General features: G+C 37.9%; 2 protein-coding genes, 1 long non-coding RNA gene and 1 pseudogene across 4 annotated transcripts in view; 2 read left to right on the forward strand and 2 right to left on the reverse strand.

Annotated features, from left to right (window-relative positions):
• Positions 1–12370: 12370 nt before the first annotated feature.
• LOC105060929 (uncharacterized) lies at positions 12371–31621 on the reverse strand. 2 transcript variants are annotated; one of them, XM_010944820.3, is made up of 5 exons: positions 31484–31621; positions 30468–31392; positions 28408–28545; positions 12747–12986; positions 12371–12664 (listed from the first exon to the last, which is right to left on the reverse strand). In XM_010944820.3, exons 2-5 carry the CDS (start codon positions 31317–31319, stop codon positions 12575–12577), a joined length of 1320 nt encoding a protein of 439 aa, XP_010943122.1. In that variant the 5' UTR covers positions 31320–31392; positions 31484–31621; the 3' UTR covers positions 12371–12574. The 2 variants fall into 2 exon arrangements, with proteins under 2 accessions (XP_010943122.1, XP_010943121.3); XM_010944819.3 differs by lacking the exon at positions 31484–31621 and having other exon boundaries at positions 30468–31475.
• LOC140853258 (uncharacterized) lies at positions 23563–25974 on the forward strand (annotated as a pseudogene).
• A 9679-nt stretch (positions 31622–41300) lies between the features above and the next one.
• On the reverse strand, positions 41301–42485 carry LOC140853300 (uncharacterized). The gene is made up of 2 exons (XR_012136314.1): positions 41944–42485; positions 41301–41707 (listed from the first exon to the last, which is right to left on the reverse strand). It is a non-coding gene; the product is annotated as an uncharacterized lncRNA (long non-coding RNA).
• A 4129-nt stretch (positions 42486–46614) lies between these two features.
• Positions 46615–72089, forward strand: part of LOC105060928 (uncharacterized) — a 25494-nt gene continuing 19 nt past the window's right edge. Inside the window, exons 1-3 of the mRNA XM_010944816.3 lie at positions 46615–47015; positions 47088–47177; positions 71841–72089. The exon at positions 71841–72089 is cut by the window's right edge and continues 19 nt beyond it. Coding sequence (XP_010943118.2) covers positions 46623–47015; positions 47088–47177; positions 71841–71918 — 561 coding nt within the window. The 5' untranslated portion in view covers positions 46615–46622 and the 3' untranslated portion in view covers positions 71919–72089. The remainder of the gene's footprint in view (positions 47016–47087; positions 47178–71840) is intronic.

The raw sequence follows: 72089 nt of genomic DNA on the forward strand, positions 1-72089 counted from the left end.
TTAGGTCGAGGGAAGGTGCCAGTCAGCATTGCGAACACGGAGCCAGAGCATGCCTTAAAGAGGCTATGATGACTTGGGGGCTCGAGGAGGCTATGATGACTATCTATGCGAGATGCGTCTAAAGAGCCTAGAGAGAGATCGATGAAGATGATGCATTTCTATTCTTATTATTGTAGTTACAGGGTAAGCTTGGATAGTCTGTTACATCGCAAACAACCACTTATAGCCACCTCATGGTTAAAGGTGCAGAAGAACTTGCAATGCCTTATGTTTATTAGGCAATCTGAGTCTTCTTCTTTTACTCTTTCTCTTGTTTACTTTGTTGGTCTCTGATTTAAATACTATTTTTAAGTTTTTAATTTATTTTTTTAAAAATTTTTTACTCTTAATTTTTGATCTGCTGGTTCCGTGAATGAAAATAAAATATAGATAAATTGATATAAAATTATTTTAAAAATTAAATAAATTCACAGTTCCTAATCAAACCATTATAACGTTATTTCCTACTCCAAGCATACAAAATACCACGTTACTTTTATGAACGTGGTATAAAGTTAAGATATCATGATATATAGTTAAATAAATATGATACATAGTTATTTTATTCTGGTACACAGTTAATTCAATATGATATATAGTTATTTTATTCTGATACACAGTTAGTCCAATATGATATATAGCTAATTTTATTTTCAAAAATTATAGATCATATCTTTCCAAGGTCGGAGCCATCACAGTTGATGAGAGAGCTCTCGTGCAGTCAGCTCGCATGGTTCTGCATCTCTCACACCAGATGGTAAGCTCTAACACTTAAGATATTTTTGTTTATGTTATTTTGTTCTTTGCTAACTTATATAACATTCTTTATATTAGATATTTTACGCTCAGGTTCGGACGACAGGGGGCCACCACTAACCCCACAGTCACATGCAATAGCGATCGACTCTCAAACACAGAGCCATGGTCAAGGACCCGCTCGCTTGCGGCACCTCCAACTCGATCAGAGGATAGAGAGCTCATCCATGTTCAGAGCCGCTCATAAGTACTACAACTTCAATTAATATATTTAGAATTTAGCCATTCTAGAGTTAATATTTATTTTTCAAAATTAATTTTGTAGTACGTTTAGAGAGTCTGAAGTATCTCGTGTGGTTACTGGCATCATCCGACGCTTGATGCTAGGGTCGATGAATAAGTTTTCCAGTTTGCCATCTGGAGCTCGTAATGTAGCCTGAGAGATGTTTTAGGTAAGTTAAAAATATTTAATTTTTAAATTCATGGTATATTTATATTCTATTTATTAATACACACTTTGATTCTATCTTGCAGAAGTATTATCGATTCGAGACTCCCCAAGATGAGGAGGCTGGCTGTCGGACCTTCGATGAGGTTGCCACATGGAGGCTCTGAGATGACCTCTACAGCCTCAGGTAGTTCTCCATCAAGCATTTCGATTCCCAATCACTATTGGACGGGAGGTCCTACAGGGATCACTGGTTGCGGACGAATGTATGGGAGGCCCTCTACAACTAGTGGAGCACCGAGGAGTACTCCAGTAGGTGGCAGAGAATCCGACAGAACTGAGTTGGCTAGCAAAATTCGATCAGGCACATGGATGGCTCCGTCGGCACACATGTTGTGGCCGACAAACTGTTAAGAAATCTATACCAAAACTTTTTACTAGAATTTTAAAAACTTTATATGTATACTTTAATTAATTTAATTTTATTATTTACTTATTGTAGATACGGCAGCTGGATCACCCATCAGGCCAGCTGCAGTTGTGGGAGGCCACGCACCAGACTAGGAGGACTGGTGATTACTTAGATTCTAGATCGTGATAGATCGCGATAAAAATTTCAAACTATATTTATTAATTTGTTATAAGATCTAATATATATATATATATATTAGAACTAATATATTTCTGAACTATATAGGTGGATTATGTGGAGTACGTCGTTGCGTGGCACGGCGATGACCCATCCACTCAGTCCCTCCTTGATTTTGAGAGATGGCTCAGGATCCCGGAGGTGTAAGTAGGAGTCAGGTCATAGGATTCGACCATAGCTTTGACTCTCTAATGACTCGATACTCTTCAGCATCCTCACAGACTTCGACGTCCCAGACTTAAAGCGATGTGCATGTGGAGGAGGTCGTGCAGAGGTTTTTGAGCTAGCGATCTCAAAGCTATCTAGATGCCGTCCGCAATACAGTCATGGAGATTCTTCAGGACCCACAGCTATGCGATCAGCTGGGCTTGTTGTCCCAGCTATCACATCAGGTAATTCTATTAGTAAACTCTTTTACTTGTTTTAAGTTTTCATATTTAGAAACTTCACATATTTAGGCTTGAGTCGGAGAAAGAGATTTAGAGGCTAAAAATTCAATCTAACCATCCAATTTATGAGCTAAAGATGTCTATAGCTCTGTATCATCGAATAGAATGTGTAAAAATAATATGTTCGAGAATCGAAGGAGCGTATCGAAAGATACGCCTCCGTATCGAAAGATACACTTTCGTATCGAAACTTAAATTCAGAAAAGAGATCTAGAGTGTAATCATTCAATCTAACAATCTAAACGATATATCGAAGATGTCTATAGCTCCGTATCATCGAATAAAATGTATAGAAACAATCTGTTCGAGAATCGAAGTAGTATATCGAAATATACGTCTCCATATCGATATATACACTTTCGTATCGAAACTTATTAATAATTCAAAAATAAAATCTAAAAGATAAAAATTTAATCTAACCATCCAAATGATAGATCGGAAATGTCTATAGCTCCGTATCATCGAATGAAATATGTATGAATAATCTATTCAAGAATCGAAGTAGTATATCGAAATATATATTTTTGTATCGACACATACGCTTTCATACCGAAACTTATTAATAATATTTTATTTTTTTCATTTTAAAATGTTGGAACATCCGGCTATTATTCACCAACTGCTAAAGAGGAGCAGGAGGATGAAGAGAAGGACGATGAGGAGGATCTAGGCTGATTTTCTTTTATTTTGATGTATTATATTTTTTTTAATACTACATATAAAATTATATAATTTATATTTTTTATAAATATAATTAGTTTTTTATTTATGATTATCATATTATCTTTGGATTTTAATTATAACAGGGGTTAGGAACCATAATTGATTGTGATTAATTAAAATAAATTTTAAAAAATATTATTATATTTTTTTTTAAAAAATAAAATTAACTATTACCGACGATATTAGCGATAGTTTTAGCAGTTGCTAATAATAAAATATTATTATATATTTTTAAAAAAAATAAAATTAACTATTACCGATGGCTAAAGATGTCGCTTTAGCTATTACTAATAATTATTAGCGACAGCATTAGCGATAAAAAAATCATCGCTAATTGATTTTAAATTTTTTTAAAAATTTTATTTAAAAATAAAAAAATAAAAGGTGATGAAATTTAGCCGTCGCTAATAGCCTTATTGTCGACAGCTAAAAATTTTATCGCTAATTATGATAATTAGCGATTAAGATTTTTTCGATCACTAATTAGTAATGGAGAGCCATCGCTAGTACAAATTGACTATTAGCAACGGCAATTAGCCATTGCTAATAGTTAAATTTCTTGTAGTGCCTCTCCAAAATGGCTTTAGTACTACAGTTGCTTCTTTGACTTCCTTCCATTGAGGAATGATGGCAACCACACAGTGCCTCTAGAAACAATGATGATGACTAAGCATTGTCTTATTGGATATGCCACAAGGTTTATTGGAACTCGTTCCACCCCTTTCGTACATCATGGGGCCCATTAGGGAAGTCCCATCTAGATGCCATAGAGAAGAATGATAACAAGCAAAATAACGTGGGTTGGTGTGCACAAGAGTGCCATCAATATCAGATTAACCAAAAAGTAATCCAAAAGACAATAGAGAATAGTGTGAGTTCAAATGTCTTGATCTTCGATGACTTTTACTACTACACAATACCATTTAATAGAGATGGATAAGAAATATAGTGCTAGGCATTGGTGAAGGGGTGTTGAGCCGAGCAATGATAAGGGCATAGCACTGGGCTATGATAATGAACACTAGGTTATTCCTATTTCTAGAATAGTAATTATTGTAAACTAAGATAAAGTCAAATGCATTAGATTGATTGTTGAAGGATCCTTCACAAAGTACAATTTTCACATATTTAAACTAATAGATAATAAGTACACATAATGACAATTGCTATCATGTTTGGCCTTTACTCTTTGCAGTTTTGATAATTAAGATTCGTTATCCTCTACTAAGCATATTTATTGACATGATTGCTCTACAACTGACAGGCTGATAATCATGTCCTTTAGGACCATCTCTTTTACTTCAGTCTAAGATACTATTCTATGTTCGGGATTAACCCTGAGATCTCTTTAGTTACCTTGGTCTATTCCTATATATTATGATTTAATCGTGCCCAAGTTCTAGGCATTCAACCTACTTTTGGTTGAACTCTCCTCCTTCAGTCTATACTTTCATATTTGGTGAAATTTATCATAGTCCAACTCTCCCTTGTCCAACAAGAATCGCATGATTCACATTGGTTTCATCAAATCTAATTCATGTGGCACTTATCCTCAACTTCCAACTGGATTGTTGAGATAGGGTGCAAATGCAGAGGTATCTCTTGAGGACAGAAGGGAGGAGACTGAGAGGAATTTGAGAGGAAAGGAGGGATATAGGAGCCACAAGACAAAGATGGACTCAAGTTTTAAAATCTATAACCACAGTTATGTGGCAAAAATAAAAAAAAAAAAAAAAAAAAAAAAAAAAGATCTCCAAGCGATATCCTCTGGTGTGCACACTAGAGGATTTTTGCTTGTTGCCAACAACATGTCTTTTATGGCAATTTTGAAGTTGTAGTTTCGACTACTCGTCTAGGTGTATTGTGCCACAGCACACCCTAAGTAATTTTGGCGAGATCTTCTCTCAAACACTACTTGTGGGTGCATCACTCTTTTGCCATATGCCTTGAAGAAATAATTGGATCTCCCATGATACCACAATTAAGGTTGCAAATGGATTGGGTTAACCCATGGTCTGACCTAACTTGACCCACTTAGATCCAATCCGACCCATTTTAAAGGACTTATGAGGTCAAGTCAAATTCTAAAATTGAACTCATTCCATTTTGTAATTTAGGTCTAGCTTTACTAAATTTGAACTTGATCCGATCCAACCCATTTGATTTCGGGGCAGTTTTGGATCTTGTACTCTATGACACGAGCTGACCTAAATTGGTGCACCTTATGATCCAAACCTATTTGATGCCTCTAACTTGTGGTTTAAGATAGTAGAAAGCAATGTGGAGGGGGCACAAGCTGCAGCTACCAATGAATCTCAAGAATCCTTATGTCTGATTGATTGCAAATATTGCATCTCCATTGTAGAACATTAGTGTAATACCCAAAATTTTAAAGAAAAACCCACTTTAAAAAAAAAATTGGGCCAGCACGTGTAATGCACGTGCTGGAATTAACGTGGAGGAGGAAAATACATGGAAGAACTTTCGAAGGAGTTCTTCTCTGATTCAAACTCCTAAAATCTTAAGAAATTAGAGACCAATTCAAACACCAAATCTCTCCTGTTTGAGATCTATTTAAGGCCTCGATCCCTTCAATTAATCCTCACAAAAATCTCCAACAAATCTCTTGATTTCTCCCTACTTATCGGTGGATTCTCCTTGCTTTGGCCATCGAAAAACCAGATTTAAGTCCGTCAAAAATCAGGTAAATTTCTCTAATCATCTTCCACTCAATCTTCTATAGGTTTTAAGTTGGGATTTTTGCCAATTTTTCAGCCAAAATATGTTGAAATTGTAAATTTTTGGGTTCCCTATTTTTTTTGTTTTGTTTTGATTTTTCATCGCGGGTTGGCCGCCGTCGGTCGTCAGATCCGACAGCTTGGCATCATCGGAAACTGCCCCATCAGTTGGAGTGGTGGTCGACTGGGGGCAGGCCTCTTAGTTCGGGAATAAGGGGGAGGAAGACCTCCCCTGTTCCGTGAAGAAAAAAAAGGAAGGGAAGAGAGGGATGCGGGTTCCCTCTCCCATGAAGCAAAAAAAAAAAAGAAAAGAAAAGAAAAAAGAAAATAAATAAATAAATAATAATAAAAATAAATGAGAGAGCTTCTCTCTCTTCTCTCTCCCTTCAATCTGAACCCTTACTTTCTCTCTAAAATATTGAATTTTCTCTCTCTACTTTCTCTCTCTAAATTTTTTTTCTATAAATTGATTCTCTCTCTTGATGGATTTTTCTTTCTTGATAGATTTTTCTCTTTCAAAATTATCTTTCTAAGATTAGTCTAGTAAAAAGCTTCCTTTTGACAATTTTGATCGAGTTTAGTGAAGGATCCGATCTTAAATGAGGTTTTGATTTGAAATTTATTTAGATCTAATTTTGAATTAGAATTAATGCAAGAATATAATTTTGAATAATAGGTATTGAAGAATCTCCTAAAGATTAATCGATCTGTTCATTCAGTGGTCTGTGAAAGGTAAGTAATGAATCATCTTCTCGAGGTATTTCATATTTATTTTAAAATAAATATAATTATTTTTAAAATTATGTATGATTTATGAAATTATGTTTGAACAAAAAGTGATTCTGAAATATTACAGTTTATTAATTATGCATATGTTCAATAAAAATTATGATATATTATGATACAAAAGTATTTTGATATAGATCGAATTTATGCTCTCAGCCTAATTATGTTTCAGTGGGCTCCGTCAATGAAGATTATATATTGGTACTCAGTGGATCCTGCTAGTGGAGGTTGTGTGCTGGTATTTAGTGGATCCTACCAGTGGAGGTTGTGCGCTGGTATTCAATGGATCCTGTCAGTGAAAGTTGTACGCTAGTTTTCAGTGAACCCCGTCAATATGGATAAACGTTGGTCATAGTCGAGGCTGTTGAGTTATGAGTATTTTGATTCGAATCGAATTTATGATTATATTATATATAAATATTTAAAAAATTAGATTTGCATTGAATTAGCATGAAATATATTTTTATATTTATTCACAGTATTATTTTTTAATATTATATAATATCTAAAATATCTAGTTAAGATATTTGTTACTTATTGGACTGTCTAGCTCATTATTTTTTTTTAGATTCAGATAATTAATAATGAGCATAGGTAATAATATTGGGACAGAACTTTTAGAGGCGATATTTAGTATTGTCAACTTCATTGAACTTAGATCTATTATTTTATTTTTAGTGAAACTTTATTGGATGTAAGATATTTAATTTAATTATTTAAATTAAAATTAAATAATAATTATTTAAATTTTATTCCACTGTAATGCATTGATATTATGAAGAGATGCCTTACATGCTTATGAAAAAAGTTTTTCATAAATATGCGGTGGTTGCCATGACCCTCGGCTCATGACCTCGGATCGAAGGTGTGACAATTAAAGTGGTATCAAAATATAAGTGGATAAATTATGACACATAGAATTAAGCATAGTATGAGTGTAAATGGGTAAATATTATGAATATTGAGACATTAAAGTATGAGTATCATAACAAGTAGATAAATGAATCTAATAAAGTTTTACTACTACAGAGGTTATTATGCCTCCCCGTTGAATGACAAAAACTACTCAAGGAACCACAAGAGAGACATCGCAACTATGGGATGGTAGCACTCTCCATCTGATTAGTGGTACCCCTCAGGAGGAGGGAGTCGTAGATCCTATTGGGACTACTTCGAGAGTACGTCAGGAATCGGACATGGCTCAGTTAATACAGACCCTAATTGGGATGGTGCAGATGCAACAACAAATGCAGCAGCAAATACTTGAACAACAACAGATACATCGAGATGCACAATAACATCAGTATCTACCACAACAACATAGAGAGCAGCCAGTGCAACAAAATAATATTTCAGAATTTAATTTAAAAAGCTCACTCCTCCAGCCTTCAAGGGGACTACTGAACCCTTAGAGGCTGACAACTAGATAATAGAGATGAAAAAAGCCTTTGCTGTCCAAGAGTGTCGTGATGAAGAAAAGATTCGATATGCAGCTTATTTACTATAAGAAGAAGCGTACAACTGGTGTCAGCGACTATAGCATAAGTATGAACAAGATAGTGAAATACTTATCTGAGAGAGATTTTGAATTACATTCTACGATCAGTATTTTTCTCGAAGTATAAGGATTCAAAAAGAGCAAGAGTTTATTTATCTGAAGCAAAGGGGTATGAATGTGACTGAAAATGAAGCAAAATTTATAGAGTTAGCAAAATTTGCTCTGAGATTAGTGGATGGTGAGCAAGAACGAGTTCACAAATTTGAGATGGAGCTGAGAACTAAAATTTGAAAACAAGTGGTTCCGTATGAATTGACTACTTATGCGGATGTGCTAAATAAAGCATTGATAATTAAAAGAGAAGTCAATGAAGAACGTGTGGAAAGGGAAAGGAAGCAAAGAAAGAGAGTGAGATCAAATGATACACAAGGGCAGAATAATAAAAACATCAAAAGTTCAGCTAAGGGAGCAACAGATAATAAGACTCAACAGATTGATAGTAAGAAGTGCTCTAGATGTGACAGAAATCATGCAGACAAGGATTGCCATTAGAATACAGGTGCTTGTTTCAAATGTAGTCAGATGGATCATAAAATTGCTAACACCCGCTAAGTATTGAAAAATAATTTGGCCAAAGAACAAATAATGGACAAAACAAGAATGGAGGACAGATTTCTAAAATCCAAGGAAGAGTTTATGCACTTACTTAACAAAATGCATAGGCTTCCAGTGCAGTGGTGACAGGTGAGAAATTTTGAGGATGAAATTTATTTTTAAAGAGGTAGAATGTAATACCTAAAATTTTAAAGAAAAACCCACTTAAAAAAAAATTAGGCCAACATGTGTAACGCACGTGCTGGAATTAACGTGGAGGAAAATACACAAAAGAACTCTCGAAGGAGTTCTTCTCTGATTCAAACTCCTAAAACCTTAAGGAATTAGAGACCGATTCAAACACCAAATCTCTCCTATTTGAGGTCTATTTAAGGCCTCGATCCCTTTAATTAATCCTCACAAAAATCTCCAACAAATCTCTTGATTTCTCCCCACTTATCAGTGGCTTCTCCTTGCTTTGGCAATCGAAAAACCAGATCTAAGTCCATCAAAAAACAAGTAAATTCCTCTAATCATCTTCTACTCAATCTTTTATAGGTTTTAAGTTGAGACTTTTGCCAATTTTTCAGCCAAAATATGTTGAAATCGTAAATTTTTGGGTTCCCCTATTTTCTTAGTTTTGTTTTGATTTCCCATCATGTGTTGGCCGCCGTCGGTCGTCAGATCCGACAGCTCGGCATCATCAGAGACCGCCCCACCGATCGGAGTGGTGGTCGGTCGGAAGGGGGCCTTTTAGTTCGGGAACAAGGGGGAGGAAGTTCTCCCTTGTTCCGTGAAGAAAGAAAAGGAAGGGAAGAGAGGGACGGGGGTTCCCTCTCCCGTGAAGCAAAAAAAAAAAAAAAGAAAAGAAAAAAAAAATAAATAAATAAATAACACAAAAAATGAATGAGAGAGTTTCTGTCCCTTCTCTCTCCCCCTTTAGTCTAAACCCTTACTTTTTCTCTCTAGAATGTTGGATTTTCTCTCTCTATTTTCTTTCTCTAGAATTTTTTCTTTCTAGATTGATTCTCTCTCTTGATGAATTTCTCTCTCTTAATAGATTTTTCTCTCTCAAAGTTATCTTTCTAAGATTAGTCTAGTAAAAAAAAAATTTTTGACAATTTTGATCGAGTTTAGTGAAGGATCCGATCCTAAGTGAGGTTTTGATTTGGAATTTGTTTAGATCTAATTTTGAATTAGAATTAATATAAGAATATAATTTTAAATAATAGGCATTGAAGAATCTCCTAAAGGTTAATTGATCTGTTCGTTCATTGGTCTGTGAAAGGTAAGTAATGAATCATCTTCTTGAGATATTTTATATTTATTTTAAAAATAAATATAATTATTCTTAGAATTATGCATGATTTGTAAAATTGTGTTTGAACGAAAAGTGATTCTGAAATACTATGGTTTATTGATTATGCATATGTTCAGTAGAAATTATGATATATTATGATACAAAAGTATTTTGATACAGAATGGATTTATGCTCTCAGTCTAACTATGTTTCAGTGGATTCCGTCAATGAGATTATACATTGATACTCAGTGAACCCTGTCAGTGGAGGTTGTGCGCTGGTATTTAGTGGACCCTGCCAATCAGTAGGAGTTGTGCGCTGGTATTCAGTGGACCCTGTCAGTGAAAGTTGTGCATTGGTATTCAGTGAACCCCACCAATGGAGATTAAACGTTGGTAATAGTCGAGGCTATTGAGTTATGAGTGTTTTGATTCGAATCGAATTTATGATTATATTATATATAAATATAAAGATTGAATTTGCATTGAATTTGCATGAAATATATTTTTATGTTTATTCACAGTATTATTTTTGAATATTATATAATATCTAAAATGTCTAGTTGAGATATTTATTACTTACTAGACTGTCTAGCTCATTATCTTTTTTTTTTAGATTCAGATAATTAATTGCAAGCGTGGGTAATAATATTGGGACAAAACTTTTAGAAGCGAGATTTAGCATTGTCAACTTCATTGAACTTAAATCTATTATTTTATTTTTAGTAAAATTTTATTGGATATAAGATATTTGATTTAGTTATTTGAATTAAAGTTGAATAATAATTATTTAAATTTTATTCTGTTGTGATGCATTGATATCGTGAAGAGATGCCTTGCTTGTTTATGAAGAAAATTCTTCATAAGTATGTGGTAGTTGTCATTATCCTCGGCTCATGATCTCGAGTCGAGACATGACAATCAATCATTTGAATTTAATTTATTATCTAATGAACCAGATCACGTGGTCAACAGTATAAAAGTCATAAGCTTCTAAAAGAGAAGTTTGATAATTTATAAAGTAATTGGAAGTTTAAGTAGTGCTCCTTTTCGTAGGTCCATCGAATGTATAATATTTGGATATTTGTGCTCTTCATTCATTGTTAAAGTATTGTCTATATGTTTGTTACAGTAACTTAACTAATTCTAACTATGAGTTGGTTGAATGAAAAGTAGAGGGATCCAATCAATCCAGATCCTACTTGGCCCTCACCCCGGCCCATCTAAATCTAAATTTCTTATATTGGATCAAATTATACATAAACCTAATCCGATCTGAATGATCTATTGGGTTAAAATTTTTTGCCGTGGATCCAACCCCATCGTCTATTAAATTAGGTCTAAATCCCAACATTAAATCCGATCAAAGAGCCAAATCGGATCATGATCACTCATAACCTAGTCTGACTCAATCCATTTGCATCCCTAACCATGATCAATACATTCAATCAAGCTCATCACCCAAAGGCTACACAAAACCGTCATTTCAAGGGAAAATAAGCATCGCATATATATATACCCTTCATCTTGCAACTTCAGTTTTCAATTTAGTTGCACTGCCTTTTTGCATCTTTTCTTTTGTAATGGTTTTATCTTCTTAAAGTCTTAAATGAAATTAGGGAGCATCCACCTCCGTCTCACTTAAAGTTTCCTCTCATGTCAAGGACCATTACCATACCCAACTTGATGCGGTAGACGAGGCTTGACTGAAAACTACGAATTTAAGCACAATTTTCCATGTGGAAGAATATGGTTCCTTGAGATTAGTTCCATCGACATATTTGGATTTCAAGCAATCCAAAGAGATGACTTTTCCGTAAAGGACAGCAGATAAACCTCAAGAAATTTTACAGTCCGCAAATCTCCTCTGCCCTAATCCTTTGGTTTTTGTTTTTCCGTTTTTCTTCTCTTCTTTTAAGAAAGAAACAAAAGAAAATAAAAAACTCTTCAGTTTTAGGTCCACAACAGATCATTGATCCAAAGAAAATAGAACATATATTTTCCAACATGCTTTAGTAGGCTTGATTAAAGGATGCCGTCCTACAGGCTCGAAATTAACTGATGACTCCAGAAGCTTATTTACAGAGATTGAGAAAGCTCAAGCTCTACTAATTCATTAATCAGAGAAGCCTAAGATGCAAGACAGCTGATGCTTCTTAAAAATATGCATGTTCAGAAATATGTGATTTCCGGTATGAATCTTCTCAGAGATATTAATTATAAAAAAAAAAAAGAATATTTTTAATCTATTATAATTGGGTGAAATATACGGCAAAATATTTGAAGAATATAAGATAACAAGTTGAATAAACTTTAACATCAACAGATCCATCAAAACAATATTTTACCAATGAGGATATTATATGCTAAATTCATAATGCTCTCCACATATGTTACTCGGAAAATTTAAAACAAATGCAGCATTGGCAGCATTAACAACCATTTACACATAATTTCAGGTTGATACATGCTTTTTATAACACAAGAACCATGGTGTCTCTTTTGAGACTAACACCAAGTCTAGATGAACAAATAAAAGCAGGTGCACATACTCAGTAGAATAAGCACAGTAGACATACAAGTGAAGCAACAGTCCTATGGTGAATTTGCTGGAAAGGAGCTCAAAGCACTGATGACATGCTCGTACACTTTGATGCCCCTCAGAAATACAGTATCCTTCAGGAACTGCATGTAAACATCAATATATTGTCAGGTAAGTCAACTTAAAATTTCAAAAAATGAAAACCAGGAAAAGAGCTTTTTACACCTCATTATGCTCATGGAGTAGGATAGGCGTGTTTGCCATTGGTGAAAATCCAAGAGCAGGGATGCCCATCTGTCTCACGAATCTAGCATCAGTTGTGGAAGCCAAAATTTCTGGTCTAGCAAGTTTCCCACCGGAAGCAATAACAGCTTGTTGAAACACGGACCACCATGGATTAGATTCATTAGCTGGTGTTGCTAATGGGCGACCTGCAATGTCTTTTATTGGTCCTTTCTCTATCAGCTGCAAAATTATTTTCAGCCAAATGTATATTAGAGTACATTTTATATGTAGTCCTACAGATCAGGTTAAGATAGCCTTATCCAGAGGCCTTGTTCTCCAGTTGAAAAGGAACTCTATATAGCAGAAGTCTGATTATATTCAGAAATAAAGGTAACAGAGAGGACTATAGCCTAGTGGTCGTACCACTCTTGGATTGGAGTTTTTGTATTCAAACACTGGGAGATGCTTCCCCACACATTTGACATGGGCAACGTTCTCACGCCATTTATATGAAGTGACTGGTGGTGCTCCCACTATTGTTCTTAAAGAGGAAAAAGAAGAGAAAATTTAAAAGAATCCAGAAAACATAAGTAGGAATTGATTTATTGATGTGGCCAGTTTATGGGTGGGTTCCAAGTATATCTTTTGCCTATAAAGGAATAGCAAGTTTTGACATTTGAAATCTATAAACAACAGGTAAATGAGGTCCATCTCTTTCCCTGACTGCCCTTTCTGTGTCTGATTGATTGGTAGGATAGGTTTAGACATCCAAAACTATGAAGGCTACAATTACACATGTTGCATTATTCCTTTATGACTACTTTTACAAACTGAGCTCCATCACTCTACCATATAGACATGACCATGCCTATGATTCAGTTAAGGAATGCTAATTGCACAGACATAGGATTAAGTAACTGACACTAAGGACTTTAAGGAAATTGTTCATGAAATTATAACTATAATTAAGAAAAGTACAAGGGATGCATTGAAAATACTAAATATTAGGACACCTTGTGCCCCATTTGTGAATCACATTCTCATACTTACCACCTCATATCTGGTACACATCATGCTTACCACCAAACCACCATCTCATGCTTGTGTCACGTCATGTTGAAGTTCCTACTTCGTGTTTAAGTAGGGATTGAGACCTCATGCTTGATCTAACACCTCATGCTCGGCACTCCATCCCCGTTCTTACTGAATTAACGGTGTGATGCTTATTAATCTGCCATCCAATTGATCAGCTTGATACCCAGATACTAGCTTAAGGTGGCTGGACACCTCATTCTTATAGGACCATCCATAAATATGAGGGTCTTACCCTCTTTCTACTGTTTTTGCAGCTATAAATCCTAGAACCTAAAGGAAACAGCTAATGAAGAACCAAAATAAGTGGAAGGACAGCATCCAGGTAGAGAAAAGAGAGGTGTCATGAAAAGCTTTGGAACATAAATTCATAGTGTATGTACCATTACAAAATTGACAACTTATTTTGTAGCTGTTTGGTTAATAGTAATTTGATATTAGAATTTTTGTTTATAATCCCATTGTTCATGAATAGATTTTGAAACCCTTGATTTTAGACTAAGTTTTCAAGCATGTAATAGTCACTAATTTCAAGAATCTACTTGACTATATGAAGACTATATGTTAGATATCCTTGTTATGTAAAATTGATCATGAGTATCAAGATATTTTTTAATATTTTCTCTGACATTCTGTGTTAAGGGAATTCGAAAAGTTGCTTTCACTAACTATTTGACATCTGAATTTATCAAAGCTACCATAAGAGAACTTTATATTACTGCATCAAAGAGATTTCTTGTGATCCTAGCCATTTGAAAAGTTCATTGATCATTATAGTTCCTAAAAGTAAAAGATTTCATGTTTTAGGAATTCAAACGAAACTTCTGATTACTTAGTGAACCTCTCAACTGATGGGTACAATAGTTGGTCTCAGTGAACCTCCTACAAGCGAGCATAAAAGTTGGCATTGGTGAGCTGCTGACCAGTGGATATCATAATCTCAGTGAACGTCCTACAAGTGAGCATAAAAGTTGGCATTAGTGAGCCACTGACCAGTGGGTATCATAATTGGTTGAAGTTAATTCTTAGCTAATGGGCTTCTGATCAGTGGATCCATGATCAATGGTTACAGTAGTTGGTCACTGATCGGCTCATATTGAAATGATCATCATAAATATTTCCAGTTTTCAATTAAGTGTTTTAAATGTACCTTGATGTACTTCAAGTGTTTCAGTGTTTCCCTAAATGAGTGTTTTCAATAATTTTGGCAGGCCTCTTGACAATGCCAATTGTTTTAAAAGCATTCTAGTGTAAATAAAGTCATATTAATAAGTGTACTTTTGGGTATATATCACAAGATATTGTTTACTATCTAAGATATGTATTATATGATATAGTTTATTAACTATTTGAAATTTAATATGTACCATCATTCCATTTTTCTACATATTATATTGTTCGCTATGTTTGGGTACTTGTTGAAATTGTTCATTAACTATTTGAATTTTAATATGTATCAACATTATATCATTGTTTTATTTTTCTTTGTACAATATTATTTGTTATGTTTGGGTACTTGTTGAGCTATGTAGCTCATCATTTAATAATGACATTTCAGAAGAAAATGCTAGCAAGCTTAACGTGCTTTTAGTGTACATAGCGAAGCTACTACAGAAGAAAGAGTTAGATCCTTTTTATGTATCTTAGGTATTAGTAAGCAAAGGAATTTGTAAGGAACCTACACTGAAGGATGTAATACTTGTCTCCCAAATGATTATTTTATGTAGTGTAAGATGATGGAATGAAGTAAATATCTTTTTGGTTCCAAGGTTATGTGTGATAAATTTAACTTGGATAAATATTAGTTTTCTATGTATGATCAAATGGCCACTTATGTTATAATTGCATGACTTGAAGTTTGATTTGCAAGTAGTCTGTTCCCACAACAATTAATCAAATTGAAATCAGCACATTGATTGACTGAAATTTTAGTCTTTCAAGATTTGGCATACCGGGTTCCTAGTCATGACAACACATCCTTATATTTACATATTAGTGTTGGATTATGAACAATATTGAAGGGTGTTAAGCATCTGAACTTGCTTAATAGAAAACAAAAAAGGGGCTGTTTTCTTTACAGTACAATTAGGAGGCTATTTTGTTTTTGTATTAACAATTTCTATTATAGGTTCAAACTAGAAAAGGAATAGGCTTGAGCAGAGTAAGTTAAATGGTCCTGATTTTCTTCAATATAAGAAAAAGTAAAGGGAGGTAGTTTTGGCAAGATTAGAGGATCCAAAGAATCACGACCATATTTCCTTAGATAGGTGATACAAGAGTGGTCAATCGCTATGATAGGCTTAGATGAGGATGGTCTCTTTATAAATGAAGTGGATCATGGTTTCATTTAAAAGCAAGTTGATGATGTCATTCATTCTCCCTAATCCTTCTAAGGATCAAGGCCAAATGAAAATATGCAACTTAGACCAGAAGTGGTTCATCTACATGGTGGACATTGAAGAGGAAGATGTGCTAAAGAAGTCTACAATGAGGAGGGGGATGGATCATCTGCAAAGGATCAAGAAATTATGGCCTATAAATGGACAGAGGAAAAAACATTGAGTACCATTTACAGTATATTGATAATTTGGATATCATCAACTTGGAGGTGCAAAGCATCATAAATGTCAGGGCATCACAGTGGCAAATGGTGGAAAAAATTATGGTGATCTTCATCTATTAACCATTAATGCTAATTGATGCACAATAACATAAGCCAATTATGGTAACAAATGGGCTTGAGTTAGTGATGTGTAAGGACCACATAGGCATCTATTTAGTCCCACGTTACTTGCGCACTGGGAGGTCTTGGGTTCTCTATAGAGCTAAAGATCCAAAATAATACCTTCTAGCTAGGCTTTTCGAATAAAGTCCTAGACTGTTACAAATTGTATCAGAATAGACCAAGCCCATGGCCCATGTGATCTAGGGGACAGTATAGCATAGGTCCTTTTAGGGCTTACCACAAGTTGATTGCAATGTTTGTGATTTGATTTGATTGAACTTGAACCTCAACCTAGCAAAGATGCTAGGGCTTAAACTGCGGGAGTGTGTAAAAACTGGTACGAGATGTGTTTAGCCCTTATGCATTAGAGAGATCTGGGCTACTCATACAAGACCAAGGAACACAGATAATACCATCTAAGCCTTTTCATGAGTCATAGTTTGTTACAAAATCACTTGTAAACAACATAATATAGTCAAAGTTGTAAAATGCCTAGGTATTACCAGGCAATATTAAAGGCCAATTTTGAATCCTTGGGTGTTAGACGGGCACCGAGGATGACAAAAAGCCTAACATATCAAACTTGCATATAATTATTATAACTTATACTTTCATATGGATAATGTTATATTTATAAATGCACGCATATATACATATATTAAATTAAGTGTTGCACCTAAGGTTAAGAATCCAGAGTTTCCTAAAGACCTATAAGCATGATAGAGTTTCCTGGAGAACTGAAAAAGCTTTTGCTAGGGTTCTTCTCATTAGTGAGTCAAATTTGTCATTTTACCTCTTATTTTGTTACTCAAGATTACTAGGGAAATCTTTGACCTCCATTAGTCAAGAAAACCTTTATGCTGATTGGCATCTAAATTAAAATCCCCGTAGTACTCTTATAGTTAGTTTCAGTCATGGCAAGGAAAAACAACCACCAGGCCAATGAATAAAAAGTAGTTTGAACTCTGTATACTCCATTATTATTCCCATCCCAAAAGTTCATGTATCTTTGATAAAGTGATCATGTGTTTTCCACTAGTAGGAAGTGCAACAGCAAGTGTGTATTGATCTTTACTCATTTGGTAAATTGTATATTGTTGATGCTTTTTTGCATCCTTGAACATTCTTTTACTAAATTGAAGCATGACCACAAAGTTTCAAGGCCATGATCTTTATTATCTCATGTTTGGGAATTCTAAAGTATCCAAATAGCACTTTATAATTGTGATCCATTATAAAAAACTTTCTCGGGTTTCTTTCTCGTGGAACTCCAATAATTCTTCCTTGATGTCCCATGAACCATCTAGGTGACAAGCCCTTGTATCATTTTTTCCTTAAGTTCATTAACCCTTGAGTTATAGGGCAATGGTTGAATGTGTTGTAAAAGCACTTTGACACTATTAGAAGTAATATGTTGTTGATCCAGATATCCTTTAAGCTACTTATTAAGCTGGTGCTCTTCTTGCTTAAGCTTTAGGTGCCTTTTTGTTCTTCAAAGAAGCCAGATTACGAGGTTTTTCAAATCCTATTGTTTTTAAGCATGCTCCAATGAAGATGAAAATACACAATCTGCCTATCACATGAATAGCTGAAGAATTTCCATCTATGATGGAAAAGTTTAATCATGCAAATAATATGCTATGATGCCTTATCAAAAAGCAATGCATGTCACAAACAACTTTAAAGCTCTTAAGCTATTTAAAGTCTAATAAAGAATGGGGGAAATTACAGTTTAACCTCTCTATTTTGACTGATTTGCATTCACACCAACTCGAGTTTAAAAATTTTGAATTGAATCCTTTAAACTAATATTGACTCAATGTGATCCTATCACATGCCCAGCACCTAATGTCATTAGTGCACCATCTCAAATGATGAAATCACTCTCTTCCTTTTAAGCCTTTAATAAAATCGTCTACAAAGTCTGAAATGATTCCAAATCCCTTCGCCACCAGTTGCTGACTCAATAGGTGCTCTTTTCAATGACATCAGCTTCACCGTTAACCCCAGCACCAATGAGCCCACCTGAATCTTGAAAGTGTCATAGTGGAGGAAGAGATCCAACACCAACATCTATGCCACCGGCACCACAAAGTCCTTGCCCATGCACTCCTTGTTCTTCATCATCGACACCGCCATCTTTGACTTGTTCAGCAACACATGGCAGAGCATCACCTTGCCCCCTGATGAACTGCTGTACATGAACTCGTCCACCCAAACAAACACCCTCAGGTCCTTGGTCACGAAGGGCTGGTGTGCGAACAGCATCTCCCAGCCAACACCTTGAGCTGGGCATCATGATTCTCCACCACCAGATCCCACTTCATGCACCCATATTGAAGCAATACTGGGGCTCAATTCAGAGTGAGAAGGTCCCACTCTCCAAGGTTTTTTGAGGCAAAGGAGAGTGGATAAGGCAGTCAAAATGCTTGAGAAGATGAAGGCTTCAAGTTTTAACAAGGATCTGGCACTTTACAGTGTGTTACTTGAGGGGTTCTATGAGGGTACAGAGCTCGTGAAGACTTTGGATTTGTATATGGAGATAAAGGACAAATGCATATATCCTGATGTTAGTTAATAGAGAAGATGATGTCAAAGACCACCAATACTGCCATCTCTCCTTATATATTTAAAATTCGACTCCCTCTCCACCTCAATTTAATGGCTTTAATTGAGCAAACTCCAATTCTTAAACGTCTTCACCAATTTTGTTTACCTTGATTCCATGGCCAGTACCACCACCATCGAAGGCTGCTTCACCACCAATATTGCCACCATAGAGGACCTTCCATTGACATGCTGGCCCATGCCCTTTGCCTGACAGGCCCTCCCTCGACACCATCAGCTGTGCCACCACCTTTCCCCATGCCCTCCTCTCCTCTTGCTCCAACCTCAAGCAGGACCTCTGCCTCTCTAGGTAGCCATCCCTCCTCCCCTCCCTCTCCTCACACCACTCCTTTTCCTCAAACGTGCATCCGTTCTCCCTTCTCCCTTCTCCTATCCAACTCTGATGCAATGCATCAAGCCGTTATTTTATTTTATTCGTCAAGCCATCATCTTTCTTTATTTCGTTTGTGGTGTTTGATTTAATCCCGCTTAATTATTTTGAGAATGACTGAATAGATTGACCTAAACTTGAAACAAGTTGTTTTTTTATTTTTAGCCAAACAGGGATGCCAATCTAGATATGCGGGATCATATGATTCTCCAATAGATTTATCTTATTAGAGAAGAGGAAAAGAAAAGAAAAAAGGGGAAAAAAAAAGGAAAGAAAAAATGGCATTTTTGGACCAATCAAAAAAGAAAAAAAAAGGAAGAAAAAAGAAAGAAGGTTATAAATATTGACTCTTGGGCCTTAGAAAAAAAAGAGAAAGAAAAGAGATTTCACAAAAATCCTAAATCCCTATATCTCTACGTATGGCTTTCCCTCTATGGCTTTATCTTCTGATTCATGGTTGCTTCTTCCTCGTACTCGAATCAATCTCTTTTTCCCCTCTACTTCTTTCGGATCCTCTTTGCCTTTCATCCTTTCCGTGTTGGAGTTTGTCCACTGCAATGCCGCTAACCATAGAGGTCGTGGATATTCTGTATCTGGAAAACCGGTTGCAACCTTGAACCTCACCGATCTTTGTATTCTCATCCAAAATAATCGATATTTCACATAAGCACTGTAATCTATTACCTTCTTAACCTTCCATCAAAACTTATTCACTTTCTTTTAATAATTAAGCTTGGAAAGATTCGATTCTTGGATGTTTCTTTTGAGACTATCATATATACTTGATGTTGGTGTATTGAACCCAATTGTTGACCTTTCATTTTTAGTTCTTATACTTGCTGTTAATTAAAATCTAGATTATATTGCTGCTAAAATTTGCTTGATTTTCTATATTGGACTCTTAAGTTCCACTTAAAAAATCTTATCAAATTCAGATTCAAAATCTAAAATTGCATTTTGTCCTTTAAAGCCCTCTTGCCACTTAACTGCTACATTAAAGCGGCCGCAGCATTGCAACAGCATCTGCGGTTACATTAAGCAACACTGCAACAACACTTGCGGCTATATTAAGTGGTATCGGTGCAAGTTCTGATCCAAGAGCTTTCATTCAAATGCATTATTAAAACCATACATCACTGCATGCACATTGCATGAACTTATCCCACTTGCACTTCATTGTTGCTAGAAAGATTGAAAAAAAGTATTGAAAATATATCTCTTGCATCTTGTTGGCTGTTGCAACTTCCTCAAATCATTAACACCTCATTATAGGGTCATTAGCATCTCAAAATGGCAAACAATCACTTAAAAAACCCTAGGGATTGGAGAGAGGCATATGAAAGATAACAAGAGGCCATGAGAAAAATGCAAAACCAACTAAATCAAATACAACAAATGTTAGAAGTCATGAACATGACTCATTAACACGGTGGGATAGAGCTACCGATTCTGAGAGTGATACTGATATAGAAGGATTCGACCTACCTCCTAAAAGAAATCAGCCAATCCAACATCAAGTGAACACCATACGTTGGGATCAAATATTAAGATAAGTGTCAGTGAGTTCGAGGATAGCTTAGAATCCAAAGAGTTCCTAGATTGGATCAACAAACTAGAACAATTCTCGAGTGAAAAGAGTTCTCCGAGGATAAAAAAGTCAAGTTTGTCTCCCTTAAGTTGAAAGGGTCATGCCTTAGTTTGTGGAAGCAAGTCCAAAATGATAAGGTTAGAAAAGACAAGGAGAAAACACCTCTTAGGAAAGAATGAAAGAGAAGCTTAGAAAAAAATTTCTTCCAACAGATAATCGACAAACTTTATTCCAAAAACTTCACAGTCTTGGCAAGGGTTTAAGATGGTACAAGAATACATGAAAAAATTTTATATCTTGCAGACTCTCAATAACCTTAAGGAGGACAAAAAACAGCTGATAGCTTGCTATCTTGCTGGGCTTCGCCCTCAAATTCAGGACGAATTAACCTATTGCAATTTTCTGCAGATCGATACGGTCTACAATCACGCACTTAAGGTGGAGTCCAAGTTGAAAAGACAAACATTTCGATAGAAAAACACAAGTAGAAAGACTTCTGTAGGAACCAAACCAATTTCGAAAAATAACATCCAACCCCCTCCAAGATCTATTGTTGATATTAAGGGTAAAGGGATTTTAGGTCCTAAGCCCTCGGGGTCCAATATCACTTGTTACAAATATAGGGAACTGGACCATAAGTTGTCTAAATATCCTATGAGACAGTTTCAGCCTAGGACAAATTTGATTGAAGATGACGAGATCCTCGATGAGACTACTGAAGTTACTGAATCAAACCTAGTGATCAACTGAGTCTTAGCAGTCATTTTCAAACTGTCTGCAATGCTAGAAGAAAATTCTGCTCTAACATAATTGTTACTAAAATCATGCTGCTACTAAAACCACCTTACCAACAAAGAACACTTCTCTTTGTTACTCTTCCTCCTAGTTTACTACTTAAGAGACAAGATTTTTCACCTTAGCTCATCAAGAATACATTTACATTACCCTCTTTGGTTAATGTGTTTCCTTTAGAAAGTTAAAAATAAATAAAAATTAAAAGGAAGCACTTAACTAATGAAGATGACTAATATGGCTAAGCCAAGACAAGCCTTAGACATCTATGCAACCACCTACCCACTATGCAAGCTCATGAATGTTGCCCTGCTCGAGTCCCTAAGATATGCAGACACGTACAAAGTGAGCTACCCATCTGCTAAGATCAGGGTTCGCCGTACCAGGCCGAACCGTCCGGTACGGGGCGTATCGAGCCGGACCGGTGCTCAAACGGTCCGGTTCGGACCTTTTTTTTGAGAAACACCCCGAACCGGTACCGAACCGAGCGATTCGATCCGGTTCGCTTCCATACCGTCCAAAATCGGACGGTATGGTTCGTTTCGGTCCGGTTCGGCGTGAACCGAACCGTACCGACAGTCCCATGTGCCTAAAGTGAGGAGGGGGGGTGGGGTAGGGTCGGAGACCACATGCATAAAAGAACCCTGGTTTGGAGTTTTTTGAGATGTCTTAGAGAATTCCCGAGGGTCCGAAGGTCTCAACGAAACCGTTGAGACCTCCGAAAAATTGGAAAAAAAGGAAAAAACTCCGTCAAATTGCAGGAGTGGATCGAGGAGAGGCTGATCTTTGGCCGGAGGTAAGATAATGTGTTATTTTCTTAGTAAATATTTTTTTTTATTTTTCTTGTTAAAAATAGGATAAGAATGAGAAAGAATGAAAATAAGAGAAAATCATGCCAAAATCTTGTGATTTTGGGATGATTTAATTATATGTGATAGATCTTTAAAAGATCTACACGATGACACCAAAATTATTAATTTTCGTTAATTATATATTTTTTAAATATTTTTAAATATTTATTTATTTAAAAATTAAAAAAAAAAATTTAGAAAAAAAATCAGAGTTTGGGAATCATGTTTAGAATGATTCAAACTACTTAAATCTAATTTCTATTTTTTTTCAAATATTTGAAATTAAAAAATTATTTTTTTAATTATTTAAATTTAAAAATTTAATTATAAAATAAAAATATATAAAAATAATGTTATATTTTAGTTAATTTAAAAATATTATTTGAAGCATATAACATATTTATTTTAAATTTATAAATTTTAAAATAATTATTAAAATTATTTTAAAATTATATATAATTATTTTAATTGTCGTTAAACTATCGTGTTTTGTTATACTTGCATATATTTATAAAAAAAAATTTAGAGCATGACGTTCGTTCACTTTAATTAATTAGTTATTTTATAGTATATATTTATTTATATAAAAATTATTAAAAAAATAAAAAAATAAAAAATCAGTGTTAGTTTTGAAATTGAGAATAATGTTTAGAATGATTCAAAATAATTGAAATATTTGAATCTAACTTGAGATTTTTTTGAAATTTTTTTTGTAAATATTTAAATAATAAAAAATATTATCAAATAAAAAATATATGTAATTAGTGTTATATTACAGATAATTCGAAATAATTAGTATTTTGTTATATCTGCAGAAATGAGTAAGAAGAAAGATCAAGAGCGTGACATCGGTTGGGATCATGGCGAGATGCTCTCGGCTCGACATCATTGGAGATGCAAATGATGCAACACAGAGTTCAAGAGAGGAGGAGTGACTAGGTTGAAGCAGCATCTAGCTGGTGGTTATCCTGATGTGTCGATGTGTCGGAAATGTCCGCAAGAGATCCGACAATTGATGAAAAAGCACTTTACTGATTCGAAAGCAGCGAAGGAAAGGGTAAAGCAGAAAAAGACCGAAGTAGACCGTCGAGCTGCAGAGCCACCTTCTTATCACTCTAGAGAGTCAGAGAAGGCTTCTGCTCCAGATGATGAGGAGGCACAGATTGAGGCTGTCATTCATGCGAGCTTGGCGGATCAGTACCAGCAGGAGGAGATGGCCCGGTACAGAGACCGATTCGGACCATCATGCTACGAATCAGGATCTGAATCAGCGACTGGTAGGGAAGAATTCGAGTTCAGGAGGACTACCTCAGTCAGAGAGCCTGGTGGTAGAGGGAGCAGACGCAGCATGTCTTCTTTGTTGGGAGCTTTTGGCAGTAGGAGAAGGTCCTCCAGAGATATTCCAGCAGAAGCCAACATTCAGGATTTGGATCCACATGCTTTGCCCAGCAAGGATTCAAAGCAGCAGAGAATTGACAGTATGCTGAAAAAAGATAAGAAAAAGGATATGTGACGAGCTATTGGATCATGATTTTATTTCAGCCATATTCTAGCAAATGCAGCAGCCAATCCTTATTACCGATCTGCTATTTCAGCCATAGAGGCTACCGGCCAGGGTGTAGATCCTCCAGGACCTAAGGACATCTATGGTCGCTTCTTGACAGTAATAAAGAGGATCTGCAGAGATGGATTGCTTCTTACAAAAATAAATGGCCTACATACGGTCTGACAGTGATGTGTGATGGTTGGACAGGTCCTACTAGGAGGAGCATCATTCATTTTTTGACATACTGTGATGGAAAAATATTTTTTTACAAATCAATCGATGCTTCAGATAAGATGCACGATGCCACATATATCCTTGGTCTGATGGAGGAGGTGATTGATTCAGTGGATGAGCAGCATGTCGTGCAGGTCATCACAAATAACGGACCACAATATAAGGCTGTCGGAGAGTTGCTGATGGAGCAGCGACCGCAGATATACTGGACCCCATGTGCTGCACATTGCATTGATCTTATATTGATGGATATCGGAAAGATTCGCAGGGTGCAGCAGGTAGTGGAGATTGCCCAGACCATTACTAGATTCATCTACAACCACACATGGGTTCTTTCATTGATGCGAACGTATACTGGGAGGGAGATCTTACGACCGGGTATCACACGGTTTGCTACCAACTACATAGCACCTGATAGTCTTCTTCAGAAGAAAACAGCCCTACGTCAGATGTTTGTCAGTGCCGAGTGGCAGGAGAGCAGATATGCGAGGGCCGGCACTGATGGAAGTCATGTGGAGAACTTGGTGACGAGTCAGTCATTTTGACAGCGGGCTGAGAAGATAGTGAAGGCTATCAAGCCTTTATATGAGGTGCTTCGCGCCGTGGATAGCGAGAGATACCCCCAGATGGGCTTCCTATATTACATGATGGAGAGGGCAAAAAAAAGATCAGTGAGAATGATCCCAAGCATGCTCAAGAATTCATTAACATTATTGAGCGTCGTTGAGACTATCAGATGGACAGAGATTTGCATCTAGCTGGTAAGTTTGGATTCAAAAATATTTTAAAATATTTTTTCAAAGCATGAAAATAAAATTTGCTTAATCAGTCTTGAAATTTATCTGCAGCTTATTACTTGAATCCGAGATTTCAGTATACTATTCCGGAGATAGATATGGATAGCGAGCTTCTTGCTGCTCTTCGTAATGTCATATATAAGATGGTGCCCGATCCAGAAATCGCGTCGTTGTGTCTGCAAGAGGTATGCTAGTTTAAAACAGATGTAATTATTCAACTGAATTCGATCTGATATATTTATAAATAATAAATATATTTTATTTCAGACGAAACAGTTTAGAGAGGGATCAGACAGTTTTGGAGTCCCATCAGCTGTCGTAAGCAAAAAGTAGATGAATCCAGGTAAATTACATATCAATAATGAGCAATGAAGATTGATATGTAATTTTACTTAATAATATCATCAAATTTGATATATAATTTTGCTTTTGTAGCTGAATGGTGGATTCATTTTGGAACGTCAGCAGAAAATTTGAGACATATGGCTGTCCGTATTCTTTCTCAAACGATCTCTGCTAGTGGCTGTGAGCGTAATTGGTCCACTTTCGTCCTTATCCACAGCAAACAGAGAAATCGTCTGACACAAAAACACCTCGACGATCTTGTATATGTTCACTACAATCTGAGGTTGAGGTTAAAATGTATTCAGGAGGAAGTTCAGTTGAAGTACACTGATCCGACGCTGGATGATTATGCCGACGAAAATGACGATCCGATCATCGGATGGCTTGCAGGTCAGCAGCAGGAGCCAGAGCTTGATGAGCCAGGATCCCCTCCACGACCAGCCAGTGTGGTGGCAAGGGAGATCAAGGTGGATCCAGGGCAATGGGCAAAAAAAATATTCCACATAGGATTCCAGCTGATCAGCCACAGTCTAAGGGAATACAAGGGACTCATTCATCACATGACTCGCTATCCGATACATCTTTCCAGAGATTCAAACGAGAGATGTATAGACGTTCCTCCCGGCAGCTAGCAAGAAGGCATCCATCCTCCCAATCACAAGAAACTCAGTCACAGAGGGGCACAAGGGGGGAAAGGAAAAGACAGTTGCACGTGCACCACTCTCGAGAGTACAGGAGCGATCTGGTTCAGATACGGACACCAGGGAGAGTGATGATGATACTGATAGTAGTAGCCATGGATCTGATGATCAGGAAGGAACTGGAGGACAGGAGACCACCGTTTATGAGACACAACCACAGGATGATATTCGATTCACCGGTGAGTCTCAGTTTACGCATGTCACACAGGATAGGGATCATGGTGGACGAGTCGGTAGAGATCGTGGGAGCCGATTTCATATAGACGACGGGCTCCTAGAGGTCGTCCAGCACATGATGCAGCTGCGGACGATTTTGCACGTGGAGTAGGATCCATAGATGTATTTGGATCATCTTCGCATTATGGATCCTATTATCCACAGCCACCTTATGATCCATATGCATATGGTGCATCCGAGGCATCATCTTCTAGTAGTTACTACCCTATGCAACCTGGAGCAGCTTCAGATCAGATTTTGCTACTGGCATATTTGGTTGGGCTCCTCCACAACCGTACCATCATCTCGAGGATATTTCTCAGAGTCAGAATTTTAGCGAGAGGTCTGAGATGTCTTACAATCCAGAGAGAATGCCTTATGGGATGATGAATATTCGAGAGTACGGTGCAGCTTGGCTAGAAGGTTGGACTGATGTCCCTTCAGACTATGTTGATGATCCAGATATCTACGAGCGTCACAGACACTCGACAAGAAATTAAATGCAGAGTACATCTTAAGGTTCGTATATCAGTTATTGCGCTTTGTACTTAAATATTTAGATACATTTTAATGCGTATTTTATATATTTTTTCTTTAGTTTTAAGATGACATAGTTGAAATATAATGTAAATAAATATATGTTTGAAATTTTGGATCAAGAGTCTTTGTACCGCAACCTAACTCCAAATTGAACCCAAATATGTCAATAATATGCAATATAATACTATATTGAGGTTGTATTTATCAATTATTAACTTTAAAAATCAAAAAAAAATTGAAAATCGAAAAAAATTGTGTACTGATACCGGACCAGTATGTCCGGACATACCGTGTGTCGGTACGGTACGGCACTGGTATCGTACCATACCGGCCCGGCACCGGCACGCCGTCCGGTACCGGTACATTAAACCTTGGCTAAGATAGTTATGGCAATCTTGATCTAAGTTTGTTTACCTGACATCACCAAATTGGGACCCAATCCACCTCATCTGACTTGCTAAGTTCATGATCAGGTACAGGTTGGTTGACGCGATCCATTAGTGGGCCAAGTCAGATTTGGACCAAGACTCAAACTATCAAGATATGGGGATATAGATAGAAAATATATTTACAATATATTGTAAAACTTTAGAAAAAGAGCAATATAAGCCTTAGATATTGATCCAACAGCTTATGCTTTCAATAAGAGAACAAAGATTGAGAAGTTGGGCCCTAAATAGTTAACAATCTAAAACAGCACAAAAAAGTGTAAAAATAAGCAGTCAGTTTATCGACTTGTAATAAAAAGCCCTAAACTAAAATGGGCCTCGGCTAGTTAAACAAGGTTGAGTTTAGGTCAGTGCTAAGTTAGGTTTAGGTGAAGCACTTTTGACCTACTAGTGGGTCAGGTTGGCTTCCGATCAAGACCATAGATCTTAATTTATGACCTTGACTCAACCCTCACCCAACCCATTGCCACATGAGGGGTAACGTCAAGGGGCCACCTTCGAGAACCTAGAGGTTTGGAGAACAAGATTGCAATCAGAAGCCCTAGAATGTGAAGACTTTGTCTTTTAATAATTTGAACTCCACAAATTCGGCACTATATGTTTGGTCAAAGATGTCGATGAAGAAAAAACCTTCCAATTAAAAAGTAATATTGCTCTTCTTTGCCCTCCTCTTCCCTTTCTCTTGTCACTAAATTTTACTATTTTCTGCACTTTTACCATTAAGAAGGTAAGTTATTTTAAGCAATAAAAGACATAATATATACATATAACTAGAGCACATTATCACCTGGTATGTCATATTTCTTATAGCTGGTGCCCATTCCTCATCAATTCTTTTTCTTAAAAGATCTGGGTCTACTGTTGGTGGAAGCCGAACATCAAAACCAACCTCTGCTTCTGAAGGTTGCATGTTCATTACAAAACCCTACAATAACCACTTCCAATCATTATACGATGTATGAGTAACTATATGAGATGCGATGCTATCTACATAAACTGAATGCATTATGAAGATACATATTTCACGTGTTTACATGACTTCAAGGCATGAACATCGAAGCCATCACATTACACCATGACAATATAAGGAGGAAGAGGGAAATGTATAACATAGGATTTTGCATAGTTCTAACATATGTACCTTGATGTTATGCTATCTAGATAGACAAACATATGCATATGCATGCGCCTACATGTATGTAGCTCCATATGTATATTAATTTCTTAAGCATCAAGATGATCCATAATGTTGAGAAATGGCAAAAAACCAAAGCCATAATGCACCACTAACCAAAACACCTTCCATCAAAATTGCTCTAGTTTAGAAATTTGGGTCATTAAGCTTGTTGGTTCCCATGGTAATGGTTTAAAATAAATATCAACACTTCACTATCATACATAAATAGAGAATTATGTGTAGCAGTTAGGATTTTAAGCACTTCATCATTCTAGCGTATCTCTTGTTCCTAAATGCTTGTACAACACATGATCAAGGTACAAAAAATCAAGCACCAAACCTATATCAACCAAGAATGGGTAAAATACATGACATATCTCATATTATGTATCATAAAAGTTCTTGATCAATACACTTTGACACGGCTGATACGGCCCTAGTACAGCTTTTTTGTGGCCTCTAAATTATTTCATTGTGTTTTTCTTATGTTATATCTTATTAAATCTTAATGCTATGTTTTACAAGAAATATAATAAAAATACTAGTTTAAATGCCATAGTCATGGTTTTCCATATGTAGTAGAGTTTCCCAATTACATATTTATGACATAACATCACATAACTGGATACCTCAACATCTCTCAGAAAGTATACTCCTAGACCGAGCAAAATGGAGGAAAAGGATTCACAAAGTCGAACCCAACTAGCTTGGAATGAAGACTTAGTTGAGTTGGGCTGAAGTATCGCATAACTTGGAATTAAGGATGTATCTAAAAGATATGTGTTAAAATTAACAATTCAAATGAAATTAGGTCACTAGAAATCATTGAATTAATACACGATAAAAGAATTACCAAGATTCAAGATGGAAGTCTCCATTTACAAACCAATCATGCTACCTTTTCTGAAAATTTGTTAGTTACTATTTTACAAAATATTTTTTTTCTACAAAAAGCATCTTTTAGAAAAATAAAAGCTTAGATTAAAAATTTAATTCAGTAGGGTTGTATCTTCGGCTCCTTCTTGAAAGAATAACCAAAGATAGACTAAAAAGTACAGCACTTGCTGAGCTTATTTTTGAGACATGCATGCTTCCATGAGGCAATCAGAAAAGCTTAAAATCCATCACTGGACTATAAACAAACAAAGAGCCTGCTTTTCATTTACAACAATGTCAATGTGTTCAGTCAAAGAAAACAAAGTTCAATTGCCATATTTTGTTTACACCATCTCTGCAAATAAAATTGAGTATCAATGATGAATCAAACCAAAATATACTATATTATGACTAACTGTCATGATTGTGAATATGTCAGTGCCTTTGTATGAAATTGTTAAAGGCCCATGCATCTGAGTTTGGAAATCCATGGACGGATTAACTGGGGAGAGCCGCAGCAGATACACTCAGATTATGGACCAATAATTATGTTGTTTCTGATAGGAATCAAAAAAATATGTAATTCGCAATGACATGGACAGAGAGGCAAGGGGATGGAGATTGTTGTTGATCTCTGGGTTTACCAAAAGATTTTGCTGAGGGATTTTCATGGTTTTGGATACCTTAGTAGAAGAGAGACCGTACAACTACTACTAAAATCCAATTTCATTTAAGCAGATCAATAATACGCTTCCTGAATGCAAGTACCAACCTCAAGGAGTGAAGTAGCTCACCGTGGGGGAAGGTGTACCAGCTTTCACAAAAACTGGGTTCACTGAGATGACCTCGGAAACAGCCTTAATCCCAGCTTTGACTTGATCGAACTGACTCTCTCTGAAACGAGCGACAACTTCCACGCAATCCATCAGATTCTCCATCGCCCCATTATCATACATTCTCGACCCATGCCCCGGCTCACCAACAGCCTTAACGATCAGCGACCATGGAGAGCGATCGGCGTAGAACACCCTGAACTCATCCGTCGGCGAGGCTTGCCCCTCATCGAGCACGAAGCCGACATTAAGGGCCCTGAACTCCTGCGACGTAGCGAACTTGGCAGCCCCGTCGGCGCCGCCGGTCTCCTCGTCGGGGACTAGGGAAACGTGAATCGAGCGGCGGGGGACGAAGGAGGCGGCTTTGAGGTTTCGAAGAGCCTCGAGGTACTGGACGGCGAGGCACTTGTCGTCCTGGGCGCCGCGGGCGAAGATACGGCCGGCGGCGTCGCGGACGGCCGCGAAAGGAGGGTGAAGCCACTTGGAGGGCTCGGCGGGGACGCTGTCGATATGGGAGTTGAGGAGGATGGAGGAGAGGGAGGGGTCGGAGCCGGGCCAGGAGAGGAGAAGGAGGGACTTGCCGCGGGCGAACTCCAGGGTTAGGGTCTGGAGGCCGATGGACTGGGCCTCGGAGGAGAGGAAGGCGACGGCAGAGGCGTAGTCGGGGTTGGGGTGAGCGGTTCGGATCTGTAGGTACTTTTGGAAGCGTTGAATTTGGTCTTCTTCTAGTTGGGTGAAGGAGCTAGCAAGAACAGAAGATAAGAGGAGGAAGGGGAGGAGAGAGAAGGCGGAAGAGACCGAGAAGAGCGACATGGCTGGGCAGCTGGCCGCTGACAGCAGTATTGTTTTTTGGGTTGATGGCAGCAGTTCCTCGTTGCGACTCACCCTGGAGAAGCCGATTACTGAACAATTTCAGATAAAATAAAAACAAAATCAAATCAATAATTTAAAATTGACTCGGTGGTTTGATTTCTTGCCTGCCGCTAGGGAGCTTATTTAGATTAGAGGGGGGCTTAACTTCTTATATTTTTTGTTGCTGCGAGATTTCGATTGGACGCTTACATGGTTGAAGCTGGACATCCATGACTAAACCTCGGATCAAAATTATTAACCATAGATGTCCGTTGTTGGTTTCACCTATGTAGCTAATTGAGTTGGTAAGAAACAAAGCTTCTTCTATTTGAGCCAACAGAGCTTGCACCTTTCGTCAAGTCACCGACATAAAGACGGAACTGATCAAGGTCAAGAGGAAGATTGACTGACTAGAGGCCGAGATGGTTGGTCTCCAAGAAAGTTCTCAGATTTGATCCAACCAAACCAGTTCCGTGGATGAGGCTCATTGCCGAACCAGTACTGACCTCATCATTATTTAGCACAAACCTCCAATATCTGAGATCGAAGCTGTGCTGGGTTCTGAGATAGTTGTCGCAAGCAGGTCTCTCAAGCCAAGAAAAGCAAGAGAATTGTGTGATTCCTTTGATCGAGGCTTTTAGTACTATCACTTGATTCTTCACAGCTATCTCTGGGTATTAGAGTATGTGCTGAACTCTCCCACCCCTCAATCGGTCTTCTGAGGAAGATGTGGAGGCTTAAGAGAAAAGGAAGAGGATAATGGAGGACATGTTTGCTTGTCTTTTACCTTGATCCGATGTAGTATTTATTTTCAAAATAAAAAAAAAAAACTTTCTTTTACTTCCTACATCCCTTTTGTGTGTGTGGGTTTTTGTTTTGGTTCTTCGACAACATGGGATGAACAACGATTCGATGCCTGCCTCATGCCATCTCGAAACTTATACCAAGACACTTTGTCCCCTAATTATGTGGGACATCATGCCCTACATTAACTCTAGTTGTCCGCCTCACTTTCTGCAAGTTGGGTGCCGGCATTATCTAAGAATTTTGGGAAGCATTTAATGCTCTACTAACCAGCATATCTTCCCTCCTACGAGACTGAGAGGTTCTTTAATGTTGTGGTTTGCGAAACAGCATGTCACTGGAAGGGGCACCTGGAGCACCTTTCCATGGAAGGCATGGTCTTTTGGGGCTACTAGGGTTGTGCCATCTGTCACTCAATCTAAGAGATAAAGGGATGCTTTCTATCCGAACCTTCTTTAAATAAGAGGAAGAAGCTCTAACCTAAAGCCAAACCTATTTCATGTTTGGTGAAAATTTTGGAGAGGATGTCGTCGATGCAATTTCTTGTCAGTAGAGCATCCATTTTGGATATTTGCCATACCATGAAGGGGTTTTCTCCAATCCTCTTACCGTCTGTAGAGCCTCTAGAACCAAGCATGGGAGGTGTCGATGAGTGTCACCACTCCGATCATGAAGCCATGGCTAGAACTGGCGGCTGAAGTTCTAACCATTCCAGCATTGAGCTACTGACGTTCCAACCATTCCAACTAAGGCCAGTGGTTAATCTCCAATATCATCAAAATTCAGTCACCCTAATGTGGATTCCATCGAGGATGCAACAGCCCATACTAGTTGTTGGTTCTAGTGAGGAGCAAGCAATAGGTTGGGGGGCCTTCTTAGCATCGAATCCTCCTGGAAGGCCACGGACCTTTTAGTTGGTCTCCACCTCCTCCTAAGATCACTTCCTAGGCCTTTCCATGAAGGAATATCTAGGAGATGGATGGATTTTATGGGCACATCGGTTTGACAGAAGTCATGCCATCCCCGATATCCCTCACTCAAGTTGGCGAGGATGTCTCTTCAAGGTCAAACATGAGGGGTTCTGTCCCCCAGCGTCCTTGTGCTTGAAGTTCACATATCCTGTAATTGAGTCATCGAGTCAAAATTTTGTACTCTTAAATTATGAATGAATAAATAAAGATTTTTATTTAATCTCTTTGTCTTGTTATAAATGACTATTGTGAATGTTTTTGAGTGGATGTGTTATGATCCGAGGTTTGGCTTTTTTTCGAATCTCTATTTGGCTGGTTCAGTAGATTTCTTTTGAGGCCTTGCGCCATCAAGGTCATCGAGAGGTCGTGAAGGTGTTGGCTTACCTCCTCTTGAGTTTAGGGACTTGAAGGAGGGGCCTCTCCTTGGCCCAGTCATCCAAAACTTGACAGTCAAGGCTCCACCTCCCTTCGAGTTTTGTGGACTCAAAGGAGGGTGCATTCTGAAGCCTGAATGATTGGGGTATGGGACACCTAAGGTTTTCAGATATGGTGACCCAATCTAGGGCACATAGCTTTTTTAGGGTTTTTTGATAGCCGCAGTGGCCTAGGACATTTGCTTCTCTGGACTGCCTTACTCAGCAGCATTTCTTTTGTATAGAAAAATTGGAGTTTTATTGCAAGATCAACTTTTCATGGTGTTCCTTACTAATAGTAAGGCTGGAGATTGGCAGAGTTTCAGGTGCGAGGGAGAGACATCTCATCCAACTATTCCAGATGATAGGCTTTGAAGCCTAATACTACCTTAGTGATGCAATATGGTCCTTGCCAATTTGGTGAGAGTTTTTCTCGTTCGGTAGGCTAACTGGCTTTAGCCTTTCTGAGCATCAGATCTCTAGGTCGGAAGTGCTTCTTCCTCACCTTGGAGTTATAATAACCCATGACACACCATTAGCATGCTATCATTCAAACTCACGCTCTATCTCAAACTTTCTCCAGAAGATCTAGGTTCGCATATAGGTCTTCTGAATTTTTCTATACATTGACGGCCTCCACCTAATGTGAGGGTAGGCCTATCTCCACTTGGAAGACTGCTTCAGTTCTGAAGGTAAGATTGAATGATGTCTTGTTTGTCAGAATCCTGTGTATGGTGTAGTAGGCCCAGAGAACACTATCTAGTTTGTCTACCTAGAGTTCTTTAGCCCTATCCAACTAGATCTTCAAGCTTGAAGGATGGTCCGATTGGTCACTTCAGCTTCTCCATTTGGTTGGGGATGTCCAATGAAAGGAAGCATTAGCTAATGTAGAGTTCTTGGTAGAACTCATGGAAGAAAGCATTGTTCAATTGTCAGACGCTGTTGGTTACGACAATCCAAGGCATATCGAAGTGATAGATGATGCTCTTCTAAACAAAGTCATGGGCATTCTTCACAGTGATTCGAGTAAGTGGCTCAGCTTCAACCCACTTAATAAAATAGTTGATCACCACTATCAGAAAATTTTTTGTCCAATGACCGATAGAAAAAGACTGAGGATATCCATCCCTCACTGAGCGAACGGCAAAGGAGAGCTGATTGGAGAAAGGGGAGCCACTAGCAGATGCTAATATTCGAGTGTTGTTGGCACTGGTCATAGCATGGTAATGGCGTGCACCTAAAAGTAGGGTCGAAGCCTTCATGTGGAGATCACCAAGGCATAAACAATCTTTTCTACCTTGAGATATCTAGTTTTTGCATCTTATAGTACCTTACTAATATAGTAGATGGACTTTTGTACCATATCTTCCAAGATGAGGACTGAGCTTACAGCCATAGGAGAGAATGAGATATAAGTACAACATCTCTCCACTAGATGGTTTGGTCGGGAGCGGAGTCGACGTAAGATACTCCCAAAGCTAATTGAAGGCAATTTAGCACTTGACTGTCCATTGAAAGTTCTTGATCTGTTTTAAGACCTTGAAGAATTGCAGGCATTTCTCCACCAATCTGTCCACAAATTAGCTTAGTGCGGCCACACATCCCATGAGGCACTACACTTATTTCAAGTCCTCAGGGGTGATATCTGCATGATGGTTTGAATTTTCTCTGGATTTGTCTCAATTTCATGGTGGATAACTATGAAATCAAGAAACTTTTCCAAGGCTATCCTGAAAGCGCACTTGCTTGTGTTGAGCTTTGTGTGATACTTCCATAGGATCTAAAAAGTTTCCTCAAGATCTGCCATATGTTGCTCCACTAGGCAGCTTTTCACCAGTATGTTATTAACGTGGACCTCCATGTTGCAAAATATGATCTTTGAATATCTTGTTGATGAGGCACTGATAGGTGGCATCCGTGTTCTTCAGGCTGAAGGATAAATTTTGTAGTAATACAGTCTTTGGTTTGTGATAAAGGATGTCTTCTCCTCATTCTTAGATGCCATCCTGATTTGGTTATATCTGAAGAATACATCCATGAAGCTGCGCATCTGATGTCCCATGGTAACATCGATGAGTTGGTCTATCCTAGGTAAAGAACAACTATCTTTCGAACAAGCTTTATTCAAATCAATAAAATCTATATACACCATCTATTTACTATTCACCTTCTTAACGAGGACGACATTTGCCAACTACTGAGGATAGTTTATCTCGTCGATGAAGCTAGCTGCTAGGAGCTTATCCACCTCCTGCTTGATGGCTTGTTGGCGCTTAGGGACAAAGCTCCATTTTTTCTATCTCACCAATCCATGCAGTGGATCGATAGATAGGTGATGCACCATAACCTTCAAATCGACATCAGGTATGTCCTCAGTTGACCATGTGAAGATGTCGTGTTGGCCTATAGAAAGCTCAAGAGCTCCACCTGGGAGGCTTCATTTTGTCACAATCTGATTTCGATCATCCTACTTGGGTTCGATTCATGCAGGAGAATCAAGACAAGCTGCTTAGCTGACACCCCATGTTGCCACCTTCCTTTGTTATGGGCGTCAAGACTTCAATTGGCATATCTTCTCTAGGATTCTTGTCCTTAAGGGAGGGGACGTAGCAATATCTGGCCAAAGCCTGATCATCTCGACACTCTCCGATATGGGCGGTAGGGAACTTCACCAGCAGGCAGTAAGTGGAGACAATGGCTGGGAGGGCATTCAAATCCGATCTTCCTAAGATTGCATTGTAGGCTTAGGCTACCTTCACTACCAAGAAGTTGAGCATGATTGTGGCTTGCTTCGGAGCCTATCCTGTGGTCATAAGTAGGGTTATAATGCCTTTGATGAAGATGGCATCGCCCAAAAAATCAACTAAGGGAGAATTGGTCTTTTGGAGCTGTTCTAAGGACATATTTATTTGACAAAAAGTATAATAAAACAAGATGTCTATAGAGCTTCTATTATCCATTAAATTTTTTTTTTATATCATAGTTTGTAATGGTCATAAAAATAACTACAGCATCATCATGAGGTATCTAATACCTTCAGCATTGACGTCCGAGAAGGAGATGACTTTGTTTGACCTCTGCCTCTTCAGTGCAGGAGCCCCTATCTAGGCCGCAAAAGCATAGGCCTTTCTCATGGATGAGCTCTTACCTCCAGCCATGGGTCCTCCCACGATGGTATGAATAACTCCGATAATAGGTCAATATGTCGATCAAAGGCTCGGACACGAGTTGAGGTTCATGGCCTGAAGCCTCAATATCTTTCGAACTGTTGACAAAATCCTATAGATAGCCTCATTGGATGAGGGCTTCTATTTCTCTCTTCAACTAGAAACAGTCCTCAGTGTCATAGTCATGATCCCGATGGAAGAGGCAGTACTTCGATGGGTTGCATCGAGATCAAAACTACTGACTCATCTTTTTAGGCCATCAGAGAATGTCCTGATTCTTTATTTTTACGAGAATTTGCCTCTGAGAAGCATTCAGAGATGTAAAGTCTTCAAAATGTCGAGGGCTCCAAGATCGATGGGGTGGCTTCCTATTGCTTCTACTTCTTCAACTATAGAGCAAGGTGGTCCTCCCTAGCCCTCTTTTGCTCCATCATCTCCTTCCATTTCTCCGCCATCCCTCCTCATTGTCGATGTACTTATTAGTATGAGCGAGGAGCTCATAAAAGTCATCAGGAAATTTGTTTGAGAGGAAGAAGTAGAAACCATTTGCTTCAGCCATTTCTTAAGGATTGACATCACGACCGAGTGATTTAGATCACAGACTTCTAACATGGCCACTTTGAAGTGAGTCTTGTAGCTTCAGAGGGGTTCTCTATCTTCCAACTTGATAGAGAAGAGGGCATCAGTATCCTTTCTATCTTCCTGCTACTTTAAAATTGAGTAGCAAATTGATGACCGAACTTCTCAAAAGAGTAGATTGAGTTTGGTTGGACCTTGGTGTATCAACTCGAGCAGCTCTCTGAAGAGTGGCAAGGAAGGACTTATATAGCAGAGCATCTAAGGCCCCTCACAGCATCATTAGAGACTTGAAGATCTCCAAGTGGTTGTAGGGATCAGTGGTGCCATCATAAACCCCTATTGATGGTGCCTTAAAACAATGAGGGATCGACTCCGTCATAATTTGCTTTGTGAAAGAAGGGTGGGTGGAAAATAGAGACTCTCCTCCTGGAGCCAACTGATGCTGTCAGAGGACCTCTAGATAGTGGTCCACTTTTTAGATCTTTCGATCTAACTCATCCCACTGTCCGGACCTCCTTCAGAGCTGCCGGCTTGTAGATTCACTCATAGATGAATCCTACGAGAAGAAAGAGGTAAAAGAGAAGAAAGAGGAGTGGTTTTGCACTCCTTATCTTGCTCGTTGTCCCTGAGGTGAGGATGATGAGGAAGCAAAGCTCGCTCGAGGCTCTGATGTATGGATTGGGAGACTCCCGGGGCTTCTTTTGGGCTGGCAGGGCAAGATAGGTTGCTCTGCCTCAAGCTCCTCGAGGGAGGAGGAAGATTAAGATGCACCAGGGCCAGATGATTGCTCAATATAGGAACGAGCTGATGGGTCGATTGCTGTATATCGTGTAGTACAGCGGTCAGTGCTTGGACCTGCAGCAGGAGTTGCTGAAACTGCTCAAGATGATGGCCGGGTTTATCAATGCCTCCAAGATGTTGAGATCCTGATGACCCTAGTCGGGATCAACGAGTTCCATAGGCACCTCCGGAAGTAAGGCTGCAAATGGGTTGGGTTTACCCATGACCTGACTCGATCCGACCTATATAGACTTGATCCGAACTATTTTAAAGGATCCGTAGATCTAGATTAATTGGTTCTAAAATTGGACCCATTTATTTTTCAGGTCGACTCTGAATTTACTAAATTTTGATCCAATCCGATCTAATTCAATCCGTGAAGATTTTTGGATTGATTTGGATCTTGAGATAAATGATCCGACCTGATCTAATCATATGAGATCCAAACACTCATCTGAACAACTGAAATTATAGTTTGAGATAAGATTTTTCATCCTAATTCAACATTGTCTTGTTTAATTGCTAAAGCTGGTGGGAAACAGTAGCAATTTTTAGCATGGTCCATATATTTTAGTTATACCAAAATGTTTTAAAGAATAAAGTTTTAAACTATAGTAAATTTTGAAATTAAAAGTTACATACAGCAAGCTTTTCAACTACTTATTTCTTATAAATGAAAGGGAAGAGCTGATTCATTAACAAAAAAAAGTTGGTTAAGTCCGATGGTAGTGCAAATAAGATTGCTTATAGATCTTCTATTTATTGATCTTATTATTTATAAGCTAGATCCAAACCAATCCAAATCCGAATCTGAACCCAGACCTGAACCAGACCCATATTTTTATGGACCAGGGTCGGGTTATACATGGATTTGATCCAACCCAAATAACCCGATGGCTTAAGAAATTTGGTCATGGACCCGACCCAACCTGATCCGATCTTCTATTAGGTTGGATTTGGGTTCAATATTTAGATCCGATCAAAAAATCAAATCGGATCGGAGTCACTCATGACCAGTCCGATCCGATCCATTTGCACCCCTATCTGAAAGGATGGCAAAAGATGACATCATGGTCTTCCGATTCCTCGTACTCAGATGATGGAGAAAGAAAAGAGCTCAGAACCCAAGATGTGGTTCAAATCCTTCCTCTAGTGCCTATCTATTACCATCAGAGAGTCGATCTGGTTCAAGACGATGAGCTAAAGTCAAGGGGGAGAGAGAGAGATGATCGTAGGATGGCAGGTTGAGACCTTTAGATTAGATGCTAGCTTTGGATCCATGGTTGATCCTCCGAATTGGATCCTACAATACCATCAAAGATGAAAAAATCCTCACACTAAGGGTTCCCTGATGGATCCTCTGATGTTTAAGTCAGTCTTCCATAGAAGTAAACAGAAGAGATCTAAACTTTTAAAGAGGATTATGTAGTGAAATCGAGTATGAAGTGGAATAAGTTATCATAGGAGAGTGGAGAGTGGTGCTTAAAGAATGTCGTATGGAAGGCAGAGTTCAAAGATGGAATAAGAATTACTTAGAGCTTTATGGAGGAGATAGATTCTAGTTTGTATGGGATTTATCTTAGGGAGAAGGTAGGCAAAGTATCTATTGTCGTCAGGGAGTCGATTTGGCTCAGATCGATGAGCTAGACTCGAGGGAGAGAGAGACGATCACAGGACGGCTGGTCGAGACCTTTGGATCGGATGCTGGCTCTGAATCCACGGTCTATCCCCCAAATTGGATCCTACAACACCATCAAAAATAAAAAAATCCTCACATTGGGGGGTTCTCCAATGATGGACCCTCCGATATCTAAGTCAGTCTCTTGTGGAAGCAAATAGAAGAGGTCTAAGCTTTTAAAGGGGATTATATATTGAAGTCGAGTATAAAGTGGAATAGATTGCTATGGGAGAGTAGACAGTGGTAGCTTAGAGGATGTCGAATGGAAGATAGTTCAGAGATAGAGCTAGAATTGCTCAAAACTTTGTAGAGGCTATAGAGTTTAGTTCTTATGGGATCTATCTCAGGGAGAAGATAAGTGGGAGTAAGTGTTCACTTCTTTTCTCTTATCTGGAGGGTCCCAGGGAGTTAGATTTTATAGATGGAGGTTGGTACATGTTGTCTTTAAGAATGTGCACCATTTGTCAGGGAACAGAGATCATGGGGACATGCTCTGCCTATTAGTAACGGCTTCGCACATCCTGAAGTTTGTTGAGATTATGAATTTTACTAAGTGGAGGTGAAAGTGGAGTAACAGGATGACTGGCTACTTGTCATCTAATGAGTAGAAGACTTTGAAGCTTTCCCAGCACGATCGTAAAAGTCCATGTGGTAGAGGTTGAGTAGCTACTTTATCACGCTCTATCGAACACAAGTATCGAGCTGCCATTGACTTTAGGGTGTGTAGCCTACTTTAGGGTGTATCACAGCCCAATAACTTCTTCTCAGAAAAAAACAACAAGCCAACCGACTTAACAACACAGTTTCAACCTGACATTAACAATAATAACTTTTTCAACCATGTTCTAATTGGTACGGTTGAGCATGGGTTGGGTCCCATTATGTTGAAACAAAAATTTATCCGACCAAATTCAATTGGATTAAAAAAAATTCAACCTGCTGCCGACCGTTTATCATATATAAACTGTTTGAAACCGAAGTGAACGATTTGTAGCGAGTTCAGATGGATTATATCAGTTTGAATTTCAATATTGATCCAATATTGATTATAAGTCTAATATTGGCCCACTTAAATTTATTTATCTTTTTTTTAGTCAATTTAATATAAAAAAAGACCTAAACTTTTAGAATGAAGTCTAAATGAAGTATTGAACTATTGAACTATTGAAGTTAAAAGACGCCGTCCCAAAATGAAAGTGAGTTTATGAAATACTAAATCGGTTAGGTTCAGTTTTATATGAGTTAAAAGTGTAGGAACCAAATCCGATCGTAAATAACTGATTTTTTACAAACTCCAACCCGATTTCATCTGATTTCAGTGAGATGCGATCAATAATTTCCATAAAGATCACCCTCTATCAAACACCACCAACAGATGCATGGTTATATAATCCACAGTACATGGACCACATCCTGATGCTCATGAGTGCAAATCAACTCATAATGCAGAAGAATGACAAACCCTTGAGGCAATGTGTCTAAGAAATGAATATGCAATGACAAGAACTCCATTTTTCAACTCATTTGAATCATAGTACATTTGATAGAACTTCCATGAAATGATTTCTTGTGGTTGGTCAATTTAAACATAATAATGATTAATTCAATCCTAATATCAACATAGATTACAAAATTATTTTTCTTTTTTGTCGTATCGTGGATTACAAAATCACTTCAATTTCATCAACTAATAATACTTCTTGCTATACTCCAACTGCTCAATTCACATGTTGCAATTTAGTTGGAAATTGATGCTGCAGTCCAGCAAGCTGCCAAAACCAATGGTTAGCCTTCTCTGCTAAACAAAAATTTAAAGCTGGAATGGTTGTCGAACCCAAGCTGTGCCCAGTCTAATTCAAATCAGCTCAGACAGACATCTCCTGAAGAAATGGGTACCCGAGGCATGACAGGGCTTAGTCACCAATATCGTGCTCATGGATGTAGAACCAAACTTTATCTATTTAAAATTCCATCAAAAAAAATCAAAAACATCGACAACCAAATAAGAAATCATCATAAAAAATTATCATAAATAAATTTAAAATTAAAAGTTTCAAAGAGGAATTTCATCAAATGGTAGCAAGTTGTGAAGAAACAATGTGTTCTTTGGAAGGAATGGCCACTGCTTGGGAAAGAAACAAGAAAACTAAACTTTGAGACGAGAACAAAACAACAAAATAGAGAAAGATTTACCTTCAATAACTCCAATCGAAGGAGTTCGGGCGGAGTGTAGCTCCGGATGAGAACGAAGCTGCCTATGATCGAGAGGGTGACATTATCAGCATGGTACCCGCTGATCTTCTAGGACATCGTCAATGTGGTCGCCGAGATAGAGATGGCCGCCGAAGAGGCCATCGACGGCGACACCACTGGTGGCGGTTTTGGAGCCCGAGGCCACTGTCGAGGCGGGTGGCCCTTCTCGGTGGAGGGAGAGGCTGACAAAGTAGACACCGACGGCGTACATGGCTGCGATGCCGGCAATGCCATTGTAGTTCCAGAGGGGGCTGCTATTGAGCTCGGTGCCGATGAAGATGGAAGAGGCCAAGGTGGAGGCCTTGGTCTTGGACATCTCGAGGGAGAAGAGCTCGGAGATGTGGGAGTGAGTGCCGATAGCTTGATCTAGATCAGGTCCATGAGCTCTGCAATCGCAGCAGAAAGGGAGAAGAGAGACAACTTCCGGAGGTGAACAGAAAGGGAGGGGAATGAACAAGGTTGAGGGGGAAGAAGAGGCCTTCCAAAATGCCTCTAATGTTCGAGGTAATTATAGAATTAGCAATACATTTATCGCACTAGCCCTGCACTTAACCGGCTATAATCGGTTGCCGGTGCATAAATCCAAGCCATTCACAATAAATTGAATGGCCAGAAATATGCTGAGGTAAAATGACGTAAGGGTCTTCTGGAGTATTGTGGCAAAAGCCATTTTTGAAATATTGAGTAAAAATGTAATTATCTGAAATGTGCAGAGACATCAGTGCAAGAATAGTTTTGAATTCACTTTTTCTCCTTCTTTTCCTCCTCCTCCTCCTTCTTCTTCTTTTCTGATAAAACAATCTATTCAAATAAATCTTATATAAATACAATCAAAAAATTAAAAAATAAAATATTTTGAAGCTATCCTAAGATAACCTCCAATACAGTCTAGAGAATTTCTCTTATATGCTCTGCTACAAAAGATTTTACCTTTATCGACCATTGAATTCACCTCACGGAATACATGCCTGATAATCAACACATTGCACCCTCCTAGCAATCTCACGGCATCATGCAAAAGGGGGTGGGAGTCCGTAGCAGGAATACATCTCTGCAGCCAAACAACCATCGTAGTTGAGTCATCCTCCACCACAAGCTGGGTCACCCCCAGAAATCGCTTGGCATAGATAATCCCTGCCCAAGTAACGCAGAGTTTCGCTTCGGAGACTAAGGATTCTTGGAGATGGTGACCCCCAGCCGCCACAAAAATAGAGTCAAACCCATGAATGACAAAACCAGCCCCACCATACCTATCTCTGACACTCCCATCGAAGTTGACTTTCAGGTACATCGAAGGAGGGAGCTCCCACGATATGAACACCCTATAGGTTGCTACACAAGTAGGGTGAGAGCTCCACATCTTCGAAGACCTGATTATCACATCAATGATCTCCGCTGCCATGACTGATGCTCTCTTAAAGATCATCTTCGTCGAAGACTGTCTAGAGTCGAAGATAAGGCTGTTCCTGGATAGCCAAATATAAAGAGCCAAGTAGGCCACACGAACCCCTACCACCCTGGTCTAGTCACCTCCAATGCTACTTTGCAGAAACTCCAAAAACATCTAAGTGGGGTCTTCCACCTAAGCAACCCGCAAGTCCACCCCGGCCAAAGATCTGATCACTGTCATCCTTGGGCATCTGAAGAGAGTATGCTCTATGGTCTCCTCCTCAGTCAGATAGCAGGGGCACTCCAACTGGATATCCATACCTCGACCCCGTAGGAGGGTTTTGGTCGGAAGCCGGTGCCAGGATACCTTCTAGAGAAATAGACATCCTCGGGTACACTCCCATCCTTCAAGTCCATCCAAGCTCCCTTTACTTTACTCTATAGATCTGGTAGAGATCAGTCGTCACGACCCTCGACATACAGGAGTGGCCTTAAATCCTGACGTCTGAACTGCCAAAAATGAAAGTGACAAGTGACAACATCCAATCCCCCAGCCGTCCACCAAATAGTCGATGTACAATCACCGAGTCCCACCCCCCACCATTTGAGTGGTGAAGATCAGCCACTCTCATAGCATCCGTCACCTCAACACTGACGAAGATCGGCTATTGGCTGAGCAATAGATCTCCAATCCAAGATCATAAAGGATACCCACGGTACACCCATCCCCAACCAACCATTTCATCTTGGGGAAAACATCAGAGGAACGAGCACAGATTTCACACCATATGAAGGAGGCGTTTCACCGTGGGTGGGCCTCATCCCTAACAAGTAGAGGGCCATACCTAGCCAACATGATGGAGCACCATAAGGAGTTTAGAGTCAGCAAAAGTTAGGTCGCATGCCTCGCAAGCAAAGCTTTCCTCCTCACAGTTAAGGACGAGATGCTAAGGGTATCCTCCTATCATGGTTTACAGACCACATCCCAAGCAAGTAGGTGGACACCACCCCCTCCTCCCGGATGAGAACCCCAGAGAAAGCTCCGAAAGTACTGCTCCAGTCTCGCCACCATGGCTTTAGGGAGAACCACATGAGAAAGTAAATAGGAATGAAAGTCAGAACGGACCTTACCAAGGTGACACATGCCATCATAGACAGTGCTCGACCCTGCCATCCCTCCAACCGCCCCTTAATCGTCCGATCCATATCCACACACTCTGTCCTCCTCAGACTGCGCCCGATAATCGAAATGCCAAGATATAGCAAAGTTCCACTATGCTCGTTGATCCCTAAGATATCCCAGATCATGATCCACATATGAGCTGAGGTCCTCGGACTAAAAATCACCATCGATTTGAGGAGGTAGACTCTCTGGTCTGATGCCGCACAATACTCCTCTAAGGTCCTTCGGAAGCCAATTGCCTTCCAAGCACTAGCTCGGTCAAGCAACAAACAATCATCTGTGAAAAAGAGATGCGAGATTGATTGGGCACCGGATGCCGGCAGATAGGGATCTAAGATTAGCCCTCGGGCCACAACACAAATAGCTCGCACCAGAGTATCAGCACATATAATGAAAAAATAAGGGGACAGAGGACAACCTTGGTGCAATTCGAGTTTGGAGTAGAAGAAGTCCGACGGCGTCCCATTGAGTAATATGGCAAAGGAAGGGCTTCAGGTGTAAGCCAAAATCCAGCCAATCCAGGTGGGGTGGAATCCAAAATCCATCAAGGCCCTCTCTAAAAAATTCCAGCTCATGCGATCATAAGCTTGCTCCATGTCCAACTTAATTGTCATGAGCCTCCGATGGGGAGAAGCTCATCGTAGGTTGTGCATGAACTCCTGAGCCCCCAAAATATTATCAGAGATGCTGTATCCTCCGATAAAAGCCCCTTGCTTCGGACAGATCAATCGAGGAAGAATGGGCTGCATCCTACACACCATCAGCTTTGTGCAGATTTTATAAAGAGTAGTGCATAAGCTAATCGGCCTAAAGTGACGAGGCTCCGCAGCATCCAGCTTCTTCAGAATCAGGATGATGAAAGTTTGCTTCCAGGCATCTGACATCTGACTTGTGGCAAAGAACTCCTATATCGTTGCAACAATCTCAGTTTGAATTATTGGTCAGTATCTTCTAAAAAAGAGAAGTGAAAATCTATCTGGACTCTGGGCTTTATCCTCAGTCATGGTCCAAAAAGCCCTCCTCACCTCCTTAGAGGAAACATCCTCCACTAGACACCTGTTCTGCTCCTCCGAGACTACCATCCTGGGGGGAGGGGGGGCAATCCTGCTCCCTCCCAGCGGCTCCATCCATCGGGATCTAAAGAACTGGACAAACTCCTGTCTGATGTTGTCCTCCATAGTCATCCACTGGCCTGTAGGATTTTTGATCACCCTAATCCGATTCCTATGTCATCAGATAATAGTAAATTGATAAAAAAATCTCGTATTTTGATCCTCCTCACGAATCCACTGTACCTAAGACTTCTGCCTCTAGAAGGTCTCCTATTATTGTAGAAGAGAGTGATGGGTAGAAAGTAAGCTCCTAAGGACAGATAGATCAGTCTCTGCAAGACCCTCCTGGCACTCCTTCAGCTCCTAGAGCTCCATCAACCACCTCAAGCCGCTTGAAAATTCGCCTACCTCTACTATGTTCCATCTTAGCAGACGCATTCTCATCAACTCCAGCCATCTGGTCACACGGTATCTGGCATCACACGTACCGATAGTCTCCAAATCTCTCTAACAATCTTTCAGAACCTAAGGTAATTAAGCCAGAATTTCTCAAATCGAAAAAGACTATGATGAGAAGAGAAGGTGTCAATAACCAGCAACAGTAGGCAATGGTTCGAAGTGTCCTCGAAAGATGGTGGACTCAGAAAGTAGGGTAATGTTGGATCCAGCTGTGGTAGCAAATATCCTATCAATCTTCTCCCAGATCTGAAGTGCCCCCAAACGATTATTACATCACGTAAACCACTGCCTAACAAAATCAAGATCCACCAATCCTGTAATGTGTAAACTTTTGAAACTCATTGGTGTTCACATTCTTCACAAAAAGCTGACCTTTTTTTATCTTCTAAGCCAAAAATATAATTAAAATCATCAACCATCACCGTAGGAATTTTTTAATCAATTAGACTGGTCGCCTCATGCTACACGACGCTTCAGTCTCTATATTCGGTACTAACATACAGGTAGACAAAAGCTAAGTCACTCCATTTATATTTATGATTACCGCACTGACATGTGATCCCGGGACGCCATACAACAATAATGCCCCCTCAATCCACATTCGTGAACCAAATCCAGTCTCCTGGCTTATAAGAGATCCTGTTAGCACCTGCAGGTGTAACAGGACGGCGGCCCATACTGCACAAGGTGGTCTTGATAGGACCCTTCTCAGGCAAATGGCGGCTGTTGTGTTCTCGTCTGCCATTGTCGCGGTCCGATTCTCCCCGCGCAGCCTCCGCCCCCTTGCCGCCGCTCTATCCGGCAGAGGGGGCGGGGAACAGCGGCGGCTCGTGCTCTACACGAAGCCTGGTTGTTGCCTCTGCGACGGCCTTAAGGAGAAGCTCGACGCCGCCATCTATCTCGACGGCCCTTCCTCCATTCACCTCCAGGCACGCCTCCTCTCCTCTCTTACCGTTCATTCTCTCACCGTCTCTCGTTCTAATTTGGCCGCGGTATTTTAGGTGAGGGACATTACGGCGAATCCCGAGTGGGAGAAGCTTTACCAGTACGAAATTCCCGTCCTTGCCAAAATTCGCCCGGATGGAACTGAGGTCAATCTTCCTATCCTCATGTTGTTAATTGAATCTTTTGTGGTTTTTTCATTATAATTTAACTGTTTGTCTTTCTGGATTCATTGGATTTTGCAACTTTGGGATGTCGGTTTTCAAGATTGATGGTTGATAAATTAGGTGTTAGTTGTTGTTTCCGTTGCTTAATCTATGTGCTGTATATTTCAATTTTCTTGAATGTTGTGGAAGACTCCTCGATTGGGCTTCTGTGATTGCAGAGTATAATTTCCACCTGATGCATCAGATTTACTCTTGATTGGCGAACAAATATATACAAAACGGTCTCTGTACCTAAAGATAATGTAGGTTTCGTTTCTTGCAAATAGTCTTCCAGGATTAACATTAGGGACTACTCTTGTCTAGTGTTGCCTTGGCAATGATACTGGACGAGTTCATGGTGGTTCGGCATCAGGTTGAGACAGGATTGTAAAGCGTTTTCAAACTTTGGTAGATTGGAGTTTATCTTCATCCCTTGGTTGACCCATTACGGGTGCGATAAGACTTGTTGGTGGATGTTAAATGTAACTCAATAGGAGAAGATATAATTAACTTAATTCATGCTACAGCTGACATGGATCTGATCCAACTGCACTTATGCTACCCCTTTGGCTATTCTCTTAGTAAGTGGAGTCTTCTGTTGGTACTTTATTATCATGTTATCCAGCACTATGAACCAAGATATGATCGGCAGAAGTGTTGAGAAGAACTTTCTAAAGCTTGAAGTCATTAGTTATAACCTTTAAACTGGAAGGACTGGAAGGATTCAAAAAGTGAATGCGGATCAAGGTTGATAGACGATGATGACAACTGGAACCCTTGAATAGCTTGGTTGGCATTGAAAGAGAGAGCACTTTGACCAAGCTAGGGCACGATTGAGAGAATCCATTAGGGAGGGGGGTGTGAGAGATGGGGAACTTACCTTGTCGGCAGTGGCTGGTAGCAAAAGAGAGAGTGGTTTGAGTGCACTAGGGCATGATCAAAAGAATCCATCGGAAAGGTGGAGGGAGGTTTATTGGTCGAACTAACCTGCATTGCCAAATTGTCCCAACTTGGTGTTGTTTTGGTTTGGTAAAGGCTGAATTGTCTGGGTCGGGTTGGTTCAGTGATCCTTGCTACAGATAGTTTGGACAAGGGCTTGCATCTTGTGGTCATTGTTATTATTGCTGCTACCCAGATCTAATGTTGTAATGCAATTATTGTTGAAAGCTAGGAGGCTATATATTACATAGTGATTTTTTGTTTTCCAAATTTATTAACAAGTTTGCATATACTTGTTGGATGTATGCCCTAGAAGCCAGATTGACCGACATTTGTAAAACTTTTTTGGGGCATAATTTGTAAAATTGATTTTTATATTAATAAAATTAAGTTATTTTCATTCACATTATATTGATAGTGTCTGTGAATCGTCCATTTGGTTAATGGGTATAATGACACATATTCTCAAGAGTTGAGAATTTCAGACATATGTCATTATAATTAACTCATAAATTACTCTCGATTGTAGGATCATCACGAAAACGGTGATTGATCCGAAAGATTGGTGTATGATCACTTCCTTCGGATAGATGAATCTTAAATCTATGGTGTGGAGACACCAGAGCGAAAGTACAAGTGCTTGTTAAGAACAAGGATACTGAGCGTGACCAATCATGAGCAGTCACAAGGATATCTATTTTCTCGTCAGTGACATGCTCGATGAGCATTTGTGTGTTTAGTTCTCTGACTTTAGGTGCATCGGCCATTCACCTTGAGGGTGCTGTAGTTTAACTACACCATAACTCGATCTTCTAGTCATTCGGAGTCTTGAGATGTATGTTGGCTGCAGTATGTTCATTGTAGGAATTGAGTTGTATCAAGATGAGATCTATCGATCTCGATAGAGGAGTAGTCCTATGTAGATCATGAGATTGAGTCCCAAAGCTCATGTCCATGGCAGTGTGAAAGATAAAAAGATGTTTCTATTGGTTTTCACATTGGAATTGAATCGATTGATTTTGACATATGACAGGAATGAGGTTGGACGAGTTATCCTTAACCTTGATCCTGTTGAGATTCATGATAGAAAAATAGAATCTCATGATAACTGTACCTAGATATTCATTCTTCAGTTCTAATGGATTGCTACTACATATTGCTAGGTGTTACTGGTGGATTGTGGGATCAATTAGAATTATTTCGATGATCAATAATTCTAATTGGTTGAATTGGAAAGAGTTTTGATCCATCGAAAAGAGTTTCGATGATGTTGATGATAGAGATCACAATATATCTTATTACCATGCAGAATTGAACCTGTGGGGTCACACAATCAAGGACTTTGGTCTAGGATTGCTTAATTGGACTCAATTGATCCAATTGGGTCTACAGGAACCATGCTAGCACATGTTTAGATCCAGATTTCTCTTGGATTGGGTTTCCTATCAGATAGAGTTTAGCCTAATCTATTTGGGCTCTTAATTTGGCACCAAGAGTTGGTTGCATTTAATTTTTTTAATTAAATTTGAATTAGATTCAAAATTTAAAAGATGCATGTCCATTTGAAAGTCAAATGAGGCGCACGAGGAATGAGAGAAGAGAGGAGCGCACGCCCCACTTTTTGTTCGTGATTTTTCACACACAAAGAGAGGGCGTACGCCCCTCCTATTGGATAAGGGTAAGTGGTTAAGGGAGTTTGTTCCATTTGAATTCATGTTTAAATTTGAAGAGTTCAAATTTAAATAAAGTAGTTAGCCGATTTAAATTTAACTTTAAATTTGAAAGGGTTCAAATTTAAAGGATAGGGATAAGCCCTATTTAAACTTAAATGGGATTTGAAATTGGATTTCAAATTTTCAAATGGAGTGGATGGCTTGGATGGGGCGCCTACCATCTTTGATTTGTCAAAGATGGGGTGCACGCCCACTAGTAATTTTTCTCGTAACATTTCTTACGAAGAAATGCGGAGAGAAAGAGTGGGCGCCCCCTTCTGAAATTTGATTTCAAAGGGGTGCCGCCCAAGGTGGTTTAGATGAGGTCTTATCCTCATTATGAATTGGGTGTGGCTTTTGGGTCTATATATTAAACACAGTGCCAAAGTGTTTGGCCTAGGCATCAAAGCATTCCACACGAAACTCTGCCCATTTCCTTCCACCGAAACTCCACTTTTATCTCCTCACACGCCTAAAGTGTTAGACTGCTTCCGTACTTCACGCCCAAAGGTGTTGGACTGATCCTCGAAGTGCTTGAAGGAGTTTAGGCGCCATCCAAGAGAAGGAAGAAAGGGCTGCGATAAGAGTTGATCCGAAAGCCCCCTGGAGATCGAGTTTGTAGCTGATCAAAGAGCCCTCAAACCCGCCTTGGAGTAGGCGGATTAGATCGTAGAGAAAACATCCCAGGCCAGGTCCGAGTGGATACTGTAGAAGCCGGGTAAGTGCGCGGCTCGACAGCGGACCTCAACAAAACCACGATCATCAGATTGCGGAGATCATCTACCCGCGCAAGGTGATGTGATCACCCTCTTGATTTATATGCTGATTTATCATGTTATAATCTGATTTGGATCTATGTTTCGTGTGCCGGGTCGGAAAAATTTTTGAATTCCACTGCCCCTGATTGTGTCCAATCTGGTGCGCTGACTCGATCCTTCAATACTGATGCTCATCATTTTCAATTTAATAGACAGCCTTTCCCTAATTAAAGGTGAACTGCTATAGGTTTATCTTCTAACTAATGTCCTAACTTGGTTACAAGGATTAATGTTATTTTATATTTTATGTGCATATGCATACTTGAGTATCTACTATTTGGTTAACAAACGGATGGCATAGAATACGAATCTATTTTCATGTAACAAAAAGTTCATTAGGAGGAAGCTACACTTTTTCTAGTAGTGTCTCAATTATTGCACAAATAGTATAATTTGTTTGAAGTAAGAAACAATGGAAAAGTTCATATTAGTTGCAGGGTTATGTCTTAATATTACTACAAGGATGAAACTTCTGTCTCTACCAAGAAAAAGAGTGATGGAACTTTTTGAGAAGCAATAGTTGGTACACAGAGGCAAGCTAAGTGTGACCTCTTTCTTAAGTTGTTTATGCGGCATCTTCATCATCTTAAGTCCCAAAGTAAGCTAATGCATTATACAGCAACCATTTTTTCTTTTCTTGGGAAAAAAAAATTAGGGCAACCTAACCAACTTTGCAATAGAGTATAGGGTATAGAACCCTCCTTGAAGAGGAGGGAAGAAGAAAAAGTAAGAGAAGAAAATAAAAGGCAGCAGAGAAAGTACCTATTAGAGAGCAAACCTAAGTTAGTGTAAAACAGGTCACAAAGATTATCAAGCTAGGGGAAGTGCCTTTGATCTTCACTAGTTTCTTCCTTCAATCTGACATTAAAGACTCAACACTTGCCATGTTTGGTCTGTTATTTCTTCTGGACCGGAAGAATAACAGAATATATCCAGTTTATAATGAGATGATTGATATTTTTCATCAAGGAATTGAGACACATAATTGTTGCTAGCTGTTCAAACATTTTTCTCAAGTTTTCTGTTGTCAGGATTTTCCCATTGACAAGTAACCAGAAGAGGAATTTCATCTTCCTGGAAATTGCCATTTTCCATATGCATCTAGCCGTGGAAGATCAAAGTCCATGATTTAACATGTTATAGCAGTTATAAGCAAGAGTTCCATTTCTACCCTTGGACCACAAGATTTTGTCATTTTCAGAGGTAAACATGACATTGTCAATTCAGAAGTAAAGAAAGTCTTCTCCCGGTTCATTTGGAAATGCCGGTGTAGATTGGAATGCAGGGATTGGGACAAACAGGAATGCAGGGATTGGGACAAATAAGAACAATGTTGGTACCTAGGTTTAGGCTAGAGAAAAGGTAGTAGGTTTCAAGTAGGGATTAACCTTGTGTTTGGTCGGGGTCATAACAGGGAGGATGGATGGAGTTGGAAGGATGGATGACATCCATCTATCATTTAGTTCAAAAAATTTTCAGATAGATAAAAGAAAGGATTGTTCATCCACTTTGGTCCACTAATTTATATCCTTCCAAATTTTGAAGATGCAAGGAAGGATGAATGGAGCACCCTAACACTTATTTATTTTTTCATTCATTTTATTTATATTTTTTTATTTTATCTATACTATTTATCCTATACTATTATATTTTATTAATAATTATTCTAATTTTAGTACATAATTTCTATAATTATAAGTAAATAATTGGAATTGTCTTCTTTTTTATTTATATTCACTATTTTTGGTTAACTATTTGTAAAATTAATTAACCATTTAAATTTAATTATAAATTAATTAGTTATTTATATAACTAATATATAAATAAATTATCCATATATAATTAATTTATAAAATTATTAATTAAATTAAATTAAACTTAAATATTTATATAATTTTTTATATAATTATAAATTATAAAGATTATAAGTTTGTATATCATCCTACTTCTTTAATATAAATAAGTGTTATAAATTGATGTAATAATAATTTTTATCAAAGGATGGTTTAGTAAAGTTGTCACACAAATATCATCCTTCCTTCCAATCCTCGTATGCCAAATAGAAGAGGAAACCATTCGCATCGATCCTTCCATGTCTCACCAAACACATTGGTAGATGGATGGGTCTTCCATCCATCCTAACCCATCCATTCTCTTCCTCATTCATCCTTCCTCCCCTATCTATCCTTCCTCCAATCCATCCTACATACCAAATAGAGGGTAAGGTACTAAAAGGTAAGATAACCCACAAAAGTATGCTTCATTCACAAACAAAATGTATGCAATTGAAGACAATAAAGCTTGAGTTTGAAGCAAAGTTATGATGGAAATAAGACCCATCCATCCTCTTCCTCATCCATCCTTCCTACCCTATCTATCCTTCCTCTAATCCATCCTTTGTATCAAATAGAGAGTAAGGTACCAAAAGGTAAGATAACCCACAAAAGTATTCTTCATTCATAAAGAAAATGTATGCAATTGAAGACAAAAGCTTGAGTTTGAACAAAGTTATGATGGAAATACGGAAGAAGGATTGGTGACTTTCTGCCATCTTTCTTTGACAAACATTGATCTTCTTGAGATAAAGAACTGCTTTGAGGGTTGTTGTTGCTGACTTGGATGTGATGATGTAGGGGCGTAATGTAGGATGAAGGGGAAAAGGCTTCAAGTTTGGTTTTGGATGGGTTGCTAGAAGGGTATAGGTAATAACTAGTTTGAATAGCATGAATATAATTTGAGGAGAGATTTAGTTGAGTAAGAATGAGTTGGGGCATTAGGAAGGCTTTAGGTTGAGGAAGAGAAGTAGATTAGAGGGGGGAAACTTGGACTCACTTCAAGTCATGCAGACTCACTCCTAGAGGGAAAGCATGACCTCATACCACTCAATATTAAGACAAGAAAAAGTTTTATTCATTATACCATGCTTCAAACTTGCATCAATGTGGATTTTATGGCAATTATCCTGCATCTAATAAAGAAAAAATACATCACAAGAAAGAGAAAATAATAGATATAATAACCACATCAAAATCTTGCCCACCTAAGCTTCTGTTTTTGTCTTGATATCAGAAGACCTTGATATCTTGATTGATTGTCTTCCATAAAAGATATGCGACATCCCTGGATTGAAATCTTCCATATTTCTCAATTTGTCTATTGGACTTCTTCTTTTTGCCAAGATCTGGAAGATTCTTCTGTACCTTGATTAGATATTTGACAAAATATTGTAGATCACCTTCCAAAGTATCTAGCGTTGCGTTATTTGTCTTTCCTTCCTTCCAAGAAAATGATCTTGGCCATTGGATGGGATTAATTCTGGCCACTATTCCTAACATCTGCCAGCTTATTACAATTGCGAGAGAACTCCATCAAGCTCCAATCATGCCAAAGACGGTCCCATCATCAATTGATAGTGACCAGAACAATGGAATCTTCTTCTGTGTCTTGTAAACTTTATTTGACCATCCTGCATTGGCGTTTGATATCATGACGATACTACGTAGTATAGATATCATTATAGGAGAAGTTGATCATTGAAATGATAATTGATATGATAGAAGTACAAGCTATCAATTTGTATAGACATGGAAGGTTTTTGGGTCCTCATTACACTTGGGCTAGGAGTGCATACTCCAACTAAAATAGTTATATTTATTCCTGTAGGCATATGCTTCTGTTATGTCTAATGTTAGGCCTTTGACTTGACTCAAAGAGTACTAAAACTATGTAACTTTCACAAGTTGGTTAAATTAAACATGTACCTATCATTTGAATTTTCACCGGTATCAGGCTGAAGATTGGAAACAAATAAAGGTTAGACCTAGAGGTTTCTCTCAGGTCCTCTCTTTTGCTGATGCTATTGTTAAAAAAGAAACCCTATTAGCAATATGTAATATCCCGGCTTTCCCAGAGGAATTCAGTGAGATGAATCTATAAATTTGAAGATAGAATTGAGATGGAGGAGATTAACAGGGAAAGGAGAGGTCAGATTGGGAAGGGAGTTCAGATCGGAGAAAGAAAAGTTTTGGAGAGAATCTGAATATTTTTCTTTGCATGATTTGAATCTTTGTTACAGCTCCTTTTTATATGCAGTTACAGGTAATGTAAATGCAATGTTTCCGAAATGAAATGCAACTCTAATTAAATGGAGATGGCATTTTTCAGAATGAAATACAAATGTGAAATGAAATGCAAATGTTCCGAAATGAAATGTGAAATGAAATTCGAGAGGATATTTGAGGCTTGTCGGAGTGGGTTGTTGGGTTTGATGGCTGAATCCATAACCTGAACCTGACAGAGTAAAAGGGTTCGGAACCCTTTGGATCTTGTCGCTTCTCCTGTTTCTTTTTGTCTTCCTCTTCAAAACCCTAGCCGACTCTTGATCTTCTTTTGAAACCCTAGCCGTTCTCGAGGAAGGAGAAGGGTGTGCCCAGCGTGGATCGGGATCTCCTAGAGTCAGACAAAGCCTTTCTGGTTCTTTTGCTCCTCTACCAGCAATCCTGATGAGGATGAGTATTTCTAACTCATTTTATTTTATTTTATTTTTTTTGCTAAGATATTAGATTCTCCTCTTCTTCGGAGGATCCTTGTGCTCAAGAAACAAATTGAGGGAACTGGTTCTTGAGTGACCAGTAGTTTTCCCATGTAGCTTCTTCGCCGAGGTTGCTCCATTTGATCAGTACTTTGGTAACTGCTCTGTTTCCTTTGTGGACCATTTTTCTATCTAAAATTTTTTCTGGTTGGGCTAACAGTTGTCCTTCTTCTCCTGTGAGGGGTACTGTTGGTGTTGCTTGTTCGGATTTCTGAATTCTTTGTTTGAGTAGAGATACATGAAATACGAGGTGTATTTTAGATCCCTCGGGCAGATTAAGCTCATAAGCCACAGGATCAATTTTTTTTAGTATTTTGAATGGTCCATAATACTGTGAGGTAAGTTTCAAATTTCTGCGCATAGCTACTGTAGTCTGTCGGTAGGATTGGAGTTTAAGATATACCATTTCTCCTACTTGATATTCTGTCTATTCTTTTCTTATCTGAATTTTGTTTCATGCGGTTTTGTGCTTCTTTAAGTCTGTCTCTTAAGATCTGTATCATCTTAGTTCTTTCTCTGTTCCAATCTGCCACTGTACCTTGCTGTTGCATGTTCATGTTGACTATCGGGTACATAGGAGGTGGATGTCCATACAGAGCTTGATAAGGTGTCATCCTTAGGGAGAAGTGATAGTTGGTATTATACTACCACTCTGTCAGGGATAGCCACTTAAGCCATCTGTGCGGACTGTGAAAGCATATGCATCTTAAATATGTTTCTAAGCATCGGTTTACTCTCTCTGTTTGTCCATCAGTCTGTGGGTGATAGGCAGTGCTCAGATGTAGTTTGACCCTCATTAATTTGAATAAGTTTTGCCATACCTGACTGGTGAAGATCTTATCTCTATCTGATATAATACTTTATGGTATTTCATGTAACTTGTATACTGTGTCTAAGAATGATCTTGCTATATTCTGTGCTGTATAGGGATGAGTCAAAAGAATAAAATATGAATATTTAGTTAACCGATCCACCACTACTAATATAGCATCTTTACCTTTTGATTTTGGTAATGACTCAATGAAATCCATACTGATTTCTTGCCAGGCTTGTGTGAAAATTTGCAGAGATTATAGTAGTCCTGCATATGGAGTTTCATCAATTTTATTTTTAATACAAATTTCACATTTTTTTACTAATTTCTCCACTTGCTGTTTCATTCCTGGTCAATAAAATAATTACTTAATTCTCTTATAAGTATGGTTCATTCTTGAGTGCCCTCCTAAAGTTGAAGCATGCATAAGTTCTAGGAGCTTCTGTCTCAACTCCCCTCTTTTCCCAATGTAAATTCTCCCTTTGTACTTAAGCACTCATTGTTTATAAATGTATTTAGTATGTGATTCTGGTTCTATGAGTACTTCTGCTATAATTTGCTGAGTTAGTTGATCCCCTTCATAACTGTTAGCTATTTTCAAACTACATGTAGGTACCACTGCTGTAATAGCTTGCACCCTTTCTTCTTCAATTTCCCATCTCGATAATGCATCTGCAGCCAAATTTTTTTTTTCCTTCTTATATTGTATCACATAATCCAACTCCATAAGCTTCATCATACTTTTTTGCTGTGCTGCAGTAGTTACTTTCTGTTCTAATAAGTATTTTAAACTTTGGTGATCTGTTTTAATGATGAAGGATCGGTAACTAATGTAGTACTTTTATTTTTCTACAGTTAGCAAAATAGCTAGGAATTCTTTTTTATAGGTAGAAAGTGCTCTGTTTCTTTCATTTAGTCCTTTACTGAGGTAAGCTACAGATCTTCCTTGTTGTGTTGAGGACTGTTCTAATTCCATATCCACTGGCATCTACCTCCAAAGTGAAAGGTAAGGAATAATTCTGCATAGCTAAAACTGGTGCTGTAGACATTACCTCTTTTAACTACTCAAATGCCTTTTGTGTGGTTTTATCCCAATAAAAATTATCTTTTTTAAGTAGCTTTGTTAAAGATTTGCTAATAGATCCTATCCTTTTATAAACCTTCTATAGTATCCTGTGAGCCCCAAAAATCTTCTCAAATCCTTCAATGTAGATGGTTTAGGCCACCTTTGCATAGCTATCACCTTCTCAGGGTTAGTTGCTACACCTTCTTTGGAAATTATATGCCCCAGATACTCCACTTGTTGCTGCCCAAAAAAGCATTTAGATCTTTTTGCATATAACTGATTCTTTCTTAATATAGTCAATACTTCAATGAGATGTTCCATATGCCCCTTTAAGGTTTTGCTGTATACCAGAATATCATCAAAAAATACTAGCACAAACTTTCTAAGATAAGGAGAGAACACCTCATTCATGGTAGCTTGAAATGTGGCGGTGCATTAGTTAATCCGAAGGGCATCACTAAAAATTCATAGTGGCCCATGTGAGTTCTAAAAGCTGTCTTATATACATCTTCTGGGTTCATTCTGATTTAATGGTAACCTGATCTCAAATCTATTTTAGAGAAATATTGAAATCCTTCAAGTTCATCCAAAAGATCATCAATTAAGTGTATAGGATATTTATCCTTCACTGTTGCCCTATTAAATTGCCTATAATCCACACAAAATCTCCGGCTGTTATCTTTTTTCTTTACCAATAATATAGGCGAAGCATATGGACTGGTACTAGATTGAATAATGGTAGTTTAAGCATTTTCTGTATTTGTCTTTCAATCTCATTTTTCTGTTCATATGTATATCTATATGGTCTGATATTAACTGGATTAGTGCCCGCTAACAAAGGTATTCTGTGATCTTGTGGCCTACTGGGTGGTAATCTTTTAGGCTCTTGGAACACATCAATGTACTGTTTTAGTATTTTATTGACTGAATCAGGTATCTTTGCCTCTGTTCTTTTTCCATCAAAATTTTTCAGTTGCCCAACTGCACAACAGTCTCCTTTAAGTCCAGACCTGTTCCACTGTGTAGCAGTGATCATTTGAAGTTTTGCCTTAGTAGTCTTTAATTTAGATCATTCTGTAATATCTTTCAATGTCATCTGTTTTTCTTCCTTAATAAAAGTAACAGCATTATCCAAATAATCGAAGGTTACTTTACCATAGGTTCTTAGCCAATCAATTTTTAGAATTATGTTAAATCCATCTAATCTAATCACCCTTAAATTTGCCTGATACTGTTCTCCGTGCATAGTCCATTTAAAATTGACACATTTGAGCTTACTCAACACTTTATGTCCATTTGCCACTGTTACCACTAATGGGTTTGCTGCAGTAATTGTAGCCTTCACTTCTTTAGCCACTTGGTAATCAATAAAGCTATGAGTACTTCCTGTGTCAATTAGAATGACTAGAGTTTTATGACCAGCTTCTCTTTGAATCTTAATAGTTTCATTTTGGTTTTGTCCCATTAAGGCATATACAGCTGTTTCTATGTCTTTATCTTTTTCTTCTTCTGTCATGGTCTCTTCCGCTATCTCTTCTTCCTCCTCTTCTTGCAATAGCTGTTCATCAAATACTTCATCAGCTTCTATTGTGGCATTAACAGATTGATTCATCTTCAGTGAACACTGATGCCCCGGATGATATTTTTCTCCACATTTGAAGCACAGGCCAGCCGCTCTTCTTTGTTCCCACTGTTGTTTATTATCCTTCTGAAATAACTTCTGATTTTTGAAGGTTTGAGATTTTGTGTTTTCCTTCTGTACTGCTGGTTTAGTGTGAAAATATTCTGCTGTCTTAGTTGTGGATGTTTTGTAAATCATTTTGTTCCTTTTTCACATCATTAACAAAGCCTGTTCATGTAACTTAGCTTGTTCGTACATCTCTTCTATAGTTGTAGGATGAGATAAATCAATATAGGATATTAATTCTTTTTTCAACCCACTGATATAGCTTTCTATAAATACCTTTCGGTTAATGCTGGATTATATTGTATCATCCTAGCTCTCATATCCTCTAACTTTTTTTGATACTTCTCCATAATACTTATCTGCACCAATTTATTAACTTCTCTGATCAACTGTTTCATATTTTCACTGTCAAATCTTCTATTCATTGCTTCCACCAATTCTTCCCAACTCAAATTTGGTTTATCAATTAAGTACCGTTCCTTCCATCTGTGTGCCTTTCCCATGAAATGCATTGTAGCAATTTCCACCCACTGAACCACACTGGAATCTGATATATTTTAAAATATTGTTCACTCTTACTGCTCCATTCTCTGGGTTCTTCACCATTAAAGGTAGGAAATTCCAACTTTGGATAAGGTAGGTGAAGTGGGGTCTTGTTTTGAATATCACCCATCCTGTCCAATGGTTGATAAGGTGTGGGTAGTATTCTTTTACCTCTAATTTCAGCTGCTATTGCTGATGAGCTACAGCCAGATGGCTCCGAACTGTTTGTTCTTTTAGTTCTTGGGGCTGATGGATTGTTGTTTGCAGTGAATGAAGGAGTGGGTTGAGAAACTGATGGCTGCGGCGAAATTAGTTTCAGCAACTGCTCATGCCTGTGATTTTGTTCCTGCATCATAATTTCATGCCTTTTGCAGCTTCAATTTGTAAAGCTTCATATCTTTGTCTTTCCTCAATCTGTATTTCATCTAACTATCTTGCAAACACATCCAACTTTGTATTGTATTCCTTAGATACTTGTTGTAATCTGTTTTCAATATGGTTGTGGCAGTCTGTGGTAAATGTTTGCATTCTTTCTTCCGGTGCTCGTAGGTTTTCACATATATCTTTTAATCTGGTTCCTTCTACCATTTTTTACTACACTCCAGAAAAATTTTTTAAAATTTGTTTTGAAACTATTTGACAGAGATTAAAAATTTTTATAACTCCTGGCTATGGCAATTCAATTCAGGGTGGCCAATGATGATTTCATGAGGCCAGATTGCTGTTCCTAACTTATTGGAACAGTAATCACCCTTGTAGACCCTGATACATTCATCACAATCTATTCTGGAAATGATCTAATCAGTTTTGAGAGTGTTACTTGATGTTGAGTGTCTTACTTGATTGAATGAAAATTCTGTTGCTGATCTCTAACCTGGACTGTGCAGCACCACAGATGGCCGATTACAGTATCAAGCAAGCTTCACTACTGTTTTTAGGTCATCTTGCCGCAGGTCCAAGGTTCAGATCTGAGCTCTGATACTAAATTTTGTAATATCCCGACTTTCCCAGAGGAATTCAGTGAGATGTATCTATAAATATGAAGATAGAATTGAGATGGAGGAGATTAACAGGGAAAGGAGAGGTCAGATTGAGAAGGGAGTTCAGATCGGAGAAAGAAAAGTTTTGGAGGGAATCTGAATATTTTTCTTTGCATGATTTGAATCTCTGTTACAGCTCCTTTTTATATGCAGTTACAGATAATATAAATGCAATGTTTGCGAAATGAAATGCAACTCTAATTAAATGGAGATGGCATTTTTCAGGAATGAAATACAAATATGAAATGAAATGCAAATGTTCCTAAATGAAATGTGAAATGAAATTCGAGAGGATATTTTTGAGGCTTGTCGGAGTGGGTTGTTGGGTTTGATGGCTGAATCCATAACCCGAACCCGACAGAGTAAAAGGATTCGGAACCCTCTGGATCCTGTCGCTTCTCCTGTTTTTTTTTGTCTTCCTCTCCGAAACCTTAGCCGACTCTTGACCCTCTTTTGAAACCCTAGCCGCTCCCGAGGAAGGAGAAGGATGTGCCCGGCGTGGATCGGGATCTCCTAGAGTCAGACCAAATCTTTTTGGTTCTTTTGCTCCTCTACCAGCAATCCTAATGAGGATGAGTATTTCTAACTCATTTTATTATATTTTATTTTTTTTTTGGTAAGATGTTACACAATATGCTGTGGTCAGCATTGCAAAAAACAAAGTTTTGGAAGATGACTATCATGTAAACTTGGAATCTGCAACTTGACATGTAGTTTGTAAAGCTCTGTTTATATACCAGATTCAACATGTCTCTTCTTATCTTCTGTTCTTTTATTGGTATTTTCTTTGGTCAGAATCTTACCCTTTGATTTCTTCTTGATGTTCTTTATGTCAGCCATGTGGATCATAAAATGATTATGAAGCAACATTTCAATGTGGTTTTCAATATCTGTACTCAGATGAAGTCTTCATTCAACAATTTTATATATGAAATTTTCCTTTCCTCGGTTGGATCATCTTTAACCAAGAGAGTTCCTGATTGTATATATCTCTACTCCCTAGCTTTTTCCCCACTAGTCTTATAGTTTTCCCTCAAGTCTTTTCCAGACCCCTTTTTTTTTACAGATATCCAAAATATATAGTTATAATGTCTCAAAATTTTTTTTCAGTGTCGATACCTCCAAAGGAAGTCTTTATTCAGGTACTGTAAATGCTACTTTATTTGCTCAACCTCATAATCTTTGACCAAATTAAGTTGTCTGCAAATAAAGATCTAAGGAGGCTTTGGCAAAAAGAGATAATTAAATCCTCACTTAGGTTGTTGAAGAAGGGGCCTAAGTTAACACGGATGGAAGTTGCAAAAAGAAAAAAAAAAGCTCTCAGTAACATCAAGGGTAGCCTTAGTAGGAACAATTTGTTAATGAGGATTCATAAAGTTGACCCTAACTAGTCGGAATAAGGCTCAATTATCATAGGTATGGTAACTTGTTCTTAATTTTAATTTTTCTAATTGTTTCTATATATGTAATTTTTGTTGTTTTTATCATAGTTTGTTTCTAGATATTGTTTTCACTTTGTGAGCTAGTCTAATATCATGATCCCACATACCCTTGTGAGCTCATTCATCTCAGTTTTTTATTGTTTAGCAAGGTTTTCTGTGTTGTTTGTTCTTCAGTATTGGTTAAAGTAAGACCATTCTTTTTTTGACAAGTTTTATGTAACTTAACTTTCCACCATGAAGTTTCTTTAAGGGCACATTAAGTCACCAAAAAACATTAGCCATTTCTTTAATATTATTCTAGTGCATGTTAAATGTGGTCTAGACTCGGTATCTTTTACAAATTCTTCCTTGTCACTTTTTTAAATATTAATATCATTTCAGAGAAATAATGATCTCAACCAAATTTGTCTTGATCCAAATGTTCATAATCATAGTTACACCAATCTATATGGCATAGCCACTTTCTAGCTTGGCATTGCAGTCATACCTTTCTTCCTTTTTTTTGTTCAAGAAAAAAAAGAAAATCTGTGACTAGAATCTTTCTTGAGAGTTGGCAAATGTTACATATTGACATATTTGATTCTTTTTAAGCAACAATTCTTTTATCTTCCAATCATATTCTTGTTCCAAAACTTGACTGTGCTTTCCCATTTGTTACTTATTATTTCCCCATATATGGTTCCCTGCATCAGCCCTTCCATCTTTTCTTCAGAAATGTTTCTCAATTTCTTGTTATTATGTGGTATATATTCAACAACCTTTGCCGCTTTCAGTATCAGTTTGACTGTATCAATTTATGCTTATTTTATGTCCTATCGTCTATGCCTATATAGGATGATGCAGTTTTGGTCTCATCACCCCATAAACCAAGCGAAATTCTTTGTGCACCATGGGCGGTGTAGAAAATCCGACATGGAGTGCACCATTTTATGTGATTGGTCCACATAGCTACCACTTTCCAATATGTATTTAATGCTTGCAGTTTTGCTTTTTCGTTTGAAAATTTTAAATGACGAAAATACCCTTGCTCTTTGAAAAAAATTATAACATTTTATGTCCATATTATGACATCTTGCATGCAAGAAATCATAATTTTGACGCAGGATGTCATAATATGTCACATGATGTCATAATTTTTTTCAAAAAGTAGGGATATTTTCATCATTCAAAATTTTCAAACGAAAAAGTAGAACTGCAGGCATTAAATGCGCATTGGACAGTGATTGGACAAAAATATTCCTTCTATATTATGATATCCTGGACCATATTATGATATTTTGGATCATATTATGACATCCTGCATGCAAGAAGTCATAATTTGACGCAGAATGTCATAATATGTCATAGGATATCATAATTTTCTGGATTATATTATGACATTCTGTATGTAGAAAGTCATAATATATCATAAGATGTCATAATTTTTTTCAAAGAACAGGGGTATTTTCGTCATGCAAATTTTTTAAACGAAAAAGCAGAACTGTAGGCATTAAATGCATGTTGGAAAGCGTGGCTATGTGGACCAATTACATAAAGCAGTGTGCTTTACGTCGGATTTTCTACACTGCCTGCGGTGCACAAAAAATTTCTCCATAAACCAGCGATTTCGTAAGCAGTGATGATGTGGGCCTGAAGCCCATTCAAGGGAAAAACTGGCAACTATTAAGTTATACTATACCCTACTTAGGTCCAATGTGATTCCAAATACTTTCTTCCAATACATTGTAAGTACTTCAAGCTAGCAACAAACCTCACCTTGCAATATGAGATACTCTACTCATGAAATTAGCAATCATCTGCCTCTTTTCCATTGTTCTTGCACTCGTCCACTTATGACATCCCAACCTATCACTAGAAAAATAAGATTGTGTGTAGTACCCCCGAAATGAACCAATATATGGAAGTGCCAAGGGCAGCCATGTATCATTCTAATGCAGACATTTTAGCTGGAAGATATCTTGATTTGAAGAATCGGATCCGAAAGATTAAGAAACTAGGCTAATTGCACTTGATCCTATAAACTTTGACATTGCCGTGTTAGAACAGCCATAACTCTTTTATCCGATGTCAGAATCGTTATTATGACTCTAGTTCGAAAAGCTCTTTTCATGCTCTACGGATCTGACACTTTGCTGTCACGTCCTATTTTGGGGTCAGATTTTATTGCTTGACAGGTCAATGGGAGCTTGAAAAAATCTTAGTCAAATTGAAAGTTTTAATCCTTATGTTAATCATTTTTCTATTTTGTTTCAAAATTTTTTCTGTTAGGTTTGAACTTTTTTCCTATAAATACGGCCTCTTTGGCCAACTTTGTAATCAATTTTAGATTATTTTCATGATATTGAATTAAAAACTCTAGAGAAGAGAATTTCTTCTTCTTTTGCTGTTTTCTTATTTCGTATGCATTCTTTCTCTCCATCGAAATGTGGTCCTAGGCTGCATCAGTTGGTATCAGAGCCCAATCAATCCTTGAGCAGCAATTCTTTCCTGTGGTCTAGATGGCAGGTGATGGTTGTAAGAAGAACCAACCTGCAAATCAGACGGCAGCAGCCCATGATGAAATCATGCAGCAGGAACGGGATCTGATGATTGTTTGAAGATTTGAGAAGACAGGTGACAAAGCTGACTGTGCATCTTACGTAATTGGAAACTCGAAGGCAAGATTTAAGGCTGATCCAGAAAATCACAGATCTGATGAAGAGGCTTCAGATTTCGAAAATCCCATCCATTGAAGTATTTTCATCTGTCAGTGTGAAGGTTGAGGTGATTCATTCAAGCGTGCAATCTACTGGCATGATACCATTAGAGTAGATCTGTCTGAATATTTGGATAGTCTACAAATGGAGGAACTCTTCGATTGGCTGGATCAAATCGAGTGCATCTTCGAGTACAAGAAGGTCCCAAACGACAAGAAGGTGAAACTTGTGCTAAAGTTGATAGGTCGGACTTCTGTCAGATGGCAAAAACTGAAGAAAATCAGGGAGTGCAGAGGTAAGCCAAAGATCTAAGATTGAAAGAAGATGAAGATGTTGTGGGAGCAATTTTTGCCCTTCAACCATATGCAGTCCCTATATCGTTGCCTACAAAACCTTCGACAAAGATCTAGATCCATGGATGAATACAATGAAGAATTCTACTAACTCGTCGCTAGAAACGACCTATCGGAGAGTGAGGAGTAGATAGTCGTGAGGTACCTTGGTGGGATGAGACAGCAGATTCAAGATGCTTTGAGGCTCCACTCCTTGTGGACGGTCAAGGAAGGGTACCACCGAGGCATGGTTGCTGAGCAGCTGCGATGAAGGCATGTGCCCAAATCTGATCTTCCCCTACAAAGCAACCAAACGTTAGAAAATCAGGGAGACGTGGTGCAACCTAGTTTCTACCCCTCTTGTTTATAGCACTGTTGATGCAAGGTCTTCTAAGTCAGATCCGGCTAGTTCCTCTACGCTGCGATTCTATAACTGTAGTAAGATTGAGCACACATGGAGCAAGTGTAAGAAGCCTGCTAGAAGGTTTGAAAAATAGTTGCTGATAGAAGAAAAAATTTTCGATGAGGATCTAGCACCTATTTATGATGGAGGTGAAGAAGATGATGGTGCTCCACTGTTTAGAGATAGAGGAGAGGCTTTAGTTGTTTGAAAGAGCCTGCTTGCTCGAAAAAGGAAGAAGATTAGAGACGGACCAACATCTTTCATATCTGTTGCACCATTGAAGAAAAAGTATGTAAAGTCATCATCGATAGAGGTACCTGTGAGAACATCATCTCTCAACAGGCCGTCTTTAAGCTAATTCTGGCCACTGAAAAGTATTCTCAGCGGTACAAGCTGTCATGATTCGGGAAACAAAGTGAAGTGGTTGTTGATACTCGTTGCTTTGTGACGTTCTCTATCAGAAAAAAGTACTTCGACAAAGTTTGGTGTGACGTTGTTGCCATGGATGCTTGTTATCTACTTTTAGGGAGGTTTAGGTAGTATGATTGCAGCATCACTTATGATGGTCGTCGGAATATTTGTTCTGTAAGGACTATCAGAAGATTACTCTGATGTCGATGAAGAAAAATTTACCTCAACCGAATCCAGAAACCAACATCAACCTTCTGATAAATTTTTCTTACTTGAAGAAAGCAATGGAGGCTTTTAATTCGAAGATGAGTTTTTTCCAACCTGGGCAGTGTGACACAGACGTTTTAGCAGGAAGATACCTTGATTTGAAGAATCGGAGCCGAAAGGTCAAGAAATCAGGCTGATTGCATCTAATCCTATTGATTTTGATATTGCCATGCTAGAAAGCTATAACTTTCTCATTGGGTGTCAGAATCGCTATTATGACCCCAATTCGAATAGCTCTTTTCGTGCTCTATGGGTTTGATGCTTCGTCGCACATCCGATATTGGGGCCAAATTCTATTGCTTGATAGGCCAACAGGAGCCCAAAAGAATCCTAGTCGAATTAGGAGTTTTAATCCTTATGTTAATCCTTTTCCTACTTTGTTTCAGATTCTTTTTGCTGTTAGGTTAGGATTTTTTTTCTATAATTATGGCCCCTTTGGCCAACATTATAATCAGTTTAAGATTTTAGTTTATTTTTGTGATATTGAATTAAAAACTCTAAAGAAGAGAGTTTTTCTTCTCTTACTATTTTCTTGTTTCATGTGGCTTCTTTCTTTCTCCATCAAAACGTGGCCCTAGGCTGCATTACATTCTAGATGGCATGCTTTGGAGAATATGTTATAAGACTTCTCTGACCGGCATTTTGAATTTTAATAATGTGTAGGTATGGTAGGATTTATGAAATCTTAAGACTTGAGAAATACCTCAGCATTTGAAAGTTGAAATTTTGAATAGGATTAGGAATCAGAGTTTTTAACAAAAGTTGGAGAATCAACTTTCTTTTTTAAGGAGTCAAAATTTTTAGAAATTTTTATTGAAATCAAATAGGGGTGCTTCCTCATTTAATGCCTCAAGTAAATGGAAATGGAAATGGAAATGGAAATGAAATAAAAAGAAGAAAAGGATATTGTTATAATAAGACTTCATCTACTTGTCCTTGTCTTAATTTGTCACCTACTGAATGGACCTTCTTAACCCATCGACTTAGGTGCATGTTGAGCTTGTGGGCCCCACTTTAGGCACCTATTAACGAGGTGAGGAAACTGACATAGTGAGGTGGGCACCACCTATTTGAAGCAGCTCTCCTTTGCCATAAATAGAGGCAAGGAGGGCAATGGAAGGGAAGAACGGCAGCATGGCAAGGAGGAAGATTGATGATCATGAAGGGAAGCTTGGGTTGTTTGCTTTAGTTTCTTCATTACGTAAGTAATTTCTTCCATTTTTGAATTTTACTATTGAATCTTATTATTGATTTTAGGGTTATGTTTAGTTTTGAAATTCTAAAACCTGCAATGATCTTTTCCAAGCTTTTCTATCTTTGGAATTTAATCTATCCTTAGTTTCTTTGAAGCTTGGTTCTTCTTGCTAATGAGTTGATTTCAGACCTAAACAACATCTTTGAACTATAAAACCATAGTTAGACTTCAAAGCTTAGTATTTATTATGTCTTCTAAATTTTCTATTGATTTGAAGTTCATATATTCTTTTAAGGTTTTAAACCTTAATAATAAATATTTTCTTTTGATATTTTGGATTTTTTAATTAGCCTCTACGTTAAAATTGCTTGGAATTCGAAATCTATGATTAGTTGCAATGATTTTTGGACTTATCCTTTTTCTTTGGGAACTTGGACAATTAGTGTGAGCTTTGGTTTGGTTTCGATGTGAAAACTCTGAATTTAATTCTAATCCCAAACTAGTTTCTTTGGGTGACATAAATCCCTCTCCTTTATTCCGCTCCATTTAAGGCTACATTTTTGGAAAGATGGAGAGATATCAAGTCCTTTCTTAGTACTCATGCCATATAATTTTTGGTCTACCTCTACTTGTCTTTCCTTTTATTATGCATCCCTCAGCTATATGTTTAGATCATGTAAGTCATCCTTCTCTGAATTTATCTTTGATTGGTGTTATCTTAACCTTTCTATAAATGACTTCATTTCTTATTGATCTTTTTTTATATTACCATACATCCATCTCAATATTCTCATTTCATCCACCTGCGCACAAGTTGTTTCCAATTGCTCAACATTTTATACCATAAAGCATAGTTGGTCATATGGCTGTTCTATAAAGTTTTTCCTTCAACTTTGTAGATACTCTAATTCTACATACTCAATACTTTTATCCTCAATGAAACTAGTAAGGTAACGTAAATTGTTTACATGATTTTTATTTAAACAAACAGAATGACTTCTTCATCCTTTTTGATCTCATCTTTCTGAACCAAAATTTTTTGATTGTCATCTTGAATGCATTTAATCTAAGTCTCAAATTTTCCATTTCCTAGTCTTGCAGTTTTATAGATATCTTTCTCACCTTTCTTTGTTTCTACCTTGCAATGTACTTTAATATGCTTTGAATCTTGCCTCTTGTACCAGCTTCTTAGCCACCTTATATAGCTTCTTACCTTCCTTTTTAGCCACCTTATATAGGATGCTTCTCCATCCTTACATTTAAGCAGTCTTCTATGGCACTTTCTTTTAGCCTTAACCACCAACTGAACTTTCTCATTCTACCAACAAGTTTCTTTACTGTATAACCCTTCTACCTTTGATTCTCCTAATACTTTTGTAGCTACTTTCTTAATACTGGTAGCCATCTCTTTTTATATGGTATTGATTTTCCCATCTAGACCTTATTTCCTTAAAAGTTCTATTCTTAAAAGCTATTTGTTTCTCTCCTCACAAATTCAATCTCCTAGTTCTCAGGTTTCTATTTTCTTCAGTTATTATTTTGCATTTCCTAATACACATCCAAAATCACCAAACTAAGTTGGGTGGTTAAACTCTCAGTCGATACGATCTTATAGTGTTCACATAAAACTCAATCAATTTTTCTTGTCAAGAAGAAATCTATTTAAGTTGTATTATGTTCACTTTTAAATGTTGTCGAGTGTGAATCCTTTTTAATGCATTAACGAATACTAAGCATATGCTATTATGAACTCACAAAATGGCATCTCCTCCATTTTTATCTTCCAAAACATAACCTTCATGCATCATTTCAAAACCTACATTATATTTCCCTACGAGCCCATTTATATCTCCTCTGACAATTGTCCTCTCCACTTGGAATCTCTTGAATCCATCCATGTCCTTCCAAAAGCATTGCTTTGTAACATCATCCTATCCTACTTGAGGAGTATAAGCACTAATAATATTAATAGATTCCTCTCCAAAATACTAACTTTATCAAGATTATTTATCTCCTACTTAACTTTTATTCCTATCTTTTTAATAAGCCAAAATTTGTAACTTACCAACTTTCTTTGCTTTCCCCCTATCTATTTGTCTCTTGTAGGCCAGCTATTTTTACACTCCTCCTAGCCCTTGTATCGATTAGTTCCATTTCTCTATCAATGACCCAATATTCCAAGTTGCTAAATGTATTCTATTTTCTTGGACTAAGTTTTTGTACTCATACCCATCCATTAAATTGTGTGAATCCTTGCCTATTTCTCAGTACATGCAGATGCCAATATGGTGCATTGCTTTGAGGCAATGTGTTTGTTATTTCTTGCTCACTTTTCACTATACTTGGCATCCAATACAGCATGTCACTAATGAGGAATGCCCCAACGATTTTCTTATATGGTTCGTGCTGATAGGATGACTATAGTTTTACGCTGGTTCTCAAGACCGCAACCCTCTTCCTTCATCCAGGCTTGGAATCAACTATGAAAATTTCAAATCTAAATGAAATTCTAAATGGATATTTTGGAATTTGGACGTGCATGTTATGATCAAAATTTCATTTGTTTTTTATCCTTACATCAGTTTTTTTGTTGGAGCATGTTATAAGTGTTTTCTAAGGTATTTTATGAAATTTATTAGTTAGAAACATAAGAAAAAGACATATTTGGATGCCTAGCCAGGTGGGGCCTCATTCAAAATATTGATGAGGATTTCTTTGGACCACTGGCTAGGTGGTCTGTGTGATCTCGTTCGAATTAGAGATAAGGATTTATTTGGACCCATGGTTACCTGATGGTATGACCCCATTTGAGTTATTAATGGGGATTTCTTTAGATGCCTAGTTGCTAGTTGGTATTTCGGCCCCATTTGAGTGATTGATAAGGATTTGTGGATCCTTGGCCAAGTGGTATATGCGGACCTCGAGGATTTTATGTGGCCTCATTGGCATTAGCAAGGAGGCTTATATGGCCTTATGCCCTTATCTACAATGATAGTTTTATGCAGCCGTGAGCTATAAGTGAAACTTTTTAAGAAAATATGAAATTATGTGAATTATGAGCTTTTGATATTTGGTTTTTGCTTGGGACAATTGATTTTTAGTAACTACTTTGGTTATATTTTTGTGTTAATATTTGACTCTTTTCTAAACTCGATTTAAAACCATTTTCCTGACAACCTATTTTTATTAAAAACATTTTTTCTGGGATTACATAATCAAATGGTTTCAGTAAATTTCCTCTCAATTTTTCCATCAGTAATTTGATGATCTGCTCTTTTTTTTTAATTTTTTTTTTTTTTTTTATCAAAGTCATTTGTTTAGGACGTTTAAGTATTTTGATCAAGGTAGAAGTTTGCTAAGCTTTGTAGCTTCACTTATTATATAGCTTTGAAGATTGGTTAATGAGAGCTCTAGTGGACTTTTTTTTTTTTTTTTTGAAGAACCAGTTTCGATATTTTGATGTTGACATTTGGATCTAATGATCATTGAAGTGATGTTGGTGATGTCTCAGTTTGTGCCTTTGAAGATATAATAATATGTATGATGTTATTTTCAAGGTTCTAAATAGATCTCTAATATAGGCCTCATGAGATTTAGTATGTTTCAAGTTATACCTTGTTTGACCATGTGGATTTTATCAAGGATGTTAAATTTTATGAAATTCGATAGACTTTTACTAGAGATGGTCAAGTTTGAAATTTAGTTTTGTTTGTTTTAGGTGGGCACTTGGGTTTCAAATTAGATGGGATCTTGAGGCATGACACCTGTGTGATTGATGTTTGCCTCTAATTATTTATCTAAATATAATAAAAAAAGCACTTCTGAGCCTTCTCTCACATGGAGTTAAGATGGATTTGTCAAAGTGGTTGGGCTTCATGTCCAAACCCTTATTGGTCATAAATTGGCATATCTAGAAAGATATAATCCATTTAGGAGCTAGGGCCCTCACAACTTTGATCACTATCATTTTTCATTGGTCATATTTTAATGGATTTCTTTTAATAGAGACCGATAGACACAGAATAATGCCCCAAAAAGATTCTAAAATGGAGCTTGTCTCATTAGTTATACCCTTTTATGGTGTGAGTTGGCGTCCCTTCTTTCTCTTGAAAAAAAGCAACCTCTTTTTTTTTTCATTTAATATCTAATAATTGTTGAAATGTAATGAAAACAAGGTTTTTCTGCACATCTTTTCAGTATACATTAAGTAAAATACTTATCACACGAACATCACAAAGAGTTGCAGCATCTTGTATCAGTGAAGCACAAGTTGTAGACTGTTGACTCCTGAAATCCTTGTTTCTCCTTTCTTGAGATTCTAAGGTGAGCTGCTATTGTATGGTGTTTTCTAGTGATAATTAAAGCAGATTTGACTTTTATGCAGTACCCTAATTGGATTAAATTTTTCAAAGCTGCAAACTTTCAGCTATTCATTAACAGCTTGGTGAACTTTTGTGTTGGATTAATCCAGCATGGTGTTGTATAAGTAAATTTCTATATATGGTCAGCATACTCCTTGTTGGCTTGTATGTCAGCATGTCATTTTTAAAGCATCCTTAATTACATTTTTATTCTTATTTTTGTTTTTATTTAGTATTTTTTTAAATCTATGACATGGATCGCCACATCTCTATCGGACATGTATTGCAGGAAACACTTCCAAGGTTATCTCCTCGTCTTGGGGTGGAGCTCATCCAGAAGAAAATTGCTGCTGCATTTGAGCAATAAATGGAATTTTATTCTCTTTTTCATCCCTTATTCAAATGGATCAGAAAGCATTATGTGTAAATGCATGAACAATGTTTTTACCATTTTCTACATGTAATTCACGAACCATCTAATGTTGCAACAATAATGCTATTTGATGTATTATCTTCTCTCAGGATCAATGTGATGATC

Source organism: Elaeis guineensis, chromosome 13 (assembly GCF_000442705.2).
Source record: "Elaeis guineensis isolate ETL-2024a chromosome 13, EG11, whole genome shotgun sequence".
Taxonomy (NCBI): Eukaryota; Viridiplantae; Streptophyta; class Magnoliopsida; order Arecales; family Arecaceae; genus Elaeis; species Elaeis guineensis.

Coding starts and splice junctions, on each gene's coding strand:
- LOC105060929 (XM_010944820.3), bottom strand. CDS start 31,319: ATGTCGCTCTTCTCGGTCTCTTCCGCCTTCTCTCTCCTCCCCTTCCTC. Junction 12,987..28,407: donor TAAGAAATATGACATACCAG/GTGATAATGTGC, acceptor ATAATTTTGCAG/CTGATAGAGAAAGGACCAAT. Junction 12,665..12,746: donor TACTCCATGAGCATAATGAG/GTGTAAAAAGCT, acceptor GTTTACATGCAG/TTCCTGAAGGATACTGTATT.